This window comes from Moschus berezovskii, chromosome 25 (assembly GCF_049115385.1).
Source record: "Moschus berezovskii isolate FMDL1 chromosome 25, NW_MosBer_1.0, whole genome shotgun sequence".
NCBI lineage: Eukaryota > Metazoa > Chordata > Mammalia > Artiodactyla > Moschidae > Moschus > Moschus berezovskii.
In genome coordinates, this window is record NC_142484.1 from 9,370,391 (window position 1) to 9,440,739 (window position 70,349).

Consider the following 70,349-nt stretch of genomic DNA (forward strand, 5'->3'; position numbering starts at 1 on the left):
TCACAAGAAAGACAAAAAAAATCACAAAAAAACCACCTCAATGGGCAAAGAAGACATATTTGACAAAATTCAACATCCATTCATCCATTCAACATCCATTCATTATAAAAACTTTCATCAAAGTGGTTATGGCAGGAACATAACTCAACATAATAAAGGTCTCTTAACAAAACCACCTATGGAGAATGTAATACTCAAAGATAAAATGTTGAAAGACTTCTGGTAAATTCAGGAACAAGATAAGGATGCCTACTTTCAGCACTTCTATTTAACCAAGTACTGAAAGCCCTGTGCACAGCAATCAAACAAAGAACTAAAATGTATCCAAATGGTAAGGGAAGAGATAAAACTATCACTATTTATAGATGACATGATACTCTCTACAGAAAACCCTAAAGTAACCACCAACAAGCTGTTAGAGGTAATGAATGAAGTTCAGTCAGTTCAGTTCAGTTCAGTCGCTCAGTCGTGTTCGACTCTCCGCGACCCCATGAATCACAGCACGCCAGGCCTCCCTGTCCATCACCAACTCCCGGAGTACACTCAAACTCATGTCCACAGAGTCGGTGATGCCATCCAGCCATCTCATTCTCCGTCGTCCCCTTCTCCTCCCGCCCCCAACCTTTCCCAGCATCAGAGTCTTTTCCAGCGAGTCAACTCGTCGCATGAGGTGGCCAAAGTATTGGAGTTTCAGCTTTAGCATCAGTCCCTCCAATGAACATCCAGGATTGATCTCCCTTAGAATGGACTGGTTGGATCTCCTTGCAGTATAAGGGACTCTCAAGAGTCTTCTCCAACACCACAGTTCAAAAGCATCGATTCTTCGGCGATCAGCCTTCTTCACAGTCCAACTCTCACATCCATACATGACCACGGGAAAAACCATTGCCTTGACTAGACGGACCTTGGTTGGCAAAGTAATGTCTCTGCTTTTTAATATACTATCAAGGTTGGTCATAACTTTCCTTCCAAGGAGCAAGCGTCTTTTAATTTCATGGCTGCAATCAGCATCTGCAGTGATTTTGGAGCCCCAAAAAATAAAGTCTGACACGGTTTCCACTGTTTTTCCATCTATTTCCTATGAAGTGATGGGACCAGATGCCATGATCTTTGTTTTCTGAATGTTGAGCTTCAAGCCAACATTTTCACTCTCCTCTTTCACTTTCATCAAGAGGCTTTTGAGTTCCTCTTCACTTAGCAAGGCTATAAGACACAAGATTAATACAGAGACCTATTGCATTTCTACACACTCATAATGGAATATCTGAAAGAAAAGATAAAAAAAAAAACTGTCGTGTTGAAAATTGTATAGAGATGCAAATAAAATGAAAAGTGAAAGTGTTAGTCACTCAGTCACATCTAATCCTTTGCCACCCCATGAACTGTAGGCTGCCAGGCTCCTCTGTCCATGGGATTCTCCAGGCAGGAATACTGGAGTGGGTTGCCATGCCCTCCTCCAGAGGATCTTCCCAACCCAGGGATCGAATCCAGGTCTCACACATGGCAGGTGGATTCTTTAACCAGTGAGTCACCTGGGAAGCCTATTCTATGTGCAAAAGTCGCACTGTCCTGTCCAACTCTTTGCCACCCCATGGAATAGTCTATGGAATTCTCCAGACCAGAATATTGGAGTGGGTAGCCATTCCCTTCTATAGGGGATCTTCCTAACCCAGGGATTGAACCCAGGTTTCCTGCATTGCAGGTGAATTCTTTACCAGCTGAGCCACCAGGTAAGTCCAAGAATACTGGAGTGGGTAGCCTATTCCTTCTCCAGCAGATCTTCCCCGACCCAGGAATCAAACCAGGGTCTCCTGCATTGCAGGTGTATTCTCTACCTGCTGAGCTAACAGGGAAGCCCCATTCTATGTGTTTCTATAGCTTATTTCTTTTCACTGTTTAATACGTGAAATGTATATACTTTGTTAGTTTAACTGACGAAGCCCAACAGGATTCTTTCAAGTTTTTGTCTGTTTGTTCTTTATTGAGATATAATGGACATAAACAATTGTATAAGGTTAAGATAAGGGGCTTCCCAGGTGGTGCTAGTGGTAAAGAACCCCCTTGCCACTGCAGGAGATGCAGATTCGGTCCCTAGGATGGAAAGATCCCCTAGAGAAGGGCAAGGCAACCCACTCCAGTATTCTTGGTTGGGAAATCCCATGGACAAAGAAGCCTGGTGGGGCTATATCCCATGGGATCGTAAAGAATCAGACATGACTGATGTGACTTAGCTCACATGCAAAAGATATACAGTGGGGGCTTCCTTGGTGGCTTAGCGGTAAAGAATCTGCTGCCAATGCAAGAGACTGGTGGGTTTGATCCCTGGGTAGGGAAGATCGTCTGGAGAAGAAAACGGCAACCAACTCCAGTATTCTTGCCTAGGAAACCCATAACAGAGTGGCCTGGTGGGCTATAGTCCATGGGATTGCAAAGAGTTGGACATGACTTAGAAACTAAACAACAACAAGATATACAGCAATGCTGATCTGATACATTTGTATACTTCAATATGATTATTATCATAGTGTTAGCTACAAGCTAACACTCTAATCATGCCACAAAATTATCATTTCTTTTTTGTGTGGAGAATAATTAAGGTCCAGACTAACAACGTTTGAAGTTTGCAATATAGATTGTTGACTATGGGCTTTCCTGGTAGCTCAGATGGGAAAGAATTTGCCTGCAATGTGGGAGACCCAAGACTGATCCCTGGTTTGGGAAGATCACCAGGAGAAGGAAATGGCAACCCCCTCCAGAGTTCTTGCCAGGAGACTTCCATGGATAGAGGAGCCTGGCAAGCTATAGTCCATGGGATTGCAAAGTGCCAGACACGACTGAGCAACTAACACACACACACACACACACACACACACACACACACACACACACCCCTACATTGTTGACTATAATCGCAAATTACGCATTACATCTTATCTACTAGTTGCAAACTTGTACCATTCAACATTTCCCCAATTCCCCAATCTCTCAGCTCCTGATAACCACCATCCTACTTACACCGTTTTACACACTAACACTATTTTTTACATTTGATGTCTAACTTATTTACAGTATCTGTTACTCTCTGTCTGACTTATCTTACTTAGTACAGTACTGTCAAGGTCTATTCATGTGTTCACAAATAACACTTCTATTTTTCTCATGACTGAATAATATCCCATTGTTTAAACTTACGCTATGTCTTTAACCATTCACTTTCAGATGGACACTTATGTTGCTTCTTGGTTACTGTAAAAAATAATCATGGGAGTGCAAATATCTTTTCATTCCTTTTTCATTCCTTTTGCATATAAAACAAGAAATAGGATTGCTGGATTATATGCTATTTAAAAAAATTTTTGTGGAATTTTTATGCTGTTTTCCATAGTGACTGCACTAATTCATATTAGCACCAAGTATTGCCTCTACTAGCCTGGTAGGCTGCAGTCCATGGGGTCGCTAAGAGTTGGACGACTGAGCGACTTCACTTTCACTTTTTACTCTCATGCATTGGAGAAGGAAATGGCAACCCACTCCAGTGTTCTTGCTTGGAGAATCTCAGGGACAGGGGAACCTGGTGGGCTGCCGTCTCTGGGGTCACACAGAGTCGGACACGACTGAAATGACTTAGCAGCAGCAGCATTGCCTCTACTCCACATATTAACATCTCTAGTGGCTCAGTGGTAAAGAATCCGCCTGCAATGCAGGAGAGGGAGGCTTGATCCTTAGGTTGAGAAGATCCCCTGGAGAAGGAAATGGCAACCCACTCCAGTATTCTTGCCTGGAAAATTCCAAGGACAGAGGATCCTGGCAAGATAGAGTCCATGGCGTCACAAAAGTGTTGGACAAGACTCAGCAACTAAATAACAACCATAACCACATACTCACCAACACTTATTATCTCTTGTCTTCTTGATGCTAGCTGTCAATGAAAAATTAATCAATAGTCAATCCAAAGGAGAAATAGAGATTTTATTTGAACCAGACTGAGGATTGTAATTCAGGAGACAGCCTTTCAGAAAACAGCTGAGGACTGTTCTATTTGTTAGAAGCTGAAGGCACAATCAAATATATTTTTGAGACAAAGAAACTTACGTCACAAATGACACTCTGACATTTTGCATCAAGTTCACCAAAGATACATAATCCTATTCTACACACACCAAGCAAGCAGCAGGTCACCATTACTTGTTACAGTTGAGCAAACATTCTCATCGTTTAGAAGCTCTGATTAATGTATAACACAGATACACATTGCACAGGAAAGAGGGATCGGTATGGTCAGGAATACATCATGCTTAAAGTTTCTTGTCCTGCGTTAAAGTATAAATCATATTCCATCATAGCCATTCTAAGAGGTGTGAGGCGATTCTCCATTGTAGTTTTGATTTTCCTTTACATGATGATCAGTGATGTTGAGAAACTGTCCAAAAACTGATGGCCATTTGTATGCCTTCTTTAGGAAAATGTCTATTAGGGTTCTTTGTCTATTTTTAAATTGGGTTACTTGGTATTTTGTTATTGAATTGTAAGAGTTACTTATGAATTTTGGATAGTAACCCTTTTTCAGATATCTAACTTGGCAGTATTTTCAAATCCATACTATGTAGTACTTCATGGCAATAAAAAGGAATGAAATACCGATACAAACAAAAACAGATATGAATTTCAAGTACAATATACCAAGCAAATGTCAATACAAAAGAAGTATAAATCTGTAGTAAACTTACGTGATGTTCTAAGAGAAACAGAGTTAACACCTAGTGAAATACACAGTGGAAGAGGGTTGAAGGCTAAGGGACAATTCTGACTGAGGAATGGGCACGAAAGTAATTTCTGGGTGATGGAGTTAATCTCCCTGTTGATTGAATTGCATTTGACCCTGGTATACGAATATATGCAAATACACTGAATTTTGACCTTGGGATTTGTACTTATACCAAAAATAAGGGAACCATAGACAACCGCAAGATGAGACAGCACCAGGCAGAGCTCACACGGGGTCACAGAGTCAGATGTGACTTAGAGACCAAATAACAATAACAACAGGCCCTCTTGGTCCCTTGCCCTCTGGGCTTGTGACTTGAGTGGCAGCTCTGAAGACCTCTGAATTGCCTTCACGGTCATTCTTCCGTGAACAATAGCTTTGCTTCTGTTGAGATGGCTGATCCATAACAATTTCCTTATCAAGCAGTCACTTGGTCATCCCCTTATAATATTTTTAATTATGTATGCTTACTTTTTAAAAACATGAACATAAAAAGTTGCAAAGAAAAAGTAATCACTTAAAATTTGACCACTTAACGTTCACCATTGTCACCATTTCAATGAATGTATTTCCAAAAAGAACATAATTTTCTATTTGCCAGTGATTTATGACATCAAAAGTATCATGCACTAGGTTTACAGATATATTGGTATGTGTTTCTGGATTTCTTTTGATGTTCAGTTGCATATGCTATACTGTTCTGACATTTGCAAATTTATTTAGAGTTCATCATATGGTGCTCCTTGCATGAACCTACCATGGTATTCCTCTGTTTCTGAATCATCTTTTCTATTAATAATTTATTGATAAATTTGAAACTTTTTTGATTCCTTCCCCCTAAAATGGGATTGTTCATGGAATTACATATTCTCATTTATTATATGTTTAATTGCCAATTAATGCAATAGTTGTAAATGAGATGTATTTTTCAAGTGTGTTTTCTTGCCATTTTGTAGATATAAAGGCGATATCTATTCCCGGAGATATTTTTTCTCCATATTTTTTTCTTCCTCACCAGCAAGACAATGAAGAGCCTTAAAGTTTTGTCACTTTTATGTAAGAATCTTTTTCATTTATTTTTCTTGCGAATTTTTGGCTGAAAAACCAAAGGAGAAACAACAAATTAACCAACCAATCAGAAAATAAGAATAAACATTATGAAAGAGAAAAAGTAAAAATAATTTTGGATGCCCTCCTTGTACAAGTACAAACTGATCCCTAACCATCAGCTTCTTTCATGTTCTTGAGTCACTAAGTCACAGATTCCTTACCATTGAATCAGGGTGGCTCTGTGGTGACTCAGTGGTAAAGAACTCTCCTGCCAATGTAAGAGACACAGGTTTGATCCCTGGGTCAGAAAGATGCCCTGGAGAAGGGAATGGCAGTCCACTCCAATATTCTTGCCTGAGAAATTCCATGGACAGAGGAGCCTCATGGGCTACAGTCCCTGGGGTCGCAAAAGAATCAGACATGACTTAACGACTAAACAACACCAACTGTGCAGGCACAAAAAAGCACTTGAAAGTGCTACTCGCACTTGGTCTTTTTGGATTCTCACTTTGTCATTTGGATCTCTGGCCAATGACACCTTTGACAAGTCAAGAACTAGGTGAAAAATCTAAAGGAATCCCCCACTTGTTATATCTTCCAAAGTATATATATTGAAGTCTTAACCATCTATCTCAGAATATGCAATTATCATATTTGAAAACAGGGTTGTTGCTGATTAATTAAGATGAGGTCAAACTGGAGTAGAAAGAGCCCCTGATCCAATATGATGATGTTCTTATAAAAAGGGGGAACTTGAGACATAGAGGCATGCCAGGGGGATGCGATGTGAAGACTGGAGCTATTTTCCACTAGCCAAGGAACTACCAGAATCCAGGAGAGACCTGGAACAGACCCTTCTCTAGAGCCTTCAGAGGATGTAGAGTCCTGCCAACAACTTGAGCTCAGACTTTCAGCCTCCTGAAATTTGAGACAGTAAATTTATTTTGCTTAAATCACTCAGTTTGTCAGATTCTACTGTAGAAGCCCTATGAAACCAAGATACAATGTAATAGTTTTAAAATGCCTTTTCCGGTTTCTTGTTACCCTCAATCTTTGCATAACTTGTGGCAGCAAAACTGACTGAATCTTACAGCCACATGCAAACAAATAGCTTTTTTACTATCTTTCCACAGAAAGTCCTTAACTAAATGCGATTTTCCTAACAATGCTCCTTCACTCGTCATCCCATTTCTTTCCCCTCTATCCCAAGCCCTTATGGATCTGAGGATCATGATCCCAATATGAATGTGTGTTTCTCAAGAGGACAGGTAGTATGTAAAATCATAACAAGGCTAATTACCATGACTTCAGCACTAAAACTACCAATGAGAACAGAGCAGAGGGGATCTCTGCAGTCTAGACTAGAATTCACAATGGATGGAAATGACCTTGCCTCTCATGAAGATAATGGCTCAAAATGGGAGTATCCCAGACAAGGCTCTGCCTCCCCAGTGATCTGAGGGACTCATGCTGTGTGTTGCCTTTCTCACCCACAGATCCAAAGCACACAGTCCCTCCCAGCGGATGGTAGAAGGTTTACTTACTTATTTTCCACATCCTGGATGATGTCAGGAATGGGCAGATTTTTGGTTTCAGGTAGGAGAAGAATGAGAAGACCAGCAATGATGGGAAAGACTCCATAGATGATCCAGGGCAGGGTGGGTAGATACACTACTAGGGTCATCAAGAGGGGAGCCAGGGTTGCCCCACACCTACTAGTTAGCATATCTAATCCTATAGAGTTTGCCCTGAAGGAGTAAATGACATGATGTAGTAATTCAGTAAATATCTACATATAAAATTTGTGAGCTATTATTCTGACTGGGTTATGGAATGCAATGAAACACAATTACTACAGTCATGAGCTTGATGATAAACCCTTGTTATTGAGATTTGCTCCCTAGTTTTCTAGCTGTCTTTGTCAAAGTGTATTGATACACTTCCATCATTTTATATGGAATGTTACACATTGTACCTATAGTAATAAGAGATCCAAGAGATTAATGAGAAGATACATTGAATTACTGCTCAGAACAATACACAGAACAAAGTCGGGTTTTTCAATTAACTTTGGCTATTGATATATTATTACTATTACAAATGATTAATTTAAAACTTAATGATCTTATTGTGTTCACTCCTGAAATAAGCATCAGTTAGATGGGAAAGTCGTACTTTAGATCCTGGCACAGCATCCATAACTTCTTACCTGAGGACAGTGGGGATGAGTTCAGTAGAGTGGATAGAAAGAGCAGACCCAGAGGCAGCAACACAGCCAGTTCCCACACTTGCTAAAGCCACACGCAGGGTCTGCATTTCTGGAGACAGGAAGACCAGCAACACTAAGAAATCTGGGCTGGAGGAATTGGCATCCACCAAATTTACTCAGGAAAAAAGAAAACTATGGTTTATTGATAGGTTTGAAATATGCCATAGAATATATATATATAAGAAACTGAGAAATGTAAAATCATCAATATATGTGGTAAAATTACATAAAACTATCTGGATTAATTGCAACAAATCCATCTGTGTATCTGAGACTTGCAAGAAAAGAAAAAGGAAACAGTGTGGCAGAAATTTGCCTTCACTAATTTTGTCCAGTATTTGCAATATCCTTATTGTTGAAGTTAAGACTGTGATATGGACAATTACTGAGTCTAATGTTCAGCTCCAATCTTGAGACGTTTACAATTAAAGCGCAGCTTTTAAAGTGACCAGTCATCCTAGTTTTTCTGGAAATTTGAAGGTTTTGATAATGTGAGATTTTCATTGATAAAATCAGAAAAGTCCCAGGTAAACCCAAATGAGTCAATCAACCTAGTGCTGATACGGCGTTGCCATGGGGTAAGTATGACACCAGAGAGTAACAGGACAGTGCTGCTCTGTGAGCGGGCAGGCTGAGGAGAAGCTAGATCTACATCAGTGTTAGACATGAAGTACCTAAAACCTAAGCCTCTAGTTGGGAAAAATTGCCAGAATTAGGGAGCAATTAAGAAAATTTAGGGGAATCAGTTTTCTGCACAGTATAAAAAGAAATGTAATTATAACTGGATAATATTGGAAAGAACTCCATAGTAAAGCAGTATTATTAATGCATTACTGATGATATTCTGAGGAGCAATAAAAATACCTGTCTGTAATGTCACATTCCTGCATTGGAGATGGTGAAGCAAACTGCCCACCGAGTTTCTCCTAAGTATTACATATCTTCATTCTATTAACTTATAAAGTAATCTGATAGGGAATGAACAAGGATTTTTCTCAGCTTCAATTCTTGTTTCTACCTCACCCTCCTTCCCCACTTGAAAAAGAGGATTTTTTTTTTCATTTCCTGGGAGACTTTCTTAAGCAAGAACTACAGTCATAGTGACTTAAGCTCACAGTCATATGTGCACACATAGAAATGGGGAAGTAGACCAGTCATCAAAGCGGCAATGAGGAGCCCAAATAGAGGGAGTGCCCGTAGTATGCTCTCACATGGGATATAATTGCAAGGCCTCATCCCTCTCGACTTGTTATTTAATGTGTGAATGGGAAAACCACAAGTGAATGATTGCTGTCCTAGAGAGACTACCTGGAATAAATGGGACCATTTTCCAGACGTTTCCACTATGTAATGAAAGATAAATATATGTTTGCACTGCCCCTTACTGACCTTTAGCTCTTTTCTCAAAAACTTATTAGCAGAATTTCTCATCAGAAATTGGTTTGGGGGAATACTTAACCTTTCATTAGGACCTCTTTTTACTCCTGGCTTCAGACAAGTACGACCAAACAAACCTTGAAGAATGAGAAAAAGACGCTTCATTTCCCCAAAGTCCAGTCTTCTCTCACCTTGGGGCACAAATGTGTTGACCAAAATGGAAATTCCCACCAGGAACATGAGAAACATCTGGGTTGGTCGACGACCCACGTGATTCAGTGGCAAAACAGCAAGACTTCGGACTGAGACGGTGAGAGCGCCAAAGATTACCTGGAACAGGAAAATATTGCTCCCAAAGTGCTGTAGATTCATAACGATGCCGAAATAGGGTACTGTGTTTGCCAATCTGTAGTGGAAAAAAAAAGAAGAAAGACATAAGCCATAAGACTTAGAGCAAAGGTATGATAATTGATGATTATATTCACCCAGGCAGCCAATGATCAATGTTAAACAATAAGGGCCCTATCTGACTTGTGTAATTCTTCATTTTAAGGTGAAAAGTCACCATAAAAATTACGTGGCTGAATATGAAAATGACACTTTTTCTGACATTCTTTTGTCTGGTTTATTAAACACAAATATGACAGTAAGAGGAAACATAATGTGACTCAGCTTCCAAACAGGATGGTAAATAATATTTGACAACAGAAGCATTAACAGGAAAACTTAGAAATTAGGGAAATAATTTCTTTTTGAGGGTTGTCTATGTGCTGTGAGTCCTCCCTCTCCTCGCCCAATCCCAATACTGCAAAGAATTTCTATTTTCTCAACTAGTGGTTTAAGCTGGAAAATACTGTCTGTGTCCCCTTGACTTGACAGCATAGTGTCCTGGGGATTAACACAGTTCTAGGAAATTTAAAGTTCATTCCTGATTTTTTAGGGCTAAGAAACAGTGTAAGAATACAGGAAAGCAAACATACACCAACAGTAACATCAGAAATGGAATCAAAGGATCTCATTTCAGATTTTACCCAGAAAACATTTAATGATCTACTATATCTAGAGATAGCTAGACTTAGTACAACTAGACTTAGACATTAAAATAGAAGAAACATCACAGATGACAGCATTCCAAGAAAGGTGTCTGATGACATTCATCTTTACTTTTTCCTTCCACTCTGATTGTCTAGGATTCAGAAACATAAGTCTATGTCCTAGTGAAAAGTTGAAAATGCATGTGCTGTGAATTTAGTTGCTCAGTCGTGTCAGATTCTGTGCGACCCAATGGACTGTGGCCCACCAGGCTCCTCTGTCCTGGGGATTCTCCAGGCAAGAACACTGGAGAGCGTTGCCATGCCCTCCTCCAGGGAATCTTCCCAACCCAGGTCTCCCACATTGCAGGTGGATTCTTTATTGTCTGAGCCACCAGGGAAGCCCCCCCAAAAAGGGAGGCACTAATTTCCTTGTGAGTATTATTAGGTGTGTTTTCCTCATCTTCTCCCTCCCAATCAGGACCTCCCACTCATTCTTCATTATGAAAAAGCATAATGAAGTTAAATGCAGAAACGGTCTAGTAGGATATGCCTGGGAAAAGATCAGTTACAAAATGCAATAGTCACTTACTTAAGCTTGTCAGTGGGGCTATGTTGTCTGGTACACTTCTTGTGCATGAGCATTCAGTAATCAAAAATTAAGAATTATATTTAAAATTTCTCCTCCTGACTCTACCAAAGTAAGTACTTATATCCCCTCGAGAGACAATGACCAAGATTTCCTTGTGCTAACACACAAATAAAATGTATCCAAATTGGAAACCAATAAAAGTCCACTAACATTGAAGTACATAAAGAAACTCTAGTGTATTCATCTAATGAAAACTGAAGCAGTAGGGAGAACCACCTAATGTTACATGCAGCAGAATGGGTGAATCTTCAGGAACGAGCATGAGAAAAGGGGGCCTGTCACAGAATCCTCTTGTCATTTACATTATGTGAAAGTCGAGATCAGGCAAGACTCTTCTGCAGTGAAAGAGATCAGAGCAGTTGGACAGGAGTGGGCAGTGAGGAGAAAACAAGAATGAGGCGGTGGTGGAGGCAGTGGTGTTTATTATTGTACAGGATATGTGAGGGGGATCCTGGGGTGTCAGGATTTTCCTGCTTTGATCTGGAGGTTGCTACATTTTTACATGTTGAAATATTCATCGATCTGTATATATTCATAATATCTTCATGTATCTCTTGGCAAAAATTGCTTCAATTAAAATTTAAAGGGGATTCAAGATGGGGAACACACGTACACCTGGGGCGGATTCACGTCAATGTATGTCAAAACCAACACAATATTGTAAAGCAATTAGCCTCTAATTAAAATAAATAAATTTAAAAAAAACAGAAAAGAAAAAAAATTTAAAGAAAAAATAAACCTCCAAATCCACACTGTGACAGAAATTCTCAATGTAAACCTTCACTGAGGAGACTGACAGAGTGATATAACCAACTCTACTTCATGTACTAATTTCCGTGGCAGTATTATTTGGTGTGTTTTCCTCATCTTTTATCTTCAAATCAGTGCCTCCCTCTCACAACACCGTTGTAATTTAAGGAAATAGTTTCATGTCCCCACTCTTTGAATGTTGCTTTGTAAAGCTATGTTTTATCCAGTAGTCCTGTATGGATGTGAGAGTTGGATCGTAAAGAAGACTGCGTGCCAAAGAACTGGTGCTTTCAAACTGTGGTGCTGGAGAAGACTTTTGAGAGTTCCTTGGACAGCAAGGAGATCAAATAATAAAGGAAATCAGTCCCAAATATTCATTGGAAGGACTACTGCTGAAGTTGAAGCTCCAGTAGTTTGGCCAGCTGATGTAAAGAGCCAGCTTGTTTGAAAAGACTCTGATGTTGGAAAAGATTGAAAGCAAAAGGACAAGGGGCCTGCAGAGGCTGAGATGGTTAGATAACATCACCGACTCAGTGGACATGAGTTTAAGCAAACTCCAGGAGATAGTGGAGGACAGAGGAACCCGGCATGCTGTAGTCCCTGGGGTCACAAAGAGTTGGACAGGACTTAGCAACTGAACAATAGCAACAACCACATGCATTCTGTAAAGCCCACCTCACAAAGGAGAGAAGACAGATCCTTTTACGCAGGTTGGGTGTGCGGAACAAGTCAAACACAGTAGGTTTGGTCTGTGCTGCCTCCAGCTCCTCCTGCATGGCCGCTTTCAAGCCCTTCAACAACAACAAACACATATCACTTGCTGACATAGTGCCAGGTATTGTGATGAACACTGGCACCCAATAGGATAGGAGAGATACATTCCCTTTCTTTGTCGTACAACAGATTACACATGCAATCACATGTGTGAACATGATATGAAGGAGGATGTAGGGAGTTAAGGAAGACTCCAGGAAATTACACAGTAACAGTGATTTTTTTTTAAATGAGGTCATGGCAGAGGGAAGTGGGCAGGGTATCCATGAGCGCACATAGGCTGTGAGGTTCAAATCAGGAGATGAACTAGAAGAAGTCTTGTGCAGTGTTCAAAGCTCATTTTATAAGAAATGGGCATGAAAGACCAGGAAACTGAGCTTGCGTTCTCAACTAGATGGCCTTGTTAGAAAAGTAGTTTGTCTATATCAATAAGGAGAAGGCAGGTATTAGTTCATGACTTCCCTCCAACCCAATAACCACCTTCCCTTTCCAGCTCACCTCCATACTCAAGATTTCTTCAGCATTCTTTATTCCATTTCTGTGTGCAACTTTTTTAAGTTCCTTCAAGCCCTCATCTGGTTGATTGGTGACAATCAGCCACCGTGAAGATTCCACCAGCCACCTGATGAAAGAAGAGCAGACAGGTATAGCCAACCCTTCTTTGCTTATTTGCTATAAGATTATTGACAACATGTTTTATGTCTTCCACCTACTATCCACTGTATCAACTAGACATTCATGTTGTGTTTAACTAATTCTAGGAAAATATGAGAGTGATAACTCCATGCCAGGATAACAGACTTGGAGACAAATTGCCTTTATGCTTATTCAGCAGGAGTTTTTCCTAGAAGTTTATTAAGGTTAAACTAGAGAGTACCTCACATACACCGGAGAAGGCAATGGCAAGCCACTCCAGTACTCTTGCCTAGAAAATTCCATGGATGGAGGAGCCTGGTAGGCTGCAGTCCATGGGGTCGCTAAGAGTCGGCGACTTCACTTTCACTTTTCATTTTCACACATTGGAGAAGGAAATGGCAACCCACTCCAGTGTTCTTGCCTGGAGAATCCCAGGGACGGGGGACCCTGGTGGGCTTCCATCTATGGGGTCACACAGAGTCGGACACGACTGAAGTGACTTATCAGCAGCAGCCTCACATACACAATTCCCTCTCAAAGCTTGACATGGGATCTAGCAACTTTGTGCACATAATATGCATTCTTTAAAAAAAAAAAAATGCCCCAGGCTTCCCTAGTATCTCAGTGGTAAACAATCCACCTGCCAATGCGGGAGACCTAGGTTTAATCCCTGTTCTGGGAAGATCGTACATGCTGGAGAGCAACTAAGCCCATGCACCAAAACTATTGAGCCTGTGCTCTAGACCCCAGAAACCACAACTGCTGAAGTCTGTGTGCTCCAGATCTCCTGCTCCACAACAAGAGAAACCACCACAGTGAAAGCCCATGCCATACAATGAAGAGTAGCCCCTGCTGGCTGCAACTAGAGAAAAGTCCATGTAGCAACAAGGATCCAGCATAGCAAAAATAAATAAACAAATAAAATTTTTTTTAAAAAAAAGAAGCCTCAGTTATGTATGGAAGAGGTCAACAAATATTTTAAATACTCCTGCCACTACCGACAATGTTGATATCTAACTATACATGTGAGTCACGTATTTACGTGTGCCTCAATTTTCTCATCAGTAAAATGGGAACAGGAGACCTAGCATCCTTTTATGGTTGTTATGAGGACAGAATGACTGAGCACATGATTCTGACATGGATTGCACTGTCCCTTCTCTCTGAACTCTTCTCACTGTTAAACCTATAGTCATCTTTCTGTGATCTACTAAATCTGATTCTTCCTAGAATGATTTTAAGTGTAGGAATGAATTTGTCCATTTAAAAACTGTTTCTTGGGGTTTTCCAAGGTGATAGGGGAGGGGGTGGACATGGAGTGCATCTCTCTCCACAGATACATCAGGAATACCTCTGCAAATGCAACAGTTCTCACAGAACACTGGCTGAACACTACTAGCAGGAGACCTTGATCACCAGAAAGGACCATATGGAGCCACACAGAACTGGTTAAGATGAAAGAAAGAAGGGAGAAGGACGAGGAGAGCAAGCAGGACCAGACCTACACCCCAGGGTGGGGTAGCTGAAGGAAAGGAGAGATTCCCACATCCAGGGAAATCAGGTGGGACAGAAGGGAAGAATTTGAGGCTGTCAGAAAAGGATAAACCAGCTGACCTGTGACAGTCTGGATAGAGAGAGAGTCACAGAGACAATCTGCGCCACAGTCCTGCTTACCCTAGACTGGAGGGCACGTCCACGGGTATGCAGGGGGTCTGGGAGCTGGAGCCTGGGGACTGGAGAGCAAACCCGGATGAGGACTGCTGTTGGCTGGGGGAGGCATCTTAAGGGAATAGGAGAAAATCCACAACAGGGAATGCCTTTGGAGGAAAATTGGACTGCCATGGAAGCAGGCGCTACTGCTGAGTCACATGACAGGAGTAGAGTCACCACCGTAGCTTCTCTCTCCCCACATACCAGCCTGGCTACCTAGCAATAGAGAAGAACCAGCCATGGCTGCCCCTTGCTTGCCTGCCTGCCTCTGGAGGTTTGGAAAAGCAACCAATAGAGCTTTATCTCTTGCATCCATGGCCATTAGCTTCTCTGTACACCGGGCACCACCAGCCTCCCTCAACTCAAGCAGCCATGCCACCTCCATGCCTGGTCCCCACTGCAGCAGACCGAAGTCCTCCAGGGCAGCCTTAGGAACAGACTCCTGTGAGTGGCCCACATGAAGAGTTGGTGATAAAACAAGTGAGCAACAGGGGCAGGGCAATTAAGTAAGAGGATCAAAAATCTTTTCATCAGCTGCTCAAGCTGCAGATTAAAAAACATCAGCTAAAGACTCTGCATCTATGGAATATATGAGAGTATAAGGAGTGCTCCCACAAAAGAAAATGCTCTAGCTCTGGCAACTGTGGATATTGATGGCAAGCACACATGGGAGAGGGCCAAATTAGAGGCTCAGCTGTCCTCACAGGGTCCACAGCAGGTCTAGAGATTAGCCGTCCCCAGCACTGGGGAGGTCTCTTGGGAAAGCGGTGGAGAGAAATGGTTCACGGTGGGTCTAAGGACACCAATGGCTGAGACCCTAGGAAAATATTTATTATTGTTTTTGTGCTTTGATTTGTTCCATTATCACTGGATCAAGAAGATCTCCTGGACAAGGAAATGGCAACCCACTCCAGTATTCTTGCCTGGAAAATCCCATGGACAGAGGAGCCTGGTAGGCTATAGCCCATTGGGGTCTCAAAGAGTCGGACACGATTGAGTGACTTCACTTTCACTTTGGCTATTTTTGAAATTTCTTTATTCTCTGCTGTTGTGGTTGCCGTTTTTATTATTATTATTACTTCTATTTAGTTTTGTCGGATTCTTTTTTAACCATACTTTTAGTTTTTTAAATCTATCTCTACTTTTACTTTGGTTTTCTGTTCTGTTTTCGGGGGGTGGGTGGGTTGGTTCTTTTTGTTTCGTGAGGATTTCTTTTTTTTTTTCCCAAAGAACTCAATTTTTATTTTTATTTATTTTTTAAAGTTTATTTATTTTAATTGGAGACTAATTACTTTACATTATTGTATTGATTTTGCCATACATTGACACGAATCTGCCCCGGGTGTACATGTGTTCCCCATCTTGAACCACCCTCCCACCTCCCTCACCATCCCATCCCTCTGGTTCATCCCAGTGTGCCAGCAAAAGAGACACAGATCTATAGAACAGTCTAATACTGTTGAGAACTTTGAGGGAGGGTTTCAGATGGAAAAACAAGCACCATTTCAGCAATGTCAAATTAAAGGCCAAGTCTAGTGATTCTCAAATTATAGTGAGCAGACATTTCATAAGGCAAGCTTGTTAAAAATGCAGATTTCTAGGCTCAACACTCTTAATCTGACTTGTCAGCTATAGTGTAGGCCCTAAGAATGTTGAGTTTTAAACCAGTTTTTAACTCTCCTCTTTCAAGAGGTTCTTTAGTTCCTCTTCGCTTTCTGCCATTAGAGTGGTGTCTTCTGAATATCAAAGGTATTTGATGTTTCTCCTGGCAATCTTGATTCTAATTTGAGCTTCATCCAGCCCAGCATTTTGGATGATGTCCTCTGAATATAAGTAAAATAAGCAGGGTGACAATATATAGTCTTGATGTACTCCTTTCACAATTTGGAACCAGTATGGTCTGGTTCTAACTGTTGCTTCTTGAACTGCAAACAGGTTTCTCAGGAGGTAGGTAAGGTGATCTGGTATTTCCATTTCTTTAAGAATTTTCCACAGTATGTTGTGATCCACACAGTCAAAGGGTTTAGTTTTTGAAGTCAATGAAGCAGAAGTAGATGCTTTTCTGGAATTCTATTGTTTTTTTTTTTCTTTTTTCTTTTTAAAATGCAAAGATGAAATGGCATTTATTTTGTAATGAGTTTTGCCACAATATCTGGGTCCCGTTCTTCCAGAGATTATGAAAGGATCTGTATCACCTTTTACTTTGTTAATTTTCTCAGTGACTTTTGTACCACACCCCCATGTCTGTCCTCTAACACTTGTCTTGAATGCTACATCGTTCACAATCATGGGTGTGGTTTTATTTTACCTTCCTTGGATTTAGACTGTGCTTGATCTTTGTTACTGTTGGGTTCCATCACATCATCTTCCAGTTATGTACATAAACTTTATCATATTGTTTCTTGTTCTTATCTCCCATATTGCCTGATGAAGTAATGAATTCACTGAGCACCTACTCTGAGCTAGCTGCTGCCCTTTCATCCGAGGCCCCTGAGTATATATGTCTGGTGTAGATTGGCACCCTCCTGTTCTACATGTAGATGTAGTTTAGATATATTCATGGTGGGAGGTGACTTCCATGTTCTCCTACTCTGCCATATGTATCAATCCTCCTAGGTCTCTACACTCTTGAATTCCAAAAATGTTATGTTTGTGGGGACTTGGCAAATCCAAAATCTGATGGAGTAGCCCGGCAGGCTGGAGATTCTGAGAAGAGTTGCAGTTCAAAGGCAGTCTGTTGGCAGAATGCTTTCTCTATGATCCAATGGATGTTGGCAATTTGATCTCTGGTTCCTCTGCCTTTTCTAAATCCAACTTGAACATCTGGAAGTTCTTGTTCACGTACTGCTACAGCCTAACTTGGAGAATTTTGAGCATTACTTTGCCATTGTGTGAGATGAGTACAGTTGTGCAGTAGTTTGAACATTCTTTGGCATTGCCTTTCTTTGGGATTGGAATGAAAACTGACATTTTCCAGTCCTGTGGCCACTGCAGAGTTTTCCAACTTTGCTAGCATATTGAGTGCAACACTTTCACAGCATCCTCTTTTAGGATTCAAAACAGCTCAACTGGAATTCCATCAGCTTCACTAACTTTGTTCTTAGTCATGCTTTGTAAGGCCTGCTTGACTTTGGACTCCAGGATGTCTGGCTGGACAGACACTCATTCCAGGATGTGAACAATCACACCATCATGGTTATCTGGGTCATGAAGATCTTTTTTGTACAGTTCTTCTGTGTATTCTTGCCACCTCATCTTAATATCTTCTGCTTCTGTTAAGTCCATACCATTTCTATACTTTTTATGCTCATCTTTGCAAGAAATGTTCCCCTGGTGTCTCTAATTTTCTTGAAGTGTCTCTAGTCTTTCCCATTCTATTGTTTTCCTCTATTTCTTTGCACTGATCACTTAGAAAGGCTTTCTTACCTCTCCTTGCTTTCTTTGGTACTCTGCATTCAGATGGATATAGCTTTCCTTTTCTCCTTTGCTTTTGCTTCTCTTCTTTTCTCAGCTATTTGTAAGGCCTCCTCAGATAACCATTTTGCATTATTGTATTTCTTTTCTTGGGGATGGTTTTGACCAGTGCCTCCCTACAATGTTATGAAACCCCACCCATAGATCTTCTGGAACTCTGTCTATCAGAGCTAATCCCTGTAATCTACTTGTCACTTCCACTGTATAATTGTAAGGGATTTGATTTAAGTCATACCCAAATGGCCTAGGGGTTTTCCCTACTTTCTTCTATTTAAATCTGAATTTTGCAATAAGGGGTTCATGGTCTGAGCCACAGTCAGCACCCAGTCTAGTTTTTGCTGACTGTATGGAGCATCTCCATCTTTGCCTACAAAGAATATAATCAATCTGATTTTGGTATTAACCATTGTGATGTCCATGTGTAGAGTCATCTCTTGTGTTGTTGGAAGAGGGTGTTTGCTATGACCAGTTCATTCTCTTGGCCAAACTCTGTTAGCCTTTGCCCTGCTTCATTTTGTACTCCAAGGCCAAACTTGCATGTTATTCCAGGTATCTCTTGACTTCCTATTTTTGCATTCTAGTCCCATATGATGAAAAGGACATCTTTTTTGGTATTAGTTCTAGAAGGTCTTGTAGATCTTCAAAGAATTGTTCAACCTCAGCTTCTTCAGCATTAGTGGTTGAGACATAGACTTGGATTACTGTGATATTGAATGGTTTGCCTTAGAAACAAACAGAGATCATTCTGTCATTTTTGAGATTGTACCCAAGTACTGCATTTTGGACTCTTTTGTTGACTATGAGGGTTACTCCATTATTTCTAAGGGATTCTTGCCCACAGTAGTAGATATAATGGTCATCTGAGTTAAATTCACCCGTTCTGGTCCATTTTGGTTCACTGACTTCTAAAATTTTGATGTTCACTCTTGCCATCTTCTATTTGACCACTTCCAATTTACCTTGATTCATGAACCTAACATTCCAGGTTCCTATGCAATATTGTTCTTTATAGCATTGGACTTTACTTTCACCACCATCCACAACTAGGCGTTGTTTCCACTTTTGCTCAACCTCTTCATTCCTTCTGGAGCTATTTCTCCACTCTTCTCCAGCAGCATATTGTTCACCTACTGAGTTGGGGAGTTCAACTTTCAATATCATATCTTTTTGCCTTTTCATACTGTTCATGGGGTTCTCAAGGCAAGAATGCTGAAGTACTTTGCCATTCCCTTCTCAGTGGACCACATCTTGTCAGATCTCTCCACCATGACTTGCACATCTTACGTGACCCTACATGGCATGACTCAGTTTCACTGAGTTAGACAAGGCTGTGGTCCATGTGATCAATTTTGGTTAGTTTTCTGAGACTGTGGTTTTCATTCTGTCTGCACTCTGATGAATGAGAATAAGAGGCTTTTGGAAGCTTCCTGATGGAAGGGACTGGCTGTGGGGAAATCTGGGTCTTGCATTCAAAACTGATAGAATGCAGCAAAAGCAGTTCTGAGAGTAAAGTTTGTAGCAGTACAATTCTACCTCAAGAAACAAGAAAAATCTCAAATAAAGAATCTAATATTACACCTAAAGCAGTTAGAAAAAGAAGAATAAAAAGGGGCCAAAGTTAGTAGAAGGAAAGAAATCATAAAAATCAGAGCACAAATAAATGAAGAAAATAATAGTGATGATCAATAAAACTAAAAGCTGCTTTTTGAGAAAATAAACAAACCATTATCCAGACTCATCAAGAAAACAGGAAGAAGACTCAAATCAATAAAATTAGAAATGAAAAAGGAAAAGTTACAAGAGATACCACAAATATACAAAGAATCAAAAGAGACTACTATGAGCAACTATATGCCAATAAAATGGACAACTTGGAAGACACGGAAAAACTCTTAGAAAAGTACAACTTTTCAAGACTGAACCAGGAAGAAATAGAAAATATGAACAGACCAGTCACAAGCACTGAAATTGAAACTGTGATAAAAAATCTTCCAACAAACCAAAGTCCAGGGCCAGATGGTTTCACTGGTGATTTCTATTATATCATATGTTTAGAGAAGAACTAACGTCTATCCTTCTCTAACACTTTTTTTAAAAATTGCAGAGAGAGGAACACTCCCAAACTAATTCTACAAGGCCATCATCACCCAGACACCAACACCAGACAAAGACACCACACAAAAAAAGAAAATTACAGGGCAATTTTCAGTGAAAATACATACAGTGAAAATTATCACTGGTGAACATAGATGCAAAAATCCTCAACAGAATACTCTCAAAATGAATCCAACAGCACATTAAAAGGATCATACACTATGATCAAGTGGGGTTTATCCCAGGGATACAAGAATGCTTATACAGAAATCAACCGATGTGATATACCATAGTCACAAATTAAAAGATAAAAGCCCTAAGACAATTTCCACAGAAGCAGAAAAGTTTTTGACAAAATTCAACACCCATTTATGATTAACTTCCCAGAAAGTGAGCATAGGAGGAACATACCTCAACATAATAAAGTCCATATTGGAGAAATACACAGCACACATTATTTTCAATGGTGAAAAACTGAAAGCCTTTCCTCTAAGACCAGGAACAAAATAAGGATGTTCACTCTAGACACTACTGTTCAATATAGTTTTGGAAGTCCTAGCCACAGCAAGGACATCATGTGAAATGCCTGGCTAGATGAATCACAAGCTGGAATCAAGATTGCCAGGAGAAATATCAATAACCTCAGATAAGTGGATGACACCACCCTAATGGCAGAAAGTGAAGAGGAACTAAAGAGCCTCTTGATGAAGGTGAAAGAGGAGAGTGAAAAAGCTGGCTTAAAACTCAACATGTAAAAAACGAAGATCATAGCATCTGGTCCCATCACCCGTCCCATTCTAAGAGAATAGAAAAAAGTATTGTAAATAGGTAAGGTAGTTAATTAAATTAAAAAATGTTTTGTTCATTTAAAAAGTTTGTTAAAATTACTTAAGGAAAGAGAGACTGCTCAACATATAATGTAAAGCCCCAAATATGCATGCCATTTTCACACTGGAGAAATCATGCCACTACTTCAGCAAACTTCTCTTTGAATATATTTGCTGTCTCTTTATTCAATTTCATCTGCAACATAGAAAATCACTGAAAATCTACTGTAACCATACTAATTTCAAAGCCAAAAAAAATGATGGTATATCTTTTTAAAATATTTGAGACAATATTTGATATTAAGGAAAATAATTTTCAAATAACTCTATAACCTCTGCACTAATAACATGTACGAAGAAGGATGGCAAGAAAACACCTGAAACCCCAGAGCCACAAGTTCATTGTTATTCCCTCTTCTTTCCTGCAGTCAGTTTTCATTCCAATCCCGAAGAAGGGCAACGTCAAAGAATGTTCAAACTACCATACAATTGCACTCATTTCACATGCTAGCAAGGTAATGCTCAATTGAGAACTTTGAAATGTATTTACAAGTTGGGTTTAGAAAAGGCAGAGGAAGCAGAGATTAAATTGCCAACATCCACTGGATTATAGAGAAAGCAAGGGAGTTCCAGAAAAACATCTATTTCTGTTTCATTTATGTTAAAGCCTTTGACTGTGTGGATCACAACAAACTGTGGAAATTTTTTAAAGAGATAGGAGTACCAGACCACCTTACCTGTCCCTGAACCTGTATGGAGATCAAGAAGCAACAATTAGAACTGGACATGGAACAATGGACTGATTTGAAATTGGGAAAGGAGTATGTCAAGGCCATATATTGTCACCCTGCTTTTTTTTTTTTAATTTTAATTGGAGGCTAATTACTTTACAATATTGTATTGGTTTTGCCATACATTGACATGAATCTGCCCCAGGTGTACATGTGTTCCCCATCTTGAACCAACCTCCCACCTCCCTCCCCATATCATCCCTCTGGGTCATCCCAGTGCACCAGCCCCAAGCATCCTGTATCATGCATCGAACCTGGACTGGCAATTCGTTTCACATATGATAATATACATGTTTCAATATGCTGAGTGCATCATGCAAAATGCCAGTCTGGGTGAAGTTCAAGTTGAAATCAAGATTGCCAGGAGAGACATCAAAACCTCACATATGCAGATGATACCACACTAAGGGCAGAAAGTGAAGAGGAACTAAAGAGTCTCTTGTTGAGGGTGAAATAGGAGAGTGAAAAACCTGGCTTGAAATTCAACTTTCAAAAAACTCTTGGTATAGGGTTTGCTTAGGCCATACATGATGCCTGCCTTACTTTAAAGCTATTTTGCACAGTTCCGTTAAATAGTGTGGAAGGCCTTTTGCAGTCTGATGTGCATGTCTTATGATCAGGATAGTTTTTCCACCTTACCTAATTACCTACAAGCAGGTAGGAAATACAGTGAATTTACCCTAAAATGTCCAATCTGTATTGACGTATCTTGTCAGTGTTTTGATGTTGGTTTTCTAAAACAATCTGATCAATAAATCTTATCTAGATCTTTTAAAAATACTAAAATCATGGCATCTTGTCCCATCACTTCATGACAAATAGAAGGGGGAAAAGTGGAAGCAGTGACAGATTTTATTTTCTTGGGTTCCAAAATCACTGTGGACCTTTGACTGCAGCCATAAAATTAAAAGATACTAGCTACTTGAAAGGAAAACTATTACAAACCTAGACAGCACATTAAAAAACAGAGACATCACTTTGCTGACAGAGGTCCATATAGTCAAAGTTATAGGTTTTGCAGTAATCGCGCGCACATGTGAGAGTTGGACCATAAAGAAGGCTGAGCACCAAAGGAATTGATGCTTTGGAACTGTGGTGCTGGCGAAGACTCTTGAGAGTCCCTTGGACAGTGAGATCAAACCAGTCAATCTGAAAGGAAAACAACCCAAAATATTCATTGAAAGGACCGATACTGAAGCTGAAGCTCCAATACTTTGGCCATCTGATGTGGAGAAATGATTCCTTGGAAAAGACTTGGTACTCGAAAAGATTGAAGGCAAAAGGAGAAGGAGGAGGCAGAGGACACGATGGTTAGATAGCATCACTGACTCAATAGACATGAATTGGAGAAAACCCCGGAAGTCAGTGGAAGGCAAAGGAGCCTAGCATGCTACAGCCCTTGAGGTTCCAAAGAGTCAGACATGACTTAGCAAATGAACAATAACAAATCTGCTCCTGGAATCTCAAATTGTATAGAATAAACAGAGGGGAAATATGGGTTTTATATCCAAACAATAAGAAAGGGCCCAGGGAATAAGGAAGTCAATATATTCCAATTCAATATGCATTTTCACCCCAGTTCCCTTAAGTCAGAGTGAGAGAGAAGACTTGTACCTTGAGGAGAGAAAGAAGACAAAGAAAGGTACAGACACCACCAGCTGCAGGGTGCGCCACTCTCGAAAGGCAAAAGCCAGTCCTCCCAGTATCATCTGTCCCACACTAAGGGCACAGGATATCAGTGTGATTACCGTGGCTTTTGACTGGGATCTGGTCCACTCTGTAACTGAGAGAAACACAATTGAGGTAGTAATGTTAGATGAAGAAATTTCAAGATCAAATTCAAGGTTTGGAAAACGGAGATCAAAATTGCCGACTTACTGAGCATGCTGTTATTGGATATGATGACCACAGCAGAACAGCCTGACCAGAAGCGTAGGGAGCAGTAAATGAGGAAGGTGGGAGCAAAGGCTGCACAGGTCCCAGAGACTGCGAGCTGGAGCAAGCAGCACCTGAGAATCAACTTCCGCCCAAACCTAAGAAACAGAAGGCAGTTAGAATATGAAAGCAATGATAATTTGGGGCAAAACATTAAGAAAGCAAAAGCATACACTGAAATGTAAAGAATGCTTTAACAAATGATTCTTTGTACCTGAACGCTTGAAAAATCAAGAGTTAAATCAACAATGGAAATCTCCTCAAATAACGTTCCTGGTCTAGGATGTACACTAACAATACCAAAACTTCATCCTCCAATCACCAATGGACTCTGTCATCTAACATATAAAGAGAACTACAGGGTTGGAAATTGTAACATACTGTAAGCACATATTGTACTAACTTACGTATTTAACAAACCAGATAGTCTATCCAGTGTGTAGAACACAAGAGAGCTAAAAGTGTACTTGGGGCTCTAGGATCAGACAGATTAAGGCTGCTGCTGCTGCTGCTGCTAAGTCACTTCAGTCGTGTCCGACTCTGTGTGACCCCATAGATGGAAGCCCACCAGGCTCCCCCGTCCCTGGGATTCTCCAGGCAAGAACACTGGAGTGGGTTGCCATTTCCTTCTTCAATCTGTGAAAGTGAAAAGTGAAAGTGAAGTCACTCAGTCGTGTCCGACCCTTAGCGACCCCACGGACTGCAGCCTACCAGGCTCCTCCATCCATGGGATTTTCTAGGCAATAGTACTGGAGTGGGTTGCCATTGCCTTCTCCGCTGATACAAAAGATTGGTGGGAAATGCAACAAAGTTGCAGGAGGTTTATGTAAGGATCACTCTTTGTTGAATCTGGATTTGTTGGTCTCAGGCAATATGCTTTTCTAGAATGGAATGTAAAAGCACTGCAACACAGATAGAGAATATCATATAAATCTCTCAGAGAAAAGAACCATGTAAGATGGAGAATGAACAGGAAAAGATGAAGGGCAAAGAAGGAAAAGTAAATCTTCTGTTTCACTGAGAGTCATGAAAACAGAGTCTTAGTGGAGACACCTAGGACTAAATAGGATGAGCAAATCTATATACCCAGTAATAAAAACAGATAAACACATCTGGGATCAGGAATTCCTCAGCAGTATTTACATGGAATTCTTAAAGTATTCAAACAGCTCCTTCAAAAGCATAAAATGTGCAGTGTAGGAACAAACACGGCAAATAACCATATACGTAATCATTATCATAAAGAAAATAATTTAGAAAACACAAGATGACTTGACAGACAAAAACTGTAGCAGTCATATCAAACTAATTTCAACTGATAGAAATTAACAGAATGGATTTTTATGAAAACTAATTTTTTGCTTTTCCTGCATCGCAAGCATATTCTTTACCATCTGAACCACCAGGGAAGCCCATGCTTCCCACAATAGTACTTAATTTATTATAGGTTAAAACTAAATTGACAAAAAGGATATACAACACAAATAGCAATAATAATAAGCTGGAATATTTACACTAACATCAAATAAAATAAATTTCAAAGCAAAATACATTTCCAGAAATAATAATGCTAAAGATGTCAAATGTATCTCTTTAAAAAAATAAAGAAAAGTCAACGTATGGCAAAACCAATACAATATTGTAAAGTAATTAACCTCCAATTAAAATAAATAAATTTTTAAAAAAGTTTTTCTTTGATATAGACCATCTTTTAAAGTCTTTTATTGAGTTTGTTAAAATATTGCTTCTGTTTTATGTTTTGGTTTTTAGGCCTCAAAGCAAATGGGATCTTAATTTCCTGACCAGGGATCGAACCGACAACCCCTGCACTGGAAGGTGAAGTCTTAACCACTGGGCTGTCAGGGAAGTCCTTATGCTACTTTCCCAATAGTACTTGCTGAGGATCGTTCCATATATGGATGTCGTTTTTTTTTTAATGTGGTCAGGTGGGAGGGTGAATTACACATTCTCTTGAACTACCATCCATCTCACTCTTATTTCTGATTTTTACTTTTTGTTATTCTAGTCATCCTAGTATGTGTGAACTGGTTTCAATTTAAATTTATTTATTTTAATTGGGGGCTAATTACTTTACAATATTGTACTGGTTTTGCCACACAATTTAGATTTTTTAAGTTGGAGTATAGTTGATTTATGATGTTGTGCTAGTTTCTGCTGTACAGCAATGTGAGTCAGTTATACATAATAACCATGTTGTTGTTGTTCAGTTACTAAGTCAAATTCAACTCTTTGTGACCCCAGGAACTGCAGCACACCAGGCTTTCCTGTCCTTCATTATCTCCCAGAATTTGCTCAAACTCATGTCCATTGAGTCACTGATGCCATCCAACCATCTCATCTTCCGTTACTCCCTTCTCCTCCTGCCCTCAATCTTTTCCAGCATGAAGGTCTTTTCCAAGGAGTCAGCTCTTTGCATCAGGTGGCCAGTGTCTGGAGCTTCAGCTTCAGCATTAGTCCTTCCAATGTCAGGATTGATTTCCTTTAGGACTGACTGGTTTTGTCTCCTTGCTGTCCAAGGGACTCTACTCTTTTCTAGATTCTTTTCCCATATAGGTCATTACAGAGTACGGAGTAGAGTTCCCTCTGCTATATGTGTACATGTGTGTTAGTCACTCAGTTGTGTCCAACTCTTTGCAACCCAATGGATTGTAGCCCACCAAGCTCCTCTGTCCATGGGATTCTCCAGGCAAGAATCCTGGAGTGGGCTGCCATTCCCTTCTCCAACTCCCTCTGCTATACAGCAGGTCTTTGAGTTCAGTTCAGTTCAGTCGCTCAGTCATGTCTGACTCCTTGTGACCCCATGGACCAGAGCATGCCAGGCCTCCCTGTCCATCACCAACTCCCAGAATTTACTCAAACTCATGTCCATTGAGTTGGTGATGCCATCCAACCATCTCATCCTCTGTCGTCCCCTTCTCTTCCTGCCTTCAATCTTTTCCAGCATCAGGGTCTTTTCAAATGGGTCTTTGCATCAGGTGGCCAAAGTATTGGAGTTTCAGCATCAACATCAGTCCTTCCAATGAACACTCAGGACTGATCTCCTTTAGGATGGACTGGTTGGATATCCTTGCAGTCCAAGGGATTCTCAAGAGTCTTCTCCAATACCACAATTCAAAAGCATTAATTCTTCGGCACTTAGCTTTCTTTATAGTCCAACTCTCACATCCACACATGACACTGGAGAAACCATAGCCTTGACTAGACAGACCTTTGTTGGCAAAGTAATGTCTCTGCTTTTTAGTCTGCTGTCTAGGTTGGTCATAGGCTTGGATTACTGTAATACTGAATGGTTTGCCTTGGAAACGAACAGAGATCATTCTGTCGTTTTTGAGACTGCATCCAAGTACTGCATTCCGGACTCTTTTGTTGACCATGAGGGCTACTCCGTTTCTTCTAAGGGATTCCTGCCCACAGTAGTAGATATAATGGTCATCTGAGTTAAATTCACCCATTCCAGTCCATTTTAGTTCATTGATTCATAGAATCATAGAATGTCGATGTTCACTCTTGCCATCTCCTACTGACCTGGGGAGTTCCTCTTTCAGTATCCTATCATTTTGCCTTTTCATACTGTTCATGGGGTTCTCAAGGCAACTATACTGAAGTGGTTTGCCATTCCCTTCTCCAGTGGACCACATTCTGTCAGACCTCTCCACCATGACCCACCCATCTTGGGTGGCCCCACACAGCATGGCTTAGTTTCATTGAGTTAGACAAGGCTGTGGTCCATGTGATCAGATCAACTAGTTTTCTGTGATTATGATTTCAGTGTGTCTACCTTCTGATGCCTTCTCGCAATACCCACCGTCTTACTTGGGTTTCTCTTACCTTGGTCATGGGGTATCTCTTCAAGGCTGCTCCAGCAAAGCGCAGCTGCTGCTCCTTACCTTGGACGAGGGGTATCTCCTCACAGCCATCCCTCCTGACCTCGGACGTGGGGTTGCTACTCTCGGCCACGCTTCTGCGCGGTCCTAACCTCAGATATGCAGATGACACTACCCTTATGGCAGAAACTGAAAAGGAACTAAAAAGCCTCTTGATGAAAGTGAAAGAAGAGAGTGAAAAAGTTGGCTTGAAGCTCAACATTCAGAAAACGAAGATCATGGCATCTGGTCCCATCACTTCATGGGAAATAGATGGAGAAACTGTGGAAACAGTGTCAGACTTAATTTTTTTGGGCTCCAAAATCACTGCGGATGCTGATTGCAGCCATGAAATTAAAAGACGCTTACTCCTTGGAAGGAAAGTTATGACCAGCCTAGATAGCATATTAAAAAGCAGAGACATTACTTTGCCAACCAAGGTCCGTCTAGTCAAGGCTATGGTTTTTCCAGTAGTCATGTATGGATGTGAGAGTTGGACTGTGAAGAAAGCTGATCACCAAAGAATTAATCCTTTTGAACTGTGGTGTTGGAGAAGACTCTCGAGAGTCCCTTGGACTGCAAGGAGATCCAACCAGTCCATTCTAAAGGAGATCAATCCTGGGTGTTCATTGGAAGGACTGATGCTAAAGCTGAAACTCCAATACTTTGGCCACCTCATGCGAAGAGTTGACTCACTGGAAAAGACTCTGATGCTGGGAGGGATTGGGGGCGGGAGGAGAAGGGGACAACAGAGAGTGAGATGGCTGGATGGCATCACCGACTCGATGGACGTGAGTTTGAGTGAACTCTGGGAGTTGGTGGACAGGCAGGCCTGGCATGCTGTGATTCATGGGGTCGCAAAGAGTCGGACACGACTGAGCAACTGAACCAAACTGAGGTTGGTCATAGCGTTCCTTCCATGGAGTAAGGGTTTTTTAATTTCATGGCTGTAGTCACCATCTGCAGTGATTTTTGAACCCAGAAAAATAAAGTCAGACACTGTTTCCCCATCTATTTGACATGAAGTGATGGGACCGGATGCCATGATCTTAGTTTTCTGAACGTTGAGCTTTAAGCCAACTTTTTCACTCTCCTCTTTCATTTTCATCAAGAAGCTCTTTAGCTCTTCTTCAGTTTCTGCAATAACGGTGGTGTCACCTGCATATCTGAGGTTATTGATATTTTTCCCAGCAATCTTGATTCCAGCTTATGCTTCATCCAGCCCAGCATTTCTCATGATGTACTCTGCGTAAAAGTTAAATAAGGAGGGTGACAATATACAACCTTGACGTATTCCTTTTCCTATTTGGAACCAGTCTGTTGTTCCATGTCCAGTTCTAACTGTTGCTTCCTGACCTGTATACAGATTTCTTAGGAGGCAGGTCAGGTGGTCTGGTATTCCCATCTCTTTCAGAAATTTCCACAGTTTATTGCGATCCACACAGTCAAAGGCTTTGGCATAGTCAATGAAGCAGAAATAGATGTTTTTCTGGAACTCTCTTGCTTTTTCGATGAGTAGGTCTTTATTAGTTATCTATATTATATATTGGGGTTTCAATATAGTTTTGATTGGCCTGGCTTAATAAGTGATGCTGTTGTGCTCTTTTTCATGTGCTTCTTACAAGTGGTATATCTTCTTTGTAAACAAATGTATCTATTCAAATCCATTGGTAATTTGTCCACTTTATTGAGGTATAATTGACAAAAGCAAACAAAATTGCATATATGTGAGATGTTCAGTGTGATGATTTGATATATGTATATTGTGAAGTGATCACTTCAACCAAGCTTATTAACATACCCATCATGTCATAGATACAATTTTTGTGTGTGAGAGAGCACTTATGATCTAGTCTCTTGCAAGTTTTGAGTATACAGTAAATTATTATTAACTATACCTGCTCATTGAAAAAGACCCTAATGCTGAGAAAGATTAAAGGCAAAAGGAAAGGGAGAGGCAAAGGATGAGATGGTTAGATAGTATCATCTACTCAGTGGACATGAATCTGAGCAAACTCCTAGAGACAGGGAAGGACATGGGAGCCAGGCATGGTGTAGTCCACGGGGTCGCAAAGAGTTAGACACGACTTAGCAATTGAAAAACAACAACTGTGCCATACATGACCAGGATATATTCATCTTGAAAAACTGAAACTTTATACCCTTTGACCAACATCTCCCCATTTCTCTCACCCCCAAAATCTTGACAGTCATTTCTCTACATTAGTTTTCTCTGATTCAAGTATTTCATAATCCACATATAAGTTAGTCATGCAGTATGTATCTTGTGTCATGCTTATTTGTGTAGTATAATAATACATTCATAATATAATAATTTATTTACTTGTGTTACTACGATTGATTAGATTTCCAGTGAATCACAGCCTTGTTATGGTAAAGGCGCTTGTGTAACTCAATGAAACTAGGAGCCACGTCATGCAGGGCCACCAAAGACTGATGGGTCATAGTAAAGAGTTCTGGCCAAACATAGTCCACTGGAGGAGGAAATGGCAAACCACTCCAGTATTCTTGCCGCAAGAACCCCATGAACATCACAAAAACATAAAAAGATATGACACCAGAAGATGAGCCCCCCAGGTCAGAAGATGTCCAATATGCTACTGGGAAAGAACGGAGGGAAATAACAAAGGGCTCCAGAAAGAATTAAACAACTGGGCCAAAGCTCAAATGAAGCTCAGTTGCGGATGTGTCTGGTGGTAAAAACAAATCCCGATGCTCCAAAGAACAATATAGGAACCTGGAATGTTAGGTCCATGAATCAAGGTAAATTGGATGTGGTCAAGCAGAAGAAAGCATCAGTGAACTAAAATGGATGGAAATGGAGATATTTAATTCAGATGGCCATTATATCTACTACTGTGGACAAGAATCCCTTAGAAGGCATGGAGTAGCCCTCATAGTTAAAGAGTCCAAAATGCAGTATGTGTGTGCAATTTCAAAAGCGATGAAATTACCTCGGTTGTTGCCAAGGCAAACCATTCAACTTCACAGTAATCCAAGTCTATGCCCTAACTACTGATGCTGAAGAAACTGAAGTTAACTGGTTCTATGAAAACCTACAGCATCTTCTAGAACAAACACAGAAAAAGATGTCCTTTTCATCATAGAGGATTGGAATGTAAATGTAGGAAGTCAAGAGATACCTGTAGTAACAGGCAAGTTTGGCCTTGGAGTACAAAATGAGGCAGGTAAAAGGTGAACAGAGTTTTGTCAAGAGAATACACTGGTCATAGCAAATATCTCATCATGCATGATGCTGAATATTTTCAATTTTTTAACCATCCATTGATATGATCCTTTATTATGTTAATATGCTATATCAAGTTGAATGATTTGCATGTTTTGAACCATTCTTGCATGCTTGGGGTAAAAGCCATTTGTTCATGGTACAAAATGCTTTTACTGTGTCATTGAATTTGGTTTATTAGTATTTTAATGAGGATTTTTGCATCTATGTTTACCATTGATATTGTCTTATAGCTTTACTTCCCTGTTTTTTCATTGCTATAGTATCAGTAGGATGCTGGCCTAGTAAATGAATTTTAAAATATTATTCCATCTTCTATTTGCATGGATAAATTTAAGATGGGTTGGTTTTGATTCTATGTTTTTAAATGCCACGTACTCAGTGAGTGATATAACCACATTGTAAATTTAAGTTTTCTAATAAAAATTAAAAAAAAAAATAAAGTAAATGTTTGGTAGGACCACAGGAGAGGAAAAGGTCAGTTTTCATTTCAGTCTCAAAGAAGAGCAGTGCCAAAGAATGTTCAATGCGCATGCTAAATCACTTCAGTTATGTCCAACTCTTTGCAACCCTGTGGACTGTAGCCCACCATGATCCTCTGTCCATGTGATTCTACAGGCAAGAATACTAGAGTGAGTTGCCATGCCCTCCTACAGAGAATCTTTCTAACATAGAAATTGAACCAGCATATCCTGTGGCTCCTGATTTGCAGGCGAATTCTTTACCACTGAGCTACCAGGGAAGCCCAAGAATGTTCAGACTACTGAACAATTGTGCTCTTTTCTCATGCTAGTAAGGCTATGCTCAAAATCCTTCAAGTTGGGCTTCAGCAATATGTGAACCAAGAACTTCCAGATGTACAAGCTGAGTTTAAAAAAGGCAGAAGAATCAGAGATCAAATCGCCAACATCCGTTGGATCACAGAGAAAACAAGGGAGTTCCAGAAAAACATCTACTTCTGCTCCACTGACTATTCTAAAGCCTCTGACTGTGTGGATCACAACAAACTGTGGAAAATGTCAAAGACACCCGGGCAGATTCATGTCAATGTATGGCAAAACCAATACAATAGTGTAAAGTAATTAGCCTCCAATTAAAATAAAGAAATTAAAAAAATAAATAAAACTTCCCAGCGAGTCAGAGATATTGCAACCATAAAAAAAAAAAAAAGAAAGAAAAATGTTAAAGAGATGGGAACACCAGACTACTTTACCTGTCTCCTGAGAAACCTATATGCAAGTTTAAGAAGCAACAGTTAGAATAAGACATGGAACAATGGACTGGTTCAAAATTGAGAAAGGAGTCCATCAAGGCTTTATATTGTCACCTTGTTTATTTAAGTTTATGCAGAGTACATCATGTGAAAGGCCAGGCTGGATGAATCACAACCCGGAATCAAGATTGCCGGGAGAAATATCAACAACCTCAGATATGCAGATGATAGCATTCTAATGGCAGAAAGTGAAAAGGAACTAAGGAGCTTTTTGATGAGGGTGAAAGAGGAGAGTGAAAAAGTTGGATTAAAAGCCAACATTCAGAAAACTAAGATCATGGCATCTGGTCCTATCACTTCATAGCAAATAGGTGGGGAAGAAGTAGAAACAGTGACAGATTATATCATCTAGGGCTCCAAAATCACAGCAGATGGGCCCTGAGGCCCTGAAATTAAAAGAAGGTTTCACCTTTTAAAGAAAGTTATGAAAAACCTAGAGAGCATATTAAAAGGCAGAGACTTCACTTTGCTGACAAAGGTCCATATAGTCAAAGCTATGGTTTTTGCAGTAGTCATGTGTGATGTGACAGTTGGACCATTAAGAAGACTGAGAGCCAAAGAATGGATGCTTTCAAATTGTGATGCTGGAGAACTCTTGAGAGTCCCTTGGATAGCAAGGAGATCAAACCAGTCAGTCCTAAAGGAAAATAGCCCTGAATATTCATTGGAAGGACTGATGCTGAAACTGAAGATCCAATACTTTGGCCACCTGACACGAAGAGCCAATCATTGGAAAAGACTTCAATGCGGGAATAATTGAGGACAGGAGGAGAAGAGGGCAACAGAGGGGGAGATGGTTGGATGGCATCACTGACATAATGGACACAAGTTTGTGCAACCCTAGAAAATAGTGGAGGACACGGAAGCCTGGCAGGCTGCAATCCATAGGGTCACAGTTATATATGACTTAGTGACTGAACAGTGACCAACAACGTATATGAAGGGAGAAACAGACAATACCATGATAGCAGGGAAATTCTATACCACATTTCTGACAGTGGGAAGAGATCATCCAGACTGCAAGTCAATAAAAACACAATAAACTTGGATGATACTTTAGAGCAAACAGTCCTAATAGATACAAAGAATATTTCATCCAGCAGCAGCAGAATACACATGCTTAAGTACACAGTGAACATTTTCTGAAACAGATTATATACTATGTCACAAAAAAAAAACTCTTAGTAAAGTTAAGAAGATTGAAATTTTGTCAAGTATCTTTGTAACTAACTACAATAAGATGGAGCTAGAAATAAATAATGGATGGAAAGTTGGAAACATTCAAATATATAAAAATTAACTGAAAAACCAATGGGACATAAAATAATTCAAAAGAGAAATCCCCAACATCTTGAAACAAACAAAAATGGTAATACAACACATCAAAACTTGGGAAATGCTGCAAAACCAGCTCTAAGAATGAACTTTATAGCAATAGATGGGGCAGTTATGATTAAGAAACCTCTCAAATTACATTACTTTAATCTCAAGGAACAGGGAAAAAAAAGGGAGAGAGAAACAAGCCCACAGTTAGCAGAAAGAATTAAACAACAAACAGAAGATAAAAAATAAAATAAACGGATATCAGAAAATCAATGAAAACATCAACAAACCCAAGAGATTATTTTTTAAGAAAGTGAACAAAATTGACAAACTTTATCTAAACTAAAAAAATGACAGATGACTGGAATTTTTAAAAAAAGGAGATATTTCAGCTGATAACACAGAAATACAGAGGATTATAAGAGACTGCTACTGACATTTATAAAGAATAAAGTTGATAAACTAGAATAAATGGATAAATTCCTATTTAACTGTCATAAAAATAAAATATCTGAAATACCAATGACTAAAACCTTGCCCCATACAAAATGTATTGTTACTATCAAAAATATTTAAACAGATCATGTAATTCAGTATCAAAAGTAAATAACTCAATTTTTAAAATGGTCAGAAGACCTTAACAGACATTTTTCCAATGAGGACATACTGATGGCCCATGATCAGATGAAAAAATGCTCAACATCATTAGTTGCTAGAAAAATAAAAATCAAAAGTATGCTGAGATATCACCTTATACATATCGGGACCACTATTAAGGAAAAGACAACAAATAACATCTGTTGGCAAGAGTATGGAGCAAAGAGAACTTTCATGCAATATTGGTGGCAATGTAAATTGGTGCAAAAACTGTATAAAACAATATGGAGGTGCCTCAAAAAATTAAAATAGAAATACCATATGATCTAGCAATACCACTCCTGGATACCTATCAGAAAAAAAAAAAAAAACACAGTAATTCAAAAACATACATGCATCCCAGTGTTCATTGAGACATTATTTATAATAGCCAAGACATGGAAGCAATCTAAGTGGCCATCAACAGGTGATTGAACAAACAAGATACGGTGCATATATACAATGGAATATCATTCAGCTACAGAGAAGAAGGAAATTCTGTCATTTGCAACAACGTGGATGGACCTACATGCTTAGTGAAATGAGGGAGACAGAGGAAAACAAGTACTCTATCACTTATATGTGAAATGAAAAACTAATAGAAAAGAATGGGTTTAACAATGAAGAAATAGACTCACAGATACAGAAAACAAGCTAGTATGGGATTAAAAAGGTACAAATGTATCTCATGTATAAACGTGCCTTTATGTATAAAATAAATAAACCACAAGGATCTACTGTACAGCACAGAAAAATGTAACCATTAATTCATAATAACTTTAAATGGAGCATAATCTATAAAATTTTGAAATATAATTTTGTGTACCTGAAGCCAATATAATGCTACAAATCAACTCTATTTAAATTTAAAAAGATAGGACCAGATGGTTTCACAGGTGAATACTCCCACACATTCAAATGACAATTAACACCAATTCTTTTCAAACATTTCCAAAAAATTAAAGAGAAGAGTACACTCTGAAACTCACAGGAAAAGACCACCATTTTCATGCTAGATAAGGACATTACAAGAAAACGAAACACCAACATCTCTGCTGAATACATATGCAAAAATATCTTAACAAGATATTAGAAACCAAATTCAACAGCACACTGAAAGGATTATACACTATGATCAAGTGGGACTTATCCCTAAGATGCCTGGAGTTCAACATACACAATTCAATGTATACAACATACAATATTAATAGAATGAAAAATAGAAATAATACGATCATCTCAAAAGATGCAGGAAAAGCCATTTGACATAATACAATATCTTTTCATGATAAAAATAATTCATTGGGGCTAGACGAAATGCACATCAACATAATAAAGGTAATATATGATGAGTCTTCAGATAACAGCATACTTAATATGGACAGGTTGAAAGGTTTTCCTCTCAGTTCAGGAGGGGAAAGGAGGCACCAGCTCATACCCCTCAGATCAACATAATCCTAGAAGTCCTAGTCAGAACTATAAGGCAAGAAAAAAAGCAAAAAGTAGCCACTGGAAAGGAGGAATTATATGGACTTTGCATATGATGTGAAATTCTATATAGAAAATTCTGAAAACTTACAAAAATTTTTTCAATTCACTGTAAGTGAATTAAAGACTTAAACATTACCCCCAAACAGTAAAACTCCTAGAAGAAAGCAAAAGGAAAATCTCCTTGACAATGATCTTGGCAACAGTATCTTAGATATAATAGCCATCAGAACCAGCATGAGGATATATCTCACCGTTCTTTTGATTTCAATTTCTGTGGTTATTAGTGATGTTAGGAGTCTTCTCATATACTGATTGACTATTTCTATATGTTCTTTGGAGAAATGTCAATTGAGGTCCTATGCCATTTGAAAAATGAGGATATTTAAAAGCTTTTGTTATTTATTGTAATAGTTTCTTTGGATATTAACTCTTCATCACACATATGCCTTTTAAATATTTTCTCTTATTCTGTAGGTTTCCATTCCATTTTGCTGATCCTTTCCTTTGCAATGGAGAGGTTTCTGGTTTGACATAACCCCACTTGTCTATTTTTGCTTTTGATACCAATGTCCAGAGCTTTTTATCTATTTTTAGTTCAAAATCTTTGACTGAGCTGTAAGTTTCCTGCTTCTTCACTGAATTTTCTTCTCTCATCTTCTGTCATAACATACTAACACACACGTATCTATAAGCATCACAACACATCAGTGTTATCTAAATTGATCAATCAGCATTGGTTGTGAATCATTATAAAAGGCTCAGTCAGAAGACTGGTCAATATGAGCACTTTGGCTCTGAAATCTTTTAAGAATTACATGGAGGTTATACATTCAGAGTCCACAATTTTCAGATATAAGAAGAAATGACATTAGGCTTACAGACAACAAGGGATATTTTAAGCCTCCCACTTCTCCTACAGAGGACTTGATGTGTGGCTGCCACAGTTTTTCTCTTACTTTTGGATGACCACTGCCAGGTACAAGATAACCCAAATGTCTCACAACACAAATTATATCACCTGAGGTTTACAGATTAGTTAACTCCTGTGGCTGGAAGTATTACCTCTAATGAGGTTTTTTAAGCAAAACCAAACATCCAGGTTATAGTCACAATTATTTCTTAATTCAGCTTTAGAACCGTCTCACTAAACACAAGTTTTCTAGAAATGAATATGGTGGGTACTATGACAGCAGGACCAATATAAGAACACACAGGCATTTAGCTCACAGAGTCAAGGAGTGACTTAACATAGAACCATAACATATAAAGACACAATATTGTTTCTTTAAAAAGATTGACCCTCCTGTCTTGAAGCCCCTTACCCTCACTCCTCATTGATAATTTCTGCTCATCTTTACAAATGAAGTTTATGGTAACCCTCCTCTACTGTTCTGAAATGCCCCCCGACCTAATAGAGGTGTTGTTTCTGTGTCCAGTACAATGAGCTCTGTGACCGGAAAAAAAAAAAATTGCATTTGTAACAATGAGTCTAATTCTCCATTTCCATCTATAGCTCCCTAGAAACCAACAGTATAAACTGCCTATTGGAACTCAATAAAGACTTCTTTATGAAAGAGTTAATAGAAAACTGTGAAACTCCCCGGAGGAAGGGCAGCAGTGATGTGGAGACACTCACCTGTCTGAGAGATGGCCGTATATGAAGCCTCCCACCAGCATTCCAGCCATGAATAGGGATTGACCCACTGATTTCTGTGACTGATGGTCACAAATGAGGTCCCACTGAAAGAGAAGGAAACCAGCACAGAGGAGCTTCACAGCTTCTTATATCCCTCAACGAACATTCACTCACTCTAACAACCCTCGGGGAACACACCCTCTGATTTCCTCTGAACATTTACTCACATATATTACTCAAGTCTCAGCTTAAGCACGGAATTCTCTAAATCCTCGACTAAATCCTCTAAGTTCTATCATGACAAATCATATTCACTTAGTACTGTATGCCTCACTGGTTCTCAAACTTTGCCACACATTGAAAATATTGAGGGGATTTTTTTTCATTACTGATGCCAGGATTTTACACATGGAATAAAATGTATTTGGTTTGTTTCTTTGATAAGAATCCAGGACATGGAATTTTTTAAATTAATATAAATATTTCCGACTTGCACATAGGCTAAGAGCATGTGACCAAGAATAATTTTCCACAATTCATATCAAGTACTAACTTGGCTAAACATAAAACTTCACACAAAACTTTAGTTTTGTGATAGTAAAATCCATAACCAGTTTGTTAATTTCAGTGTCCTCAAATTGTAAGTAATTGACAATTTAAAAAAATCAGCAATCACTATTTTCTAAAAGAATGAATGAAAGTTGGCTACCTGAATATTGAACCTGCGTTTATTTTACATTATTCTAAACACAGAGAACAAGTACTCATAAGAGGTAAATGAGGCTTTACCTCAGTCACGATGGTGGAGGAGAACACGCTGTGGTCGTACACCCAGCCATCCACACAGGGCTCCGTGTCCAGGTCAGTCATATTGGGGAAGGTCCCATTCAGGTGAAGGAACTGCCACTGGGGGTGGAGGAAGCGATGACACTTCTCTGGCTTCAAGTTCGAATCCAGTGGGATGGAGATTCTCAGGAGAACATCAGGGCTGAGGATCCCTGTGTCATTATCAGAGAGAGTGGCATTATCAAGAATGTGGACCCAGCAACGATGACCAGGAATGGCTCCGGTGAAGTTCTCCAACAGTGAGTGACAGACTACTATCATGTAAACGGGGAGAGCAAATACCATCTGAACAATCTGGAATTTCCCCAGGCCACCAACTTTATCCAGGAGCTCCTCAAAGGCCATTGTAAACAGGTGATCCTCAAGAAGAGTCACAATGACTTCAAAGCGGCAACTTCAAAGGGAGAAAACAGTATCCTTTCATGAATTCACATTAAATCTATGTGACCTCATACCAGGTTCTCCTCACTACCGAGTGGATCCAACTTACCTCACTACTACAACAGAGAAATGGAAACAGTTTCCCTAGTCCTTTTGGAAGCATAGGATGTTCGCTTTTTAATAGTCATAGGGAAAATTATTTACCAAAGATACTTGTATCTGATGAACATTAAATCTGTTTAAAAATTTACTCTCTGATGTTCTTGTCCTCAGTGATTCTGTGTCATCAACAGCGAACTTTGGCATGGTCTCTAAACAAGTTAAAATAAACCTGCCACAAGTCATTTTCAGAAGATGGAAAGGACAGAGTTGAACTGCTTTATGATTTTTCCGTGGAAAGAACAAAAAAGAAGGCTTTTACTTGTTTATATGGACTTCTCTGTTGTTGGTCACTTGCTGAGTCATGTCCAACTCTTTGCGACCACATGGACTGCAGCACACCAGGCTCTGTCTTCCACTAATTCCCAGAGTTTGCTGAAACTCATGTCCACTGAGTCAGTGGTGCTATCTAACCTCTCATCCACTGCCACCCCCTTCTCCTTTTGCCTTCAATCTTTCCCAGCATCAGTGTCTTTTCCAATGAGTCAGCTTTTGTCATCAGGTGTTCATAGTATTGGAGCTTCAGTTTCAGCATCAGTCTTTCCAATGAATATTCAGGGTTGATCTCCATTAGGATTTACTGGTTTGATCTTATTACTCTCCAAGGGACTCTCATGACTCTTCTCCAGCACCATGATTCAAAAGCACAAATTCTTTGGTGCTCAGCCTACTTTACAGTCCAACTATCACATCCATACATGACTACTGGAAAAACCATAGCTTTGACTAAATGGACTTTTGTCAGCAAAGTGATGTCTCTGCTTTTTAATACACTGTCTAGATTTGTCATGGCTTTCCTTCCAAGGAGCAAATGTCTTTTAATTTCATGGCTGCAGTTCTTGTCTGCAGTGATTTTGAAGCCTAAGAAAATGAAATCTCTCACTGCCTCCACTTTTTGCCTCCTATTTGCCATGAAGTGATAGGACAAGATGCCATGATCTTAGTTTTTGAATGCTGAGTTTCAAGCCGGCTTTTCACTCTCCTCTTTCACCGCCATCAAGAAGCTCTTTAGTTCTGCTCTTTAGCTCTTTACTTTCTGCCATTAGAATGCTATCATCCACATATCTGAGGTTGATATTTTTCCTGACAATCTTGATTACAGCTTGTAATTCATCCAGCCCAGCAGTTCACATGATGTATTCTGCACAGAAGTTAAATAAGCAGGGTAACAATAAGCAGCCTTGTACTCTTCTCTCAATTTTGAACCAGTGAGTTGCTCCATGTAAGGTTCTAACTGTTGCTTCTTGACCTGCATACAGGTTTCTCAGGAGTCAGGTAAGGTGGTCTGATACTCCCATCTCTTTAAGAATTTTCCACAGTTTGTTGTGATCCACACAGCTAAAGCTGGAGATGGAAATGGCAACCCACTCCAGTACTCTTGCCTGGAACATCCCATGAACAGAGGAGCCTGGTAGGCTGCTGTCTACGGGGTCGCACAGAGTCGGACACGACTGAAGTGGTTTAGCAGCAGCAGCAGCACACAGTTAAAGACTTTAGCTTAGTCAGTGAAGCAGAAATAGATGTTTTTGTGGAATTCCCTTGCTTTCTCCATGATAAAAAAATGTTGGCAATTTGATCTCTGGTTCCTCTGCCTTTTCTAAAATCCAGCTCGTACACCTCTAAGTTCTCAGTTCACATACCACTGAAGCCTAACTTGAAGGATTTTGAGCATTACCTTGCTAGCATGTGAAATGAGTGCAGTTGTGCAGTGTTTGAGCATTCTTTGGCAATGCCTTTCTATGGGACTGGAATGAAAACCGACTTTTCCCTGTGGCCACTGCTGAGTTTTCCAAATTTACTGAGATATTGAGTGCAGCATTAACAGCATCATCTTTTAGGATTTGAAATAGCTCAGCTGGAATTCCATCACCTCCACTGGCTTTGTTTGTAGTAATGCTTCCTAAGACACACTTGACTTCAAACTCCAGGATGTCCAGCTCTAGTTGAATGATGGCGCGATCACTGTTATTCAGGTCATTAAGATCTTCCTTGTACAGTTCTGTGTATTCTTGCCACCTCTTTTCAATCTCTTCTGCTTCTGTTAGGTCCTCACCATTTCTGTCCTTTATCTTGCCCATCCTTGCACGAAATGTTCCCTTGATATCTACAATTTTCTATTGTTTTCCTCCATTTCTTTGCATTGTGAGATGTGGTTTCAATCCCTGGTTCAGGAAGATCCCTTAGAGGAGGAAAATAGCAACCCAGACGAATTTTCTTGCCTAAAACACTCCATGGACAGAGGAACCCGGGAGGTTATAGTCCAAAGTGTCCCAAAGAGTCAGACACCACTCAGCAGCTAAGCACTTGTACTATTACTGCTTCCTGCTATTCTCCGGAATGCTGCACTCAGCTGTGCATGTCTTTCTCTTTCTCCTTTGCCTTTCACTTCACTTCTCTCCTTAGATATTTGTAAAGCCTCCTCAGACAACCACTTTGCCTGCTTGCATTGCTTTTGCTTAGAGATGGCTGCCTTGTGCATAGTGTTATAAATCTCTGTCCATAATTCTATAGGCACACTGTCTACCAGATAGAATCCCTTGAATCTATTCATCACTTCTACTGTATAATCATAAGGTATTTAAGTCCTACCTGAATGGTCTAGTGGTTTTCCCTACTTTCTTCAATTTAAGCCTGAATTTTGTAATAAGACATTCATAATCTGAGCCACAGTCTTGTTTTTGCTGACTGTATACAGCTTCTCCATCTTTGGCTATAAAGAACATAATCAGTCTGATTTTGGTATTGAGCATCTGGTGATGTCCATGTGTAGAGTCATCTCTTGGGTTGTTGGGAAAAAGGTGTTTGCTATGACTAGCATTTCAGTTCAGTTCAGTCGCTCAGTCGTGTCCAACTCTTTGCGACCCCATGAATCACAGCACGTTCTCTTGACAAACCTCTGTTAGCCTTTATCCTACTTCATTTTATACTCCAAGGCCAAACTTTCCTGTTACTCCAGGTATCTCTTGACTTCCTACTTTTGCGTTCCAATCCCCTATGATGAAAATTACATCTTTTTTTTTTTTTTTGGTGTTAGTTTTAGAAGGTATTGTAGAACCTGTCAACGTCAGCTTTTTTGGCATCAGTGGTTGGTTGGGACATAGACTTGGATTACTATGATGTTGAGGTGGTTTGCTTTGAAAATGAACTGAGATCATTCTATGTTTTTTGAGATTGCACCCAGGTACTGCATTTCAGACTATTTTGTTGACTATGAGGGCTACTCCATTTCTTCTAAGGGATTCTTGTTCACAGTAGTAGATACAGTGGTCATCTAAATTAAAATCTCCCATTCCCATCTATTTTAGTTCACTGATTCCTAAAATTTTGATGTTCACTCTTGCCATTTCCTGCTTGACTACATCCAACTTATCTTGATTCATGGACCTAATGTTCCAGGTTCCTACACAATATTCTTTTTTACAGCATTGGACTTTACTTTCACCACCAGACACATCCACAACTGAGCGTTGTTTCTACTTTGGCCCAGCCACTTCATTCTTTCTGCAGCTATTTGTAATTGCCCTCCACTCTTGCCCAGTAATGTACTGGACACCTTCCAACATGCAGTGGGGGGTATGGAGGGGGACGAGAAGAGCAGCATTGTAAGTTTGAGAACAGAGTACAGGGTACATAAACTGGAAGACTGATCCCCACTGAAGTCAGAGTTAAATGAAGTTGGACTGTCAGGAAATTCCAAGGACTCGCTTGGTAGTTCCACTCTCACATTTCCTGGAAACGTGACTAACCACATTCAGTGACTCGTGTCCAAAGTGCAAAACAGAGAGAAGTTACTTCCAACCACACATCTAAGTGCACAGAGTTGCGTAGGTGACACATGGCAGTTCCCAGGAGGGGATGGGATCGGCTCTTGTTCAGCACCCTCCTCCCCTGCCTGACCAACTCCATGCACTTCCCAGTCTCCCAGAGAAGGACCTTGGGGAGGGAAAGGCCAGTCTATTCAGAATACTTTTTCATGGAGGAAGGCGATTTAAGAAGCCTTTGGGTGATCCTTTGCCTTAGAGTTGGCGTCCCCAGAGGGTCTCCATGGCAGGATAAGGTGTGGGAGCTTGATTCAAGGAGGGCTCTGATGAGTGCCTAAGGAAGAGGGGTTGGGTTCGGAGGGGTTGCTGGGCCTCCACAAGCTGAAGTGAGGAGTCTTTGGGGGAGGAATGGACCTGGCCAGTTTGGCTAGGTCTTACTGTAAACTGGGGTTTAGAAGGTCCGAGTTTTAGCTTCATGGAGATAGGAACGGGTAGTGAGATGAAGTTCCTGTAAGTTCCACTGCCCCAGAGCCATGGCCATGGAAAGCTACTTCTTCCTTCTTGGTGGGACAAAGAAGCTTGCAAATGTATACAAATAATTATCTCCTATAGAGAAATATTTCCCCTCACTATAGAATATTTTATGTTTTATGTATTTTAGTTAATTTCTTTTTTTTTTTTTGACTAAGTTATTTTATTTTCCTAAGAGTTTGTTTCTTTTTTAAAAAATTATTTATTTTTTATTGAAGGGTAATTGCTTTACAGAATTTTTCTGTTTTCTGTCAGACCTCAACATGAATCAGCCATAGGTATACATATATCCCCTCCCTTTCAAACCTCCCTCCCGTCTCCCTCCCCATCCCACCCCTCCAGGTTGACACAGAGCCCCTGTTTGATTTTCCTGAGCCATACAGCAAATTCCTGTTGGCTATTTTACACATGGTAGTGTAAGTTTCCATGTTACTCTTTCCATACATCTCACCCTCTCCTCCCCACTCCTCATGTCCGTAAGTCTATTTTCTATGTGCTTCCCCATTGTAGCCTTGTAAATAAATTCTTCAGTACCTTCAGAATCTTCAATTTCTCTAGATTCTGTATACATGCATTCCGTTCCGTTCCGTTCCGTTCCATCGCTCAGTCGTGTCCGACTCTTTGCGACCCCGTGGACTGTAGCCTACCAGGCTTCTCCGTCCATGGGATTCTCCAGGCAAGAATACTGGAGTGGGTTACCGTTTCCTTCTCCAGGGGATCTTCCCGACCCAGGGATCGAACCCGGGTCTCCCGCATTGGAGGCAGACGCTTTAACCTCTGAGCCACCAGGGGAGCCCATACATGCATTAGAATACAATATTTATCTTACGATTTCTGACTTACTTCACTCTGTGTAATAGGTTCTAAGTTCATCCACCTCATTAGAACTGATTCAGACGCGTTCTTTTCTATAGCTGAGTAATATTCCATTGTGTGTATGAATCACAACTTTTTTATCCATTCATCTGTCAGTGGACATCTAGGTTGTTTCCATGTTCTAGCTATTGTAAATAGTGCTGCAATGAACAATAGGATACACATGTCTCTTCCAATTTTGGTTACCTCAGTGTATATGCCTAGGAGTGGGATTAATAGGTCATATGGTGGTTTTGCTCCTAGTTTAAGTTCCTGGTTTAAGGAATCTCCACACCGTCTTCCACAGTGGCTGTATCAAATTACATTTCAACCAACAGTGCAAGAGCTTTCCCTTTTCTCCACACCCTCCGCAACATTTATTGTTTGTAGCCTTTTTGATGATGGCCATTCTGACTGGTGTGAGGTGATATCTAATTGTGGTTTTGATTTGCATTTCACTAATAATGAGTGATTTTGAGCATCTTGTCAAGTGTTTGTTAACCATCTGTATGTCCTCTTTGGAGAAATGTCTGTTTAGGTCTTTTTCCCACTTTTTGATTGGGTTGTTTGTTTTTCTGGCATTGAGTTGTATGAGCTGCTTGTATATTTTGGAAATTAATCCTTTGTCAGTTGTTTCACATGCTATCATTTTCTCCCATTCTGAGGGTTGTCTTTTCACCTCGCTTATCGTTTCCTTTGCTGCGCAAAAGCTTTTAAGTTTAATCAGGTCCCACTTGTTTACTTTTGTTTTTATTTCCATTACTCTAGGAGGTGGGTCATAGAGGATCTTGCTTTGATTTATGTCATCGAGGGTTCTGCCTATGTTTTCCTGTAAGGGTTTTATAGTTTCTGGTCTTACATTTAGGTCTTTAATCCATTTTGAGTTTACCTTTGTGTATGGTGTTAGGAAGTGTTCTAATTTCATTCTTTTACATGTAGCTGTCCAGTTTTCCTAGCACCATTTATTGAAGAGGCTGTCTTTGCTCCCATTGTATATTCTTGCCTCCTTTGTCAAAAATAAGGTAGCCATAGGTGCATGGGTTTATTTCTGGGCTTTCTATCCTGTTGCGTTGGTCTAGATTTCTGTTTTTGTGCCAGTACCATATTGTCTTTGTATGATGTATGATGACTTTGTATGATGGCTGTAGCTTTGTAGTATAATCTGAAGTCAAGAAGTTTGATTTCTCAGCTCCATTCTTCTTTCTCAAGACTTCTTTGGCTATTCAGGGTCTTTTGTGTTTCCATATGAATTGTGAATTTTTTTCTTCTAGTTCTGTAAAAAATGCCACTGGTAATTTGATAGGGATCACACTGAATTGTAGATGACATTTGGTAGTATAGTCATTTTCACAATATTGATTCTTCCTACCCAGGAACATGGAATATCTCTCCATCCGTTTATGTTGTCTTTTATTTCTTTCATCAGTGTCTTATAATGTTCTGTGTGCAGTTCTTTTGTCCCCTTAGGTAAGTTTATTCCTAGATATTAATTTCTGTTGCCATGGTGAATGGGATTGATTCCTTAATTTCTCTTTCTGATTTTTCAATGTTAGTACATAGAAATGCAAGTGATTTCTGTGTATTGATTTTGTATCCTGCAACTTTGCTAAATTCATTAATTAGCTCTAGTAATTTTCTGATACTATTTTTAGGGTTTTATATGTACAGTGTCATGTCATCTGCAAACAGAGCTTTACTTCTTCTTTTCTGATCTGGATTCCTGTTGTTAATTTTTCTTCTCTGATTGTTATAGCTAAGTCTTCCAGAACTATGTTGAACAATAGTGGTGAAAGTGGCCACCCTTGTCTTTTTCCTGATCTTAGGGGGAATGTTTTCAGTTTTTCATCATTATGGTGTATGAGCTTTTTGATGTGTTGCTGAATTCTGCTTGCTAAAATTTTGTTGAGGATTTTCACATCTGCATTCATCAGTGATATTGGCCTGTACTTTTCCTTTTTTGTGTTCTTTGTCTGGTTTTGGTATTAGGGTAATAGTGGCCTCATAGATTGAGTTTGGAAGTGTTCCTTCCTCTGCAGTTTTTTGAAAGAGTTTTAGAAGGATAGGCATTGGCTTTTCTCTAAATGTTTGATAGAATTCTTCTGTGAAGCCATCTGGTCCTTAGCTTTTGTTTTTTTGGTCTGCATTGTCTGTTGTAACCTCTCCTTTTTCATTTCTAATTTTGTTGATTTGATTCTTCTCTCTTTTTTTCTTGATGAGTCTGGCAAAAGGGTTGTCAATTTTGTTTATCTTCTCAAAGAACCAGATTTCAGTTTTATTATTCTTTCATTTATTTTTCTTTTTCATTTATTTCTGCTCGGATCTTTATGATTTCTTTCCATCTACTGATTTTGAGGTGTTTTTGTTCTTTTTCCCATTGTTTTAGTTGTAAAGTCTATTCGATGTTTTTCTTGTTTCTTGAAGTAGGATTGTATTGCTATGAACTTCCCTCTTAGAAGTGCTTTTGCTGCATCCCATAAATTTTGAGTTTTTGTGTTTTCGTTGTCATTTGTTTCTAGAAATTTTTTGATTCCTTCAGTAACCTGTTGGTTATTTAGAAATGTGTTGTTTAATCTCCATGTGTTTGTGTTTCTTACCATTTTTTTTCTTGTATTGATATCTAGTCTCATAGCATTATCATCAGAGAAGATGCTTGATACAATTTCAATTTTCTTATATTTACTTAGATTTGATTTGTGACTCAGGATGTGGTGTATCCTGGAGAATGTCCCATGTGCACTTGAGAAGAAGGTGTATTCTTCTGCATTTGGATGGAATATCCTGAAGATACCAACAAGATCCCATCTCATCTAATGTATCGTTTAAGACTCTGTTTCCTTATTAATTTTCTGTTTTGATGATCTGTCCATTGGTGTGAGCAAGGTGTTAAAGTCTCCTACTGCTATTGTGTTACTGTCAATTTCTCCTTTTACATCTGTTAGTGTTTTTCTTATGTATTGAGGTGCTCCTATGTTGGGTGCATATATATTTACAATTGTTATGTCTTCCTCTTGGATTGATCCCTTGATTATTATGTATTGTCCTTCCTGATCTTTTGTAAGCCTCTTTATTTGACGGTCTATTTTGTCTGATATGAGGATTTCCACTCCAGCTTTCTCTTGCTTCCCATTTGCAGGAATATATTTTCCCATCCCCTCACTTTCAGTCTGTATGTGTCTTGAGGTCTGAAGTGGGTTTCTTGTAGACAGTATATATATGGGAATTGTTTTTATAGCCATTCAGCCAGTTTGTGTCTTTTGGTTGGAGCATTTAATCCATTTACATTTAAAGTAATTATTGATATATATGTTCCTATTGCCATTTTCTTAATTGTTTGGGGTTGATTTTATAGATCTTTTTTCTTCTCTTGTATTTCTTGACTATATAAGTCCCTTTAACATTTGTTGTAAAGCTGATTTGGTGGTACTGAATTCTCTAAACTTTTGCTTTTCTGAAAAGCTTTTTATTTCTCCATCAATTTTGAATGAGATCGATACTGTAATCTTGATTGTAGTTTTTTCCCTTTCAGTACTGTAAATATACATTCCCTGGTGACTCAGATGGTAAAGCCTCTGTCTGCAATGCAGGAGACCCGGGTTCGATCCCTGGGTTGGGAAAATCCCTTGGAGAAGGAAATGGCAGCCCACTCCAGTATTCTTGCCTGGAAAATCCCATGGATGGCGGAGCCTGGTAGGCTACCATCCATGGGGTCACAAAGAGTCAGACACGACTGAGCGACTTCACTTCACTCACTGTAAATATATCCTGCCATTCCCTTCTGGCCTGCAGAGTTTCTGCTGAAAGATCAACTGTTAAGTGTATGAGGTTTCCCTTGTATGTTACTTGTTGCTTCTCCCTTGCTGTTTTTAATATTCTTTCTTTATGTTTAGTCTTTGTTAGTTTGAATAGTATGTGTCTTGGTGTGTTTCTCCTTGAGTTTATCCTGTATGGGACTCTTTGTGCCTCTTGGACTTGATTGACTATTTCCTTTCCCATGTTGGGGAAATTTTCAGCTATAATCTCTTCAAAATTTTTCTCATACCCTTTCATTTTCTCTTCTTCTTCTGGGATCCCTATGATTGGAATGTTGGTGCATTTGATGTGGTCCTAGAGGTCTCTGAGACTGTCCTCAGCTCTCATTCTTTTTACTTTATTCTGCTCTTCAGAAGTTATTTCCACCATTTTATCTTCCAGCTCACTGATTTGTTCTTCTGCTTCAGATATCCTGCTATTGATTCCTTCTAGAGTAGTTTTGATTTCAGTAATTGTGTTGTTTGTCTCTGTATGTTTATTCTTTAATTCTTCTAGGTCTTTGTTAATTGATTCTTGCATTTTCTCCATTTTGTTTTCAAGGTTTTTGATCATCTTTACTACCATTATTCTGAATCCTTTTTCAGGTATTTCGCTTATTTTCTCTTCATTTATTTGGACTTCTGTGTTTCTAGTTTGTTCCTTCATTTGTGTAGTATTTCTCTGAATTTTCTTTTTTTTTTTAAACTTACTGTGTTTGAGGTCTCCTTTTCCCAGACTTCAAGGAAAGTTGAATTCTTTCCTTGAAGAAGGTTGAATTCTTTCTTCCTTTTGGTTTCTGTCCCCCTAGGGTTGATCCAGTGTTTTTGTGTAAGCTTTGTGTAGGGTGAGATTTGTGCTGAGTTTTTGTTTGTTTGTTTTTCCTCTGATGGGCAAGGCTGAATGAGGTGGTAATCCTGTCTGCTGCTGATTGGGTTTGTATTTTTGTTTTGTTTGTTGTTTAGATGGGGTGTCCTGCACGGGGTGCTACTGGTGTTTGGGTGATGCCAGGTCTTTTATTCAAGTGGTTTCCTTTGTGTGAGTTCTCACTATTTGATAATCCTTAGGGTTAGTTCTCTGGTAGTCTAGGCTTTTGGAGTCAGTGCTCCCACTCCAAATACCTAGGGCTTGATCTCTGGTTTGCTCTTTTTAAAAATCCAACCCTTGCTGTCTACCATGCAAAACTCTTGACCACCGAGTGAAATCCAAACTGGGTAGCAGATCAAGATAATTTCAACACGTCATGGGCAGCAGTATCTCTCAGAGTCCCACATGTCTTCTCCTTGAAACAAACCTTGAAAGCTGCATTTTGTTTCTCTCATCTCACCAATTTGACTCATTGGTCTTCTCATGCTGGGACACTTTCCTAGTTAATTTCTAATTAGATGTTTTCTCCTTAAAATATTTAAAAATTAAAGCATTTAAAAGCGAAGACAAGCAAAATCTTTGCATCTTTGATCACTTAAATTGCATTTATAATGTGAAAACCCTTCACATTCTGAACGTTTGATGTTCATCTGTATTTTCTCATCATCTTTTTGTGACTTGCCTTTTAAAAAATTTTTAACTTTTAAATTAATTAGAATTTATTCTAATGTAATATAAAGCTATAATGTTATTTCCCCAAACTTCTTCAATATTTTTTTAGAACTATACCACTTTCCACACTATTTCTAACTTCACTTATATCATAAGTTCTCTCGTATACACTATGAATTTTTCTCTGAACTATCTTGTTCAATAAACTTTCTTAGAAATTGTTTTGATCCTCAGATCTGCAGCAAGACTCCATTAAGCATTAGGCAGAGATTCCTGGCAAATGTTTTGTCAGACATTCATGCATATATATATACACACACACACACAAAGATAAAGACCCATCCTAGATGATTAGAGGTAAAATGTCCTGAATTTTCACCAGGATGGAAATAGTGTTGACTTTTATCATCCATCGTAGAAAGCACCCTAATTTTCATGAAGTGTTTGGTAGTATTATCAGAAAGCTTTGAATCCGTAGGGAAAAAATTAACCCTAGGCTAAATGTTGCTCTTGTATCACTTAAATCTATTTAAAAAGAAGATCCCCAAAAGATCAGTGTTTCTAGTAACTTGCTGCTGCTGCTGCTAAGTCACTTCAGTCGTGTCCGACTCTGTGCAACCCCATAGACAGCAGCCCACCAGGCTCCCCCGTCCCTAAGATTGTACAGGCAAGAACACTGGAGTGGGTTGCCATTTCCTTCTCCAATGCATGAAAGTGAAAAGTGAAAGTGAAGTCGCTCAGTCGCGTCCAATTCTTAGCGACCCCATGGACTGCAGCCTACCAGGCTCCTCCGTCCATGGGATTTTCCAGCAAGAGTACTTGAGTGGGGTGCCATTACCTCCTCCGTCTAGTAAATTAAGCATATTCCATTCAGCTCAATAAGATGTTTGAAGTGAAGTCGCTCAGTCATGTCCAACTCTTTGCGACCCCATGGACTGTAGCCTACTACTATCCTCCGTCCATGGGATTTTCCAGGCAAGAGTACTGGAGTGGGTTGCCATTGCCTTCTCCAGGGGTTCTTCCTCACCCAGGGATCGAACCCAGGTCTCCGGGACTATAAGCAGATGCTTTACCATCTGAGCCACTAGGGAAGTCCCAATAACATGTTTAGGATTACAAAAACATCCAGCACCCAACAAGTAAAAAGTCACAATGCCTGACTTCCATCAAAAATTACCAGGCAAGCAAAGAAATAGGATCTATGGTGAGGAGAAAAATTATTCAAGAAGAAATAGCTAAACTGAAGTGCCTTATATATATTATATAAAATAAATTGATAGCTGAGCATTCTCCTACAAAGAAAACTACAGGTATCTTCACTGGAAACTTTCACTAAATATTTAAGGAAGATATCATTTCAATTTTATACAAATTCTTCCAGGAGTAGAAAAGGAGAGGAGGTTTCCTAATATTCCATGTGAGTAGCACTCTTATGATACCAAAAGCAGATGAAGGTAGAAAAAAAGTAATCATTGGAAGGACTGATGCTAAAGCTGAAACTCCAATACTTTGGCCACCTCATGCGTCAAGTTGACTCACTGGAAAAGAGTCTGATGCTAGGAAGGATTGGGGGTGGGAGGAGACGGGGATGACAGAGAATCAGATGGCTGGATGGCATCACCGACTCGATGGACATGAGTTTGAGTGAACTCTGGGAGTTGGTGATAGACAGGGAGGCCTGGCATGCTGTGATTCATGGGGTCGCAAAGAGTCGGACACGACTGAGCGACTGAACTGAACAGTCCAGTTACACTCATTTATGTAGATGCAACACTTCTCACTAAAGATTTTAGCAAATTAAATAAAACAATGTGGTTTTTTAAAGGTAACTACATTCTGAAAAAGTAGGTTTATCCTAGTGGAAATTTAATTTAACATTTTACAACATATCAGTTTAACCCATCATTTAGACTAACAAGAAAAAATATATATGTTCATCTCAATATACCTGACAAACTCTGTTGGGAAAGGCAAACAGTAGCAGAGCTGCAAAGTGGACACAGACAAAGGGTGCTCTTTCCGACACCTAGTAGTCTTTCTGAGCAGAAATGTGAAAGGCCCCTTCCTTGTTCTCTCAGCCATTATTTTAGCTTTGTATAAAGATGCTGGAGTCTTGATACTTCAGGTGGAGAGATTTTGAAGTATATGCACCCAAAATAATCCTGGAAACCTGCCAACTTAGAGACTTGAGCCTCCAAGCTAAAAATCACATAATCTTCTACAAAAGCACAATGTGGAGTAAGAACCACATTTGTGGACTACCTGATACCGTTGATTTTATGATTTTGTCTCATAAATCTTTGTACTCATCCGAACAATCCAAGTCTTTTGTAGGCTAAACATACTCAACAAGTGTTTGCTGAACTAAAAATTGAATAAAACTCTTTAAAGCTACCAACTGTTTTTAAAAAGTTATATTATGTGTATCTTTTTATTATAGCATTTGTTGACCTTTATGAATGTCCACAGCAGTATGCCCTTGCCCACAATGAGAACTATCAGCACTTTTAAAACTGCTGTTTTGGTTTTTTTCCCATAAACTTTATTAAACTACACATTACATAAAAGAACATACAAATGGACCTTTAAATATATTCAATTCATCTTAAATTTACATAGAAAGTTATTTGCACTTCTGCATTATATACTTGAATTATTTTTCCAAGCTTCCTACCAATAAAAGGTAATAGAATGATCACTTGCCCACAAAAGATGCATACAAATTGTCCATGGAACTAAGCAAGACACCACATCTCAGGAAACTCAGCTTATTAGATTTCAAAGCAACAATTCATTAAGAAGTACTTTCATCTGAGCAGCCCTCTATGTGAGATCTCTGCTGTAAAGATGCTGGGGGTTCATTCTGAAAACTGATCCCAGGGCAGAGATGGGCTCTTGGTTGTTTATGATGACTTGGACTCTTGGAGTTAGAAGGATACTTGAAGGCATGAGAGAGGCCAAGCCCCCACTTCTGCAGACTGGGAAACCGAGGAATAAGGAAAGGGAATGACTGGTTAAAGCCACACAGCATCAGTGATAAAAACAGGGACTTGGACCTTTGTTTCTAGGGTCCCACCAAAGGGTCATGATATTGGCACTACCCAAAAATCCACAAACTTTTAACCTCTTTTGCAAACCCTGTGTTTTGAAAATTATTGTCTGCATTGTTAAATACATGACTTTCTCCAATTTTTGAGATGGGAAAAAATGGCTCAGATTTCTCATAACCATCTTTGTGGAGTCCAGGGAATACATACTTAGACTGTTTTTACAAGAGGTTTTGTGGTCAGGTGCCTTACTTCTTCAGTCATAAAGTTTGCCTTTTCAATTTATCTGACTTACGGAAGTTCAGTTTCCAATTAATTCAAATGGAAGGCAACATTCTATGGGAGGGAGATTGTAACATCAACCATATGGATTCATCACAAATATATCATATTTGCTGAAGTCTATCTACCTCATGCGACGAGTTGACTCACTGGAAAAGACTCTGGTGCTGGGAAAGGTTGGGGGCGGGAGGAGAAGGGGACGACAGAGAATGAGATGGCTGGATGGCATCACCGACTCTGTGGACATGAGTTTGAGTGAACTCCGGGAGTTGGTGATGGACAGGGAGGCCTGGCGTGCTGTGATTCATGGGGTCGCGGAGAGTCGGACACGACTGAGCGACTGAACTGAACTGAACTGATCTACCACTGTCAGATCTAAAACAAAGTTTCACTAATAAGTGATCAAAAGTGAAAAAAAAAGCTGAAGGCAATTTTTAAATAACAAAAAGATGTCAAGAATTCCCTCATTTCCCAATTAGTTGATGGGAAATAGTGAAACTGGCACTGAGTAGAAATAGTACACACTTTCCCGTTTCTTTTGAAAAAAACCTATTTTTTTTTCAAAAATTTCCTGATAATATAAAATCTCCTTAAAGCAATTTCATTTGGGGAGGTCTGTTTTTAAAAACCCAGTGGCCCAATGGCCCTTAAAAAGTTGATCTGATTTTATTCAGGATTTAAAACTATAGTACCAAAGAACAGATGTGTGTGTGTGTGTGTGTGTGTGTGTGCTCAGTCGTGTATGACATTTTGCAACCCCAGGTAGCCCACCAGGCTCCTTTGTCCATGGAATTTTCCAGGCAACAATACTGGAGTGGATTGCCATTTCTTTCTTCAAGAGTGCTTCCCGACCCAGAGATCAAACCCATCTCCTGCATTGGCAGGCAGATTCTTTGCCACTGAGCCACCTGGAAAGAGATATCAACATCAAAAAGTATTGAGAGACAGACAGACAGAAAACGGACTTTCTCCAGGCTCCAGGAGAAAGACTGGGAGACTGAAGAGCGAAATCTTTCCTGTAACATAGTAGCCTTCACTTAATTTTATAAGATACTCAAAGGAGAAATAGCTTCGATACTTTGGCCACCTGATGTAAAGAGTCAACTCATTGGAAAAGTCCCTGATCCTGGGAAAGATTGAGAGCAGGAAGAGGAGGCGGAGACAGGGGATGAGATGGCTGGATGGCATCACCGACTCAATGGACTTGAGTCTGAGTAAACTGCGGGAGATAATGAAGGACAGGAAAGCGTGGCGTGCTGTAGTCCATGCGGTAGAAAACCGGAGGCAACTTGGCAACTGAACAGCAACAACAAATGAGAAAACAGAAGCGGAAAGGTGTGCTCAGCTGAAACCTCTCTGACGACCTTCCACCAAAATGCAGCGCGTGTAAATCCCAGAAGCTGCAGCATTCTCGCAGAGTCTGTCACCTTCTGTGACAGGAGCATCTGCAGGTGGCCCCAGAGGATGACTTCATGTGGAACAGCCATGAGCGGGGAAGAGGAGCGGGTCGGCCATTCTCAGAAGTCTGTCCAGGAGGCCAGAGCGGAGGGCGGATGCGCTTCCCTTCCCGAAGGGATGGAGCCCGTTCCCCAGCGCCGCTGGACTGGCGTCCTTCAGCGGGAAGGCGTTCCTTTCCCGGGTTCTCTGTGCAGCCCCGGGGCCCCAGGCCGACTCCAGCCCCTACTGGGGAACGCAGACGCCGCTTTCCTTGGGGAGCGGGGTCTCCGGGCCACCCTTCACCCTCAGCTACCTCTGTAACTCGGTCTGGGTGAGGCCAGGGGCTCTGTCCACGGTGGGGAGAGTCGGTCCTCTGGTGCCGAGACAAGGAGGTGGCCGTGTTGCCAGCGAAGCTGAGGACACGGGCCGGGCCACCGGGCGCGCTGGAGGGCCTGAGAATGCTCCCCTCACCCCCCACCACCCCCAACTTCTGCCACCGGACGTTGCAGGCGGGGGAAGGGAGCAGGGGGCGCGGAGTTTGGAGCTGAGCGTCCTGAAGGCGTCCTGGGTGGCGCGCGGGGCTCCCTCCCCGCCAGGCCGCTGTCCAGGGCCTCCTCAGAAGCTTGTCGGAGGCCCCCTCACCAGCTCAACAGGGGCACGGCGGGTCCCAGCCGCCAGCCCTCGCGAAGGACGCCTATGCGGCGGGAGGAGCCGGGGAGGCGGGTGTGGAGGGGAGCGCGGCCGGCTGCACCCGCTCTCGCTCTCCCGGCCCATCAGCGTCAGCCCCAGCCCCGCGACCCTCCGGGCAACACTGACCGCGGAGGCCCCAGCTGACGCCGACGCCTCTTTGAGGGAGCTCCTCTTCGCGGGCCATCACCTCCCTCCCTCTGGCCGGCCTGTCCCTGGGCGGGTCCCCGAGGCAGCCGGGCTCGCGGCAGCAGTGGCAACCTCCCCAGGTGGGATGCAGATGGGGTTAGAGGAGACCTGGCCGCCTCCGGTCTCCCTGGCTCCGGAGGACACACGGCTCCCCCATCACCCTGATCCTGCGGGTCCCCCGCTTCGGGCCTGGAGTCGGTTCCCTCCCAGCAGTCCAGGGGCAGCGAGCAGTCAGTGGTGTCTGAACCGAGAGCCAGGATCTTGGTTCTCAGGGTCGCTGCTGCCCTCAAATATCAGAACCTCGCTTCTGGGCTCCTCGGGGCCGCCTCGCCATGCCCCCGCCCCCGTCCTGGGCACCTCTGCCCAGGCTGTCTTTGCAGGCGCCCGGGGACTAAGTCTCTCATCGCCCCACAGACACCATCTCTACTGGGCTGAAGTCACTCACCGTCAGGTGGCCGGCTCTTCCGGGCCCGTGGGAGCCTGGCGGTAGAAGTGAGCCAGTCCGGTCACCAGCTCATGACCCCTAATCCTTAGAGCCAACGGAGAGAGTAGAGGCTACTACTCAGGGCCCAGATCCCGGGCTCGCTGCTCCTCTTTTGCAGGATGCTGAGCCCACTGCGCTGAACCCCGGGTAAGACGGCGGAGGGTCCTCAGGCCGGGGGTGCGGGGAGAGCTGGGACTGGCTAGGCCAAACCAAGGCGGTTCGGGGGCTTCCTCCTGGCTCTCCGAGGCCGGAGGTCTGGACGCTGGGCTGGGGTCCTGGTCCCTAGGCTCTCCAGGCTCCGCTGGGCAGGTCCCGCTGGGGGCAGCTCCCGCCGAGCTGTTGAACTTGAGCTCCTCCTCGGGGCTGCCAGTGGAGCTCTCTCCGCGAAGATTAGAAGCTCTGGGTCCGAGGGCCCCAGGGAGAGGCTGGAGCGGCGGGCGACGGGGGTCTGGTAGGAAGGGTTGATGGGCCCGGGGTGGAGGAAAGTGGGCGAGTCCTCCGCACTCCTCTCGGTCAACAGCCCCGAGTCATTCTCACTGCCGCTCCGGCCGGATCCCCAGCTCCCCAGCCGCCCAAGGACTCTACTTCAGCTCCTACGCCTCGCGGTCTCATTGTCCTTCCCGCTTCGTTGAATCTGACACAAAGTCGCTGGATATCTGGAAGCATTCGTCCAGTTGGGCGGTGTCTTTTTCTTCACAGAAGTCTGTGAAGGCGTTGCGGCTTGTCTCCGAGCCCTTGCTTCCAGCGCCCCAGGTTTTCCAGGGCACATTGAAGGAAACCTTCGTCCACTGACACCCACCCACCACCCCGCTGGAGGTTCTTTAGAGATCTCGTCCTGATCCCAAAGGCCAGGAAGCAAGCCCGTGGGTCACAACTACTGAGTCCATTTGCTGCAACTCCCGAAGCCCCAGCGGCCTAGAGCCGAGAGAGATCCGCAGCAAGAGAAGACACGGCATTGAGAAGCTAGAGAGCAGCCCCCTCTTCCTGCAAGTAGAGAAACCCGGCGTGCAGCAAGGAAGACCCAGCACAGTGAAATAGAAATAAAATTGTATTTTAAAAAAAGAGATAGTGCAGCCTGCCTCCGTATTTTCCAGAGATAATCTAGCATCCTCAAGAACACGATGAAACTTTTCAGAAAAGTTCAGAAGCAGGGCATCTTCCTTTTGGGCTTCCCGTGCAGCAAGGAAGGAGATTCACCACAGGTTTATTTGCGTTGTCTGCCAAGTTGTGCAAAGAAGACAGTTTAAATCACACTGCATTGCTAGCATGCCCCCCTGCAATCATGATATTCCCTTTTGCAGCACAAAGTATGTTAATAATATCGAATGTAGTTCCTCACACACATTAGCTCTTTTGTAGCAGTTTTGAGAATCATTATGTCTGTGTAGAGAAGGCAAAATTTTTCTAATTTAGCACCATGACTTCAATCTGCAGTGAGTAGTTCGGCACCTGAATGAAGGAATCTTCCCAGGACAGCTTGGCCATGTCTCCACTAAATGCTTTTAGTTTCTTCATATCTTCTGAGTCCCGCAAAAGCTTAAGAAATTCTCGCAATTTCTCTGGTCCATCATGCTCACCCTATCCTTGGTGAATGTCTTCTTCAATGGACCAAGCAGAATTCTTAAATAATATGTGAAACGAATCGCTGGTCCAGGTTCGAGGCATGATACAGGATTCTCAGGGCTGGTGTACTGGGATGAACCAAAGGGAGGGGATGGGGAGGGAGATGGGAGGGGGTTCAAGATGGGGAACACATGAACACCCGGGGCAGATTCATGTCAATGTATGGCAAAACCAATACAATAATGTAAAGTAATTAGCCTCCTATTAAAATGAAAAAAAGAAAAAGAAATATCCCAGTGTTCATGCTCCCTTTTGCATCCAAGATAGTAATCTCTTCTCTGGCCTTCCTGAAGGACAGTTTTAAAGCCTTCCTCTCCTAGAAGAGGAAGACTTGGTGGTATATTCTTGCTGCCCAAACAGCTCCTGGGTGGTCTCTGTGTCGATTTGGTAGTGATGCTGTTGCCTGGTGCCAAGGTCCAGATGTTGGTTTTGCTACAAACTTGCTCCTCTGGAATGGTTTTCCAATTTAAAAGGCTTCTCATTCACTTTTTCTTACCAAGGTGGCTGTAGCTGTTCAGGTGAGAGGTTGAGGGTAGTTCTGGGGTGGGGAGGGGAACCAGAGGCCCTCCAGTCAATTTTGGGGGTTAGGGGGAGGAGAGAGAGGAAACCCTTCCAAGGAGTTTGAACCTGGTTGGGGGTGGGGGGGTGGAGAGGGGTTGGTGGTGGTGCTTGCCCAACCATGCATCCAGCTGCTGTGGTGCTATTCCTACTTCCTTTATAACTGACCAAGCAGACATAATTCATAATATGCATAGTATGTTACCTTTTAAGGAGATAATTTCTTGACCTTGGGGAAGCAGACACAGACATCAGACTTATGCCATACTTTTCCAGCCACTAGCAGGAGAAGTGCTGACAGAGGATGAGATGGTCAGATGGCACGAACACAATGGACATGAGTTTGAGCAAACTCTGGGGAAACAGAGAAGCCTGGCATGCAGCAGTTCATTAGATCGCAAAGAGCGCAAAGACCGCAAACTGAGCGAATGAACAGTGAGAAGAAGTCTGCCTCCGGTGGGTGTCATCTTCCAAACCAAAGTGCCACCAGCTGGACCACACGAAAGGCTCGGAGGGCGCCGTTTCCCCGGAGTCCCTGGGAAGCCACGTCTGCACGGCGGCAGCAGAGGGACGCGGATACGAGTTCCCCCGGGCCGCCAGCCCCAGCGCGTCTTCTCCCGGCAGGGGCGGCGGCTGGAGGGGTGAGGGCGCGGGCGCAGGTGCGCGGCGGTGAAGAAAGCTCACACGCTCAGTGCACAGGGCAGGCCGGGGAGAGTCCACCGCCCGCCGCGCGGGGACACGCGGGCCCACGGGATCACTCCGGGCAGGCTCAGATCCATCCGCCTTCCAGAGCGCTGATCGCGCCCTCCTGAACCTGCTGTTTTAAAAATGCGAGCAAATATTTCCCACTGGATTTGACTTAAACTACTACTAAATTTGAACAACTTTCATATATTAATTAACCAGAGCATTTGAAATATAAATTTAATTTGTAGTGATTTTATTAAATGTATATACATTTTGAATATTGTTTATCCTGTTATTTTCCCCACGATTTTGATAACTTCATGATATTTTAAATATGCTTATTGTTTTAAAAAATGAACAGAGAAAATTGCAAAGAAAAAGTAGCAATCACTTAAAAATCTGCTCTTTAAAGATCCCCATCATTATCATTTCACTGAGTGAATTTCCAAGGAGCACTTAATCTTTCTCTTTGCCAATGACTTTTGCTGTCGAAACTAGCAGGTACTAAGTTTACAGATGTATTGGTATCTTCTTCTGTATTTCTTTTGATACTGGTTGCCTATGCTACTCTGTTCTGATTTTGGTAAATTTAGAGTTCTTTGCATGCTGATCCATACATAAACCAGCCACATCCTAATTACACAGTATTTCTGTTTCTGAATTGTCTATTAATATTAATAACTTATTGATAAATTGAAAGCTTTTCAGCTGTCTCCCCCAAAATATTGAATCGTTAGTGGAATTGCCTGTTCCCACATATTATACATTGAATTATAAATGAAATTAATATTTCCAGTATATTTTCTTGCTACTTTGTAGATAGAAACGGTTTTTTCCTTCATATTTTTCTCTTCCTCATCAGTGATATCATGAAGTCTTAAAAGTTTGTCAGGTAGGAATCCTTTTTATTTGTTTCTCGAGAATTTTCTGCTGGAAAAAAAAAACAGACACAGCCAATCAACCAATTAGCAAATAAAAATTAACATTATAAAACAAAAAATAAAAATAATTTGGGATGCACTTGCTGTGTACATACAAACTGGTCTTCTAACCATCATCCGGTTCCAAAGAATAGCAAGGAGAGATAAGAAAGCCTTCCTCAGTGATCAATGCAAAGAAATAGAGGAAAACAACAGAATAGGAAAGACAAGAGATCTCTTCAAGAAAATTAGAGATACCAAGGGAACATTTCATGCAAAGATGGGCTCGATAAAGGACAGAAATTGTATGGACCTAATAGAAGCGGAAGATATTAGGAAAAGGTGGCAAGAATACACAGAAGAATTACACAAAAAAGATCTTCACGATCCAGATAATCACGATGGTGTGATCACTCACCTAGAGCCAGACATCCTGGAATGTGAAGTCAAGTGGGCCTTAGAAAGCATCATTACGAACAAAGCTAGTGGAGGTGATGGAATTCCAGTAGATTTATTTCAAATCCTAAAAGATGATGCTGTGAAAGTGTTGCACTCAATATGCCAGCAAATTTGGAAAACTCAGCAGCAGTCACAGGACTGGAAAAGGTCAGTTTTCATTCCAATCCCAAGGAAAGGCAATGCCAAAGAATGCTCAAACTACCACACAGTCGCACTCATCTCACATGCTAGTAAAGTCATTCTCAAAATTCTCCAAGCCAGGCTTCAGAAATACGTGAACCATGAACTTCCAAATGTTCAAGCAGGTTTTAGAAAAGGCAGAGGAACCAGAGATCAAATTGCCAACATGTGCTGGATCATGGAAAAAGCAAGAGAGTTCCAGAAAAACATCTATTTCTGCTTTATTCACTATGCCAAAGCCTTTGACTGTGCGGATCACAATAAACTGTGGAACATTCTGAAAGAGATGGGAATACCAGACCACCTGACCAGCCTCTTGAGAAACCTGTATGCAGGTCAGGAAGCAACAGTTAGAACTGGACATGGAACAACAGACTGGTTCCAAATAGGAAAAGGAGTACATCAAGGCTGTATATTGTCACCTTGCTTATTTAACTGAAGAAGCACAAGCTGGAATCAAGTTTGCTGGGAGAAATATCAATAACCTCAGATATTCAGATGAGACCACTCTTATGGCAGAAAGTGAAGAGGAACTAAAAAGCCTCTTGATGAAAGTGAAAGAGGAGAGTGAAAAAGTTGGCTTAAAGCTCAACATTCAGAAAACAAAGATCATGGCATCTGGTCCCATCACTTCATGGGAAATAGATGGGGAAACAGTGGAAACAGTGTCAGACTTTATTTTGGGGGGGCTCCAAAATCACTGCAGATGTTGATTGCAGCCATGAAATTAAAAGACACTTACTCCTTGGAAGGAAAGTTATGACCAATCTAGATAACATATTAAAAAGCAAAGACATTACTTTGCCAACCAAGGTCCATCTAGTCAAGGCAATGGTTTTTCCAGTGGTATGTATGGATGTGAGAGTTGGATTGTGAAGAAAGCTGATCACCGAAGAATTGATGCTTTTCAACTTTGGTGTTGGAGAAGACTCTTGAGAGTCCCTTGGACTGCAAGGAGATCCAACCAGTCCATTCTAAATGAGATCAGTCCTGGGTGTTCATTGGAAGGACTGATGCTAAAGGTGAAACTCCAATACTTTGGCCACCTCATGCGACGAGTTGACTCACTGGAAAAGACTCTGATGCTGGGAGGATTGGGGGCAGGAGGAGAAGGGGACGACAGAGAATGAGATGGCTGGATGGCATCACCAACTTGGTGGACATGGGTTTGAGTGAACTCTGGGAGTTTGTGATGGGCGGAGAGGCCTGGCGTGCTGTGATTCATGGGGTCGCAAAGAGTCGGACACGACTGAGCTACTGAACTGAACTGATTGATAAGTATGATCCCATTGCCATTTACTTTGTTGTTTTGGGTTCAAGTTTATACATCTTTTCTGTGTTTCCTGTCTAGAGAAGATCCTTTAGCATTTGTTGGAGAGCTGGTTTGGTGGTGCTGAATTCTCTGAGCTTTTGCTTGTCTGTAAAGCTTTTGATTTCTCCTTCGTATTTGAATGAGGTCCTTGCTGGATATAGTAATCTGGGTTGTAGGTTTTTCTCTTTCATCACTTTAAGTTTGTCCTGCCATTCCCTTCTGGCCTGAAGAGTTTCTATTGAAAGATTAGCTGTTATACTTATGGGAATCCCCTTCTGTGTTATTTGTTGCTTTTCCCTTGCTGCTTTTAATGTTTGTTCTTTGTGTTTGATCTTTGTTAATTTGATTAATATGTGTCTCGGGGTGTTTTGCCTTGGGTTTATCCTGTTTGGGACTCTCTGGGTTTCTTGGAGTTGGGTGGCTATTTCCTTCCCCATTTTAGGGAAGTTTTCAACTATTATCTCCTCAAGTATTTTCTCATGGTTGTCTTTTTTGTCTTCTCCTTCTGGGACTCCTATGATTCGAATGTTGGGGCATTTAACATTGTCCCAGAGGTCTCTGAGGTTGTCCTCATTTCTTTTAATTCTTTTTTCTTTTTTCCTCTCTGTTTCATTTATTCCCACCATTCTATCTTCTACCTCGCTTATTCTATCTTCTGCCTCAGTTGTTCTACTGTTGGTTCCCTCCAGAGTGCTTTTGATCTCAGATATTCCATTATTCATTACTGATAGACTTTTTTTTTTCTAGGTCCTTGTTAAACATTTCTTGCATCTTCTCAATCCTATTTATCTGTAACTCCAATTTGTTTTCAAGATTTTGGATCATTTTTGCTATTATTATTCTGAATTCTTTTTCAGGTAGCCTTCTTATATCCTCCTCTTTTGTTTGATTTGGTGGGCATTTATCATGTTCCTTTACTTGCTGAATATTTCTCTGCCTTTTCATTTTGTTTAGATTTCTGTGTTCGGGTGGCCTTTCTGTAGGCTGGAAGTTTGTGGTTCTTCTTTATTGTGGAGGTTCCTCTCTGTGGGTGGGGTTAGATGAGTGGCTTGTCAAGGTTTCCTGGTTAGGGAAGCTTGTGTTGGTGTTCTGGTGGATGGAGCTTGATCTCTTCTCTCTAAGTGCAATGAAGTGTCCAGTAGTGAGTTTTGAGATGTCTATGGGTTTGGTGTGACTTTTGGCCACCTGTATTTTAATGCTCAGGGTTATGTTCCTACGTTGTTGGAGAATTAGCTTGGTATGTCTCGCTCTGAAACTTGCTGGCTCTTTGGTGGGGCTTGGTTTCAGTGTAGGTATGGAGGATTTTGGATGAGCTCTTGTAGATTAATGTCCCCTGGAGTCAGGCATTTTCTGGTGTTCTCAAGTTTTGGATTTAAGCCTCTTGCCTCTGGCTTTCAGTCTTATTCTTATAGTCACCTCAAGACTTCTCCATCTATACAGCACCGATGATAAAACATCTAGGTTAATGATGAAAAGTTTCTCCACAGTGAGGGACACCCAGAGAGGTACACAGAGTTACATGGAGAAGAAAAGAGGGAGGAGGGAGGCAGAGGTGACCAGGAGGAGAAGAGGGGGAATCAAAAGAAGAGAGAGCAAGCTGGCCAGTAATCACTGCCCTATGTGCCCTCCACAGTCTGGACCACTCAGGGATGTTCACGGAGTTACACAGAGAAGAGGGAGGAAGGAGACAGAGGTGGCCTGGAGGAGAAGAGGAGGAATCAAAAGGAGAGAGACAGATCTCGTAAGTAATCAGTTCCCTAAGTATTCTCCACAGCCCGGAACACACAGAGAGATTCACAGAGTTAGGTATAGAAGAGAGGAGGGAGGAAGGAGATAGAGGCAATCTGGGAGAGAAAAAGGAGAGTCAAAGGGGGAGAGAGCAATTGAGCCAGTGATCACACTCCTAAGTAAAAATGGGTACTGAAGATTAGATTCTTAAAGGTACAAAATTGATAACAAATACCAAAATGCAAAGATTAAAAATCTAGAGTAGAGGTTAGACTCTCAAAAATACAATATTAAAAAAAAAAAAAACCAAAAGACTGTTCTATACATCTGTGTCTCTTTTGCTGTCTCGTATACTGTACTCTGGGAGTTGGTGATGGACAGGGAGGCCTGGCGTGCTGTGATTCATGGGGTCGCGGAGAGTCGGACACGACTGAGCGACTGAACTGAACTGAACTGATACTCCAAAATCACTGCAGATGCTGGTTGCAGCCATGAAATTGAAAGACGCTTACTCCTTGGAAGGAAAGTTATGACCAACCTAGACAGCATATTAAAAAGCAGAGACATTACTTTGCCAACAAAGGTTCGTCTAGTCAAAGCAATGGTTTTTCCCGTGGTCATGTATGGATGTGAGAGTTGGACTGTGAAGAAAGCTGATCGCCGAAGAATTGATGCTTTTGAACTGTGGTGTTGGAGAAGACTCTTGAGAGTCCGTTGTACCGCAAGGAGATCCAACCAGTCCATTCTAAGGGAGATCGATCCTGGGTTTTCATTGGAAGGACTGATGCTAAAGGTGAAACTCCAATACTTTGGCCAGCTCATGCGACGAATTGACTCACTGGAAAAGACTCTGATGCTGGGAAAGGTTGGGGGCGGGAGGAGAAGGGGACAACTGAGAATGAGATGGCTGGATGGCATCACCGACTCTGTGGACGTGAGTTTGAGTGAACTCCGGGAGTTGGTGATGGATAAGGAGGCCTGGCGTGCTGTGATTCATGGGGTCGCAGAGAGTCGGACACGACTGAGCGACTGAACTGAGCTGAACTGAACTGATACAGGGTTATCATTACCATCTTTCTAAATTCCATATATATGTGTTAGTATACTGTATTGGTATTTTTCTTTCTGGCTTACTTCACTTTGTATAATAGGCCCCAGTTTCATCCACCTCATTAGCACTGATTCAAATGTATTCTTTTTAATTGCTGAGTAATACTCCATTGTGTGTATGTACCACAGCTTTCTTATCCATTCGTCTGAAGATGGACATCTAGGTTGCTTCCAGGTCCTGGCTATTATAAATAGTGCTGTGATGAACATTGGAGTACATGTGTCTCTTTCAATTCTGGTTTCCTTGGTGTGTATGCACAGGTAGACTCTGTGGGAGAGGGTGAGAGTGGGATGATTTGGGAGAATGGCATTGAAACATCTATATTATCATATGTGAAACGAATCGCCAGTCCAGGTTCAATGCATGATACAGGATGCTCGGGGCTGGTGTATTGGGATGAACCAGAGGGATGGGATTGGGAGATGGGAGGGAGGTTCAGGATGGGGAACACATGTACACCCGGGGCAGATTCATGTCAATGTATGGCAAAACCAATACAATAATGTAATTAGCCTCCAATTAAATAAATTTAAAAAAACCAAAATCACAGAAATTATAAAATAGATACATATGAAATTTGCTTTAAAATAGGGGTTTTTTGCAAGGTAATAGTAGGTTATAAAAATGAAAATTAAGGGAGTAATAAAGAACTTAAAAAAAGATTTTTAATTAAAAAATGATAATAGTAAAATATATCTAGGAATTTGTCTGGAGTTGTTGAAGGCAGTATAGGGTCAGTTCAGTTTCAGATGGTTCCTTGTTCCAGTTTATACTTCTTCTCAAGGTCTATAGGCCCCTTCCAATATAGTCAATGCTAACTACAGGGCTTTAATCTGTTGCACCTGTCACTTCCAAAGCCATTCCCTATTCTTTGTTTATTTTGGCCTCTTCCGTTTGCAAGTCTCTTCAGTGTCTAATTTCCACCCTGACACAAGGAGATGAAGGTGGTTACTTATTTAGGCTCACTTGTTTGGTTGAGTTGTGGGAGGGAGGAACACTGCGGACAAATATCACTGGCATGTGTGGGGAGTGCTCACAGTGTCTGGGCCACACTGGGTTTGCCCCCGCTCACAGTGTGTGTTCTTTCCTGGTCTACACTGCTCAGGCTCCAGGTTGTTCTTCAGGGGAACTGTCCAAAGTGGGCCCTGGGTTGTGTGCACTTCCCAGGTCTAAGCTGCTCAGGTTCAGGTTCTCAGGTACTCCACAAAGGCACAGACTTGGTTGGACATGCATTTTGTGCCTGTCCCAGGTCCAAACAGCTCAGATGACCAGGTGCGGGGCGAGCACACTGTCCCAGGTGGTCTGTGCATCTTAATCACCTCCCCAGTCCTAGCCACTCGGTTTCCTGGGTACACAGTGAGAGCGCCATCTCAGGCATGCTGTGTGTCTCCTCTGGGTAGCTGATCTCTGGCTGCAACCCTCCTGAAGAATGTCAACCATTCAGGATCCCAGGAAGACTTGGTTAGCAACTGGGAGCCTGCTCACAGTTCGGTGGAGGATGCCGTCTCTGGGGCCAAGATTGCCTCTCGCCTTCTGACTGTGGCTGTCTCCCGCCTGCCTCTCTGCCTCCAGCGTGGGGAGGGTCAGTCTGCAGTTGGCTAGCTCTCCTCTTGTATTCGCTCAATCCTTTGTTCTGTGAGCAGGCCAGGAAGTGCCTTAAGTTAGAGCTTTTCATGGGAAAGTTCTCTCTCTCTCTGGTTTCCTACAGTTTGGGTTGCTTTCTCACGTTAGCTGCCTCAGATTGTCCTCAGGGCACTCAGGCCCGGTCCTTACCCTAAGCATGCAACCCATGCCTCCCCGTTCAGCCCCCGCTCACTGCTAGTGGGCGCGAGCGTCTGAGCTACTTCTCTGCTGGGAGTTGCAGTTAGACGCATAATCTGTGGTTTGTTTGTTTTTTTTCCTCCTGGTTATGTTGCCTTCTGAAATTCCAAAACTCCCCACAGACCCACCAGTGCGAGGGCTTCCTGGTGTTTGAAAACTTCTCCTCCTTCACGACTCCCTCCCTGGGATGGATCTCCGTCCCTAACTCTTTTGTCTTTTTGTCTTTTATATTTTGTTCTGCCTCTTTTCGATGAGAATGGGCTGCCTTTCTGGGTGCCTGGTGTCCTCCGCCAGCGTTCAGAAGTTGTTTTGTGGAATTTGCTCAGCATTCAAATGATCTATTGATGAATTTGTGGGGGAGAAAGTGGTCTCCCCATCCTATTCCTCCACCATCTTAGGACCGCCCCAAAATCTGTACTTTGAGGGAGGTTCTCAACATCAGTCTCCAGTGAAGAACTGGCAGTGTGATATGACAAAACCAACTCTACGCAATGTAATCGGTCCCGTATGAGTCTTATTTCTTCATCTTTCATCTCGAAATCAGGGCCTGTCTCTGCAACACTGTTATAACTTTTGAAATAACTAGATTCATGTCCCCACTCTTTGAAAGTAATCATGTACTCTGTGAAGCTCACCTCACAAAGGACAGGAGACATCCTTTTACAAGGGTTGGGTGTGAGGAACAAGTCAAACAGTAGTTTTGGTCTGTGCTGTCTCTACTTCCTCCCGCATGGTCACTGTGAAACCCTTTAACATCAAGAAATATGTATCGTTTGCCAACATAGTGCCAGGTATTGTGATGAGCGCTGGCACCCAGCAGGACAAGAGAGATACATTACTTTTCTTTCTAGTATAACATATTATACATGCAAGAACAGGTGTGAGTATGATATGAAAGATGGTGTAGGGAGCTAGGGAGACACAAGGAAATTATATAGCAACACTGATACTTTGAAAATGAGGCCAAAGAAGGGTACAGGGAATCCATGAGAGCACATTTACTGGAGATTCATATCAGGAACTGAGCTAAATGAAGCAGTATTTTCACAATATGCAAAACTTCTTTTCTATGAGACAGCCATGACAGAGAAGGAACTGAGTTTATATTCTCAACTGAATGTCCCTGTTTTTAATAGAAAAGCAGTTTGTCTATCTCAATAAGGAGAAAGCAGGTTGCCGTTTGTCTTCCCTCCAACCCAATAACCACTTCCTTTTCCTGCTCACCTCCATATTCTGGGTTATTTCAGCATTTTTTACTCCATGTCTCTGGGCAAACTTTTATATTCCTTTAAGCCCTCAAGTGGTTTATTGCTGATAATCAGTACTTATTAGTACTGACCGAGCAGATTCTACTAACCACCTGATGAAAGAATTACACATAAGTGCAGTCAACTGTTTCTTGCTTATTTGTCACATGATTCTTGACAACAATTTTTTTTTTTTTTTTTTGCCTTTTATCTAAAACCCACCACTTAACTTGTTGGGTCAAAATACAAACTCACGTTCTGTTATACAAATTCTAGGAAAATATGAATACTTAAAACGTGTACTATAAACAAGGGATCACAGACTTTGGAGTCAAACTGCTCTCTGTTTATTTACCAGGAAATTTTCCAAGAAATTTCAAAGTTTAAACCTGAGAGTCACTCACAAGCATGATTTCTTCCCAAAACTTGGCATGTGCTGTAGCAATTTTGTGCACATAGTGTATATTTATAGCACATATTTGGAAAAAATAGAAAGAAGTCCCTAAATGTTATAAGCTCAAACACCAACAAGTATTGTAAGTATTTCTGCCACTTCCAGGGATCTTGGTAGCTGAATACAGGAATGAGTCACTGATTGTGTTGGTCAAAGAGTTTGTTCAGGATTTTCAGTCACATTTGACAGAAAAAAAACAAACTTTGTCCAACACAATACACTGCCTTATTTTCTCATCAATAAAGTGCAGAAAGGGACTTCTCTGACAATCCAGTGGTTAAGATATCAACTCCCAAAGCAAGGAGAGGCAAATTCCATCCCTGGTCAGGGAGCTAAGATCCCAGGTGCCTGGCAGCCAGAAAACCAAAACATAAAACAGGAGCAATATTGTAACAAATTCAACAAAGACTTTTTAAAAATCATCCATAGTAAAAAATAAATAAGAGTGGACGATAATTTTTAGATGATTAAAGGGGAAAGTCTACAACCAAGAATACTCTACCCAGTAAGACTCATTCAGATTAGGCAGAGAAATAAAAATTGGCAGACAAGCAAAAACTAAGCAAATTCATCACTGTCAAACTACCATACAAAAATTCTAAAGGAACTTCTCTAGGTAAGGGATGTATTGAAGAGGCAACTAGATATAAGAAAATCACTAATGGAAAAGCTCACAAGTAAAGGCAAACATAAAGTAACTAAAAGAAATCATCATAAAAATATGAAATCAAAACCAGCAATAATTATAAGAAGGGAAGAACACAAATGCAGGAAATAGAAATGCATTTGAAATTAAGAAACCAGCTATTTAAAATAACCTTATACACATATAGATTGCTATATAAAAACCTCATGGCAGTGGGACTTCCCTGGTGGCCCAGTGGTCCAGAAGAATCCACCTTGCAATGCAGGGGACACCAGTTCCATCCCTGGTCAAGGAAGATCCCACATGCCATGGACCAACAAAGCCCATGACCACAACTACTGAGGGCTTCCCTGGTGGCTCAATTGGTAAAGAATCTGCCTACAATGCAGGAAATCCAGGTTTGATCCCAGGGTTGGGAAGATCCTCTGGAGAAGGAAATGGCAACCCACTCCAGTATTCTGGCCTGGGGAATCCCATGGACTGTACAGTTCATGGGGTCACAAAGAGTCACACATGACTGAGCAATGTTCACACACACAACTACTGAACCTGTGTTCCAGAGCCCACGAGCCGCAACTACTGAGCCTACATGCTGAAACTACTGAAGCTCGGGCACATAGAGGCTGTGATCAAAAAAAAGCCACCACATGTAGAAGCCTGCATATAGCAACAAAGGGCAGCCCTCACTCATCACAACTAATGAAAGCCCACATGCAGCAATGAAGATCCACCACAGCCAAAGAAATAAAATAAAAATTTAAAAAACCTCATGGGAATTGCAAACCAAAAGCAAAAAATAGATACATGGAAAAAAATAAAAAGCAACTAAACACAACATTAATCAAACCACAAGACAAGAGATCAAAAGAAGAATGGAAGAAAGAAGACTGACAAAAATTAATTCAAAGCAATTAAGAAAATGGCAATAGAAGCATACATATCGATAATTATCTTAAACGTAAAGGGATAAAACTCTCCAACCAAAAGACATAGACTGGATAAATGGATGTAAAAGTAAGACCCATATATATATATGTATGTATAGTCTACAAGAGAACCACTTCAGACCTAGGGACACATACAGGGTGAAAGTGAGGAGATGGAAAAGGATATTCCATGAAAATGAAAATCAAATAAAGCTGGAGTGGTAATACTCATATCAGACAATATAGACATTAAAATAAAGACTATTACTAGAGACAAGGAAAAATAATTACCTGGTGGTCCAGTAGCTAAGACTCTGTGCTCCCAGTGCCGGGAACCTGGGTTTGATTCCTGATCAGGAAATTAGATCCTGCGTGCCACAACTGTTTGCATGCTACAACTGAGGATCCTGCATGCTGCAAATAAGACCTGGCACTGCCAAATAAATAAATAATATTAAGATAAATAAATAATACAAGGAAGGAGAGTACATAATGATTAAGGGATCATCCAAGAAGAATACAGAACAATTGTAAGTATATATGCACCCAACACAGGAGCCCCTCAGCATATAGGCAGATGCTAACAGTCATAAAAAGAGAAATCGATAGTAGCACAATAAAATGGAAGATTTTAACACCCCCTTACACCAATGGAGATAATCATCCATACATAAAATTAATAAAGAATCATAGGTCTTAAATGACACATTAGATCAAATAGACTTCAGTGATATTTATAGAGCACTCATCCAAAGGAAACAGAACACACTTCCTTCCAATGAGCATATGGAATATTCTCCAGGAAAGATCACATTTGGCCACAAATCAAGCCTTGATAAATTTAAGAAAATTGAAATCATATCAAGAATTTTTTCCAACTACAATGCTCTAAGATTAGAAATCAATTACAGGAATAAAAACTGAAAAAAACACCACAAATACAAAAAGGTAAAACAAAATGTTATTAAGCAACCAGTGGATCAGTGAAAAAAAAATCAAAAAGAAAATTAAAAAATACCTAGACAACTGACAATGAAAACATGATGA

At 41.0% G+C, this 70,349-nt stretch overlaps 1 protein-coding gene and 2 pseudogenes across 1 annotated transcript; all 3 read right to left on the reverse strand.

Annotated features, from left to right (window-relative positions):
- Window positions 1-5,800: 5,800 nt before the first annotated feature.
- On the reverse strand, window positions 5,801-38,837 carry LOC129548444 (solute carrier family 22 member 10-like). The gene is made up of 10 exons (XM_055414966.2): window positions 38,436-38,837; window positions 37,647-37,750; window positions 24,079-24,233; window positions 23,815-23,983; window positions 13,167-13,290; window positions 12,570-12,685; window positions 9,653-9,867; window positions 8,025-8,133; window positions 7,360-7,563; window positions 5,801-5,861 (listed from the first exon to the last, which is right to left on the reverse strand). Exons 1-10 carry the CDS (start codon window positions 38,835-38,837, stop codon window positions 5,801-5,803), a joined length of 1,659 nt encoding a protein of 552 aa, XP_055270941.2.
- A 15,419-nt stretch (window positions 38,838-54,256) lies between these two features.
- On the reverse strand, window positions 54,257-56,205 carry LOC129548341 (FH2 domain-containing protein 1-like; annotated as a pseudogene).
- An 11-nt stretch (window positions 56,206-56,216) lies between these two features.
- Window positions 56,217-58,006, reverse strand: LOC148773855 (FH2 domain-containing protein 1 pseudogene; annotated as a pseudogene).
- Window positions 58,007-70,349: the final 12,343 nt, after the last annotated feature.

Coding starts and splice junctions, on each gene's coding strand:
- LOC129548444 (XM_055414966.2), bottom strand. CDS start 38,837: ATGGCCTTTGAGGAGCTCCTGGATAAAGTTGGTGGCCTGGGGAAATTC. Junction 8,134..9,652: donor CAACACATTTGTGCCCCAAG/GTGAGAGAAGAC, acceptor TCCTGTCTCCAG/AAATGCAGACCCTGCGTGTG. Junction 7,564..8,024: donor CTCATCCCCACTGTCCTCAG/GTAAGAAGTTAT, acceptor TTACTCCTTCAG/GGCAAACTCTATAGGATTAG.